The sequence below is a fragment of the Mixophyes fleayi genome, unplaced genomic scaffold, assembly GCF_038048845.1.
Source record: "Mixophyes fleayi isolate aMixFle1 unplaced genomic scaffold, aMixFle1.hap1 Scaffold_1452, whole genome shotgun sequence".
NCBI classification, from domain to species: domain Eukaryota; kingdom Metazoa; phylum Chordata; class Amphibia; order Anura; family Limnodynastidae; genus Mixophyes; species Mixophyes fleayi.
In genome coordinates this window covers 90,748-162,836 of record NW_027445944.1, presented here as the reverse complement: position 1 = coordinate 162,836, position 72,089 = coordinate 90,748, and the positions used below count along the sequence as shown (strand labels likewise).

Here is a 72,089-nt window from a genome sequence, read left to right as displayed (position 1 = left end):
GACATATAAACAATTCAAAAAATACGTTTGCAATTTCACACTTACAGAGATAACTATAAATACCTTTTCAGCAAACCCAGAGAGTTGGAAAACAGAAGTATATAGTCAGAAAGATAAAAAATATATTACCATTGTGGTCACAGTTGAATATATATTTCATCTCCCCTCTTCCAGATGTGTTGGCTGATTGCTATTTACAGATAATCTCGATGGGCAGCTCCAAAATTGATAAAGTAGAAATTATTCAAAAATAGTAAGTGTAAAAAATGCAAAGTTCTCTTTATTCTTCCAAAATGCAATGCATTGGAAGAAAACTGAGATATGGTCAAAGGAAGATTGTAAGTGGTTACAGTAAGAAACAGACTATTCCTTCATGGTATCTCTCATGCTAACCATCAGATGTTGAATTGGAATACTTCAACCACCACATGGTAACAGGTTATTGAAAAAAAGATAATGACACTCTTTGTTAGTGAAAAACAACATACACCCAATACATAATATACAATAATACAAATGTGAAAGTTAATATGGTAAAAAGTACATATATTGATCAAACTTATAAAATAAAAGTTGCTTTTCTTAGTTTTCCTGAATATGATATTGACACAAGTTTTTGTCTGTTTTATTCTCATGTGAATATGCTGAGCTATATGTCAAACAATCCAGATATCGGAAAGGAACATCTGTTTGACAATACGCCCAGAGCCCGTGGTGAAAACGAAGGCAATGGACTGTCCTTGAAGATAAGCAGTTACAGACCTTGACATTTTTGAGCAGTGACTAAACAAAAAGATGTATAGACTCTTTCTGCTGATACTATGTTAAATTAACTTCTGAGAACATGCAACAATTTCTAGATAACGAATGTGCCTGCGAGCACACTTTTCATGTATAAATAAAGCGTTCTGACTATAGGGCAGTCAGAATTGATTCTCATTCAGCCCTGCAAAGACTGAGTGTGTCTCTTCTCTATCGATCGATAACCCATTTATTGCATAGGTACCAGAGCTGATAAGTACACTATTGGGGTGTAACTCTGACACAAACAATGATAAAAAAAAGTGCTTTAGTAGAATGTGTGAAGATGATGGTTCTTCTTTGTGATTCCAGTGTTAAAATGTGGAAAAATCACACATCAGCCCCAGAAAGGAAGAGAAAAAGATTGGTCACAGAACAATCGTTATCAGCTACTGTCTATGGGCCTGCTTACAAAAAGGTCAAGGCACACCTCAAACAACATAGATGGAGAAATAGACCCCAACGATTCCAGATGGGACTAAATAGAGAATTAGTCACTAGTCCAATAGAATTTTCTGACCCAGCATTGTGTCTAAATAGCGAAATGACTAACACTATATCCAATGGGTTTTCTAACATCAGAAAAGGCAAATTAACAAAACAGTCAAAAAACAAGACAAAAAGTAATGGAAATAAAAATCAAAATACCAATGAAAATAAAAATAATACTATAAGCAAAGTGGAAATTAATTCTCAGATTAATAGAGGTATTTTTAAAGATTAACTGAAGCACAGGTTAAATTACTAAACAAGGGGCTTAAATTTGCTCCATCCCCAAGTCCAAATCTTTTCGAATTGTTTACAGAATTGAATAGATATATAAGACTGTTATGTCGGAAAAAATACTTTGCAAATAAACAACTAAAAAGAATTGAATCAGATTCCTTAGTCCAGCCCATTATCCTGGATACAGAGAAGGATTTTCAGGCTTTAGCAGACTTGGAAGAATTGTTGAAGCAAAATAGTACTAATGGTGATTCCCCCATCACGATATTAACCATCAGGGTATCGTTAAGAGGTCTAATTTTAAGATGAAATCGGAATTATTTCCTGTTCAAATGAAAAGTGTACAAATGGACTGCTTCTATAAAGTTTTAATGGAACAATTTAGAACTTTATGTTTGCGAGAGAATAAAAATAAAAATAAAAATAGAACCAATACATATTGTACTAATTTAACACTTCAGGAACAAAAAGCCATAAAAACACAACAGCTTGACTCCTCGATAATAATTAAGAGTCTGGACAAAGGAGGAGGTGTAGTTGTCCAAGATTTGGTAGATTACCGAAAGGAGGCCTACAGACAACTAGAGAACTGTGAGTTCTATCAAAAACTAAGTAATAATCCTAGTGAGATCTATAAATCTGAGCTTAAAGATCTTCTCAATAGGGCCTTCAGTGATGGTGTTATCTTGAGGGATGAATGGAACTTCTTGTATATTCTACATCCAGTTATACCGGTTTACTACCATCTACCTAAAGTACACAAGGATTTACATTCCCCTCCTGGACATCCAATCATATCAGGAATTGGTTCACTCACTGCAAACCTATCAAGTTATGTAGATTTCTACTTGCAACCCTTAGTAGTTCAATTAAGATCTCATATCAGAGATTCTACACATCTTTTGGGTCTGTTGCAAAATGTGAGGTGGAGTGAGGAATTAGCTTTCCTCAAGTTGGATGTGGAGTCTTTGTGTACTAATATCCCTCATAAGAAAGGAGTGGAGGTGATCAAAAAAGTGTTAGCCCATAATAGTGGACTGACTCCTGAACATCAAAAATTCATCATTGACTCGATTTCTTTTATTTTGTCACATAATCACTTTTTATTTGAGGGTAAACATTATTTGCAGATTATGGGAACGGCCATGGGGACACGCTTCGCTCCCAGCTACGCCAACCTGTACGTGGGTGACCTTGAGGAATCCCACCTGTGGGCTGGCGAGTTCGGGGCTGACCTCGTCCTCTATGGCCGGTATATAGACAACTTATTTTTTATTTGGAAAGGGGGGGGAATCACGTGCACGGGATTTTGTTGAATATATGAATAGGAATGAATATCATTTAAAGTTTACACATAAGTATCATAAAGTCAAGATGGAATTCCTAGATCTGGCTCTAGAAATTATTGGTGGAAATATTTCCACCTCTACATTTTTTAAAGAGGACCACTGTAATAATTATTTACATTACTCGAGTGCCCACCACCCTAAATGGAAGAAAAGCATCCCTAAGGGGCAGTTTATACGCCTACGTCGAAACTGCTCAGATTAATCCATTTTCCTCCAACAAGCTAAGATTATGTCTCAAAACTTTGTGGATCGGGGTATCCTTTATTTTTGATTAAACAAGCATTTGAAGAAGTTACCAGAATTGATAGAGCAACCTTACTAATTTCTAATAGAACAAATGTAGACGTGAATAACATATATAAAGATTCTTGTCGAGCTCAGACTACAAAAAATCAATGTAGCCCTGCAAGAAATAAGGACTACGGTGCAAGGTTGGAATGGGCTTTTACATCTAAATATAATAAAGCATTTTCTAAAATACAACAAATTATTTGTTCAAACTACCCTATTCTAAAGCAAGATCCATTACTAAAGTCACTTCTACCAAGGGATCCAATAGTAGTTTTCAAGAAAGCTAGTAATTTGAGAAATATATTGGCCCCTAGTTTCCTGAGAACGCAGAATACTAGACTTCAACAACAACAACAGAAAAAGGAAATTTCTGAAGTTACATCAATAAATGAGCCTCATCTGGATTGGATACCATCCACTCCAGACGGCACATTTAGATGTGGGGGAACACAATGTATCACATGCAAGCATATTTGCCATAGAGTATCGTTTGTGGAATCTAAGGATGACGGAAAGAAATTAAACATACAGGGATTTTTAAACTGTAATTCGGTGTTTATCATTTATTTGCTAAGATGTAGTTGTAACTTGTATTATGTGGGAAGCACCACGAGAAAGTTAAAAATAAGGTTCAATGAGCATAGAAGAAATGTCCTGAAAGGACTTAGGACCCACAGCGTGTCAAGGCATTTCTGTGAACAACATGACTGCAATCCTGAGTGTTTGTCTAGTGTAGGTCTAGAGTTCATTAAACCTACCCCGAGAGGGGGAGATAGGTTGAGAGCCCTATGTAAACAGGAGGCTTACTTGATCTATCTCCTGAACACTCTTTATCCGACGGGTCTAAATGAATCTATCGAACTAAACCAAATAGTTTAGATCATTATCTTTTACATGGTTACTTGATCTGGCTCTTGGTTGTTTATACTGAGCTTGATTATTCCTAATGTATAAATATGGTTGGTTCATGATTGGCCCCATGAGGTCTATTGTGAGTAGCTGATATATCTTTAGTTTATGTGAAAATAGTATGGCTCCTCTTGCCTCAACTGACTCCTCTTGTGCCTGGTCTGTTTACCCTCCCTTAGGATGTAAGCTCGTATGAGCAGGGCCCCCTCCCCTCCTGTCTCCATACCTGTTCTTCCGCTCCGTCTTTACTGCATATGACTGGCCGGAGTTATTATTATTATCCTTTATTTGTTAGGCGCCTCAAGGTTTCTGCAGCGCCGTACACCATACAAACAGTACACTATACAGGGTGAAACAGCACAAAACAATAAACAAAAATACCAGTACTTCAGAAACTCCAGGCAAGTTAAGCAATAAACATGGAGCAGAAGAACAGGTGAGGAGACAGGAGGGAAGAGGGCCCTGCTCATTTGAGCTTACATCCTAAGGGAGGGAAAGCAGAAAGACACAAGGGGAGCCAGAATAGGCAGAGGGGAGAGCGAGTGGAGGTGAATGGGTTATGTGGATGGTTGGTAGGCTTTAAGGAAGAGGTGGGTTTTCAGTGCACGTTTGAAGGAGCACAGAGTAGGAGAGAGGCGGATGGAACGAGGGAGGTCATTCCAGTGAAGGGGGGCTGCACGGGAAAAGTCTTGGATTCTGGAGTAGGAAGAGGTGATAAGAGTTTCTGAAGTATTGGTACTTTTTGTTCATTGTTCTGTATGGTTTCACCCTGTATAGTCTACTGTTAGTACTGTGTGCGGCGCTGCGGATACCTTGTGGCGCCTAACAAATAAATGATAATAATAATAATAATAATGATCTTTTAGATTTATGCCATCTCTGTTCCTGTTCCTGTATGAGGAAATTTGTTTATCCTATTCATTAGAGATTTATCTCCAGTGGACTCTACTAGGCAGCTAGTTTAGAATCATGCATAACATGTATTTGGTCCTAATTGAACCATCTGAACAACAGATCTAAACAATGGATATAAAATACATACCCAGAAAATTAAAAAAATTAAAATTTAGTGTTCTTTGAGCCTGTACTTTACTGATAGCGATAAGAATGAATGGAATATGCAATAATGCCCACTTAAAAGATTTTTCTCGTTTATTGTAATAACTACTTGTGGTATCTCTTTATATATCTGGATGTCTGATACGATTTAAATAGTAACGATAATCAGTGGAGAAATAAAACATTCGGAATGATGTATTAATGACATCTTTTTATGACATAATGAATTATATATTTAAACATCCTTTTAGATTCCATTTGCTTTATACTTTTTGGTGTTAATTTTTGTAGTCAATAAAAACTATGAAAGTACTACACACTCTTTTTGATTAAGATGATACCAAAATGTGACATATAATTAATGTATTATCAATGTATTCGATTATAAATGATGTTTAAAATGATGTTTAATATGAAGTTAAAGTACTTCCGATTTGTTTTTACATCTGCCTCGGTGTCATCCTCGACTCCTCTCTCTCCTTTGGCCCCCACATCCTCTCTCTTGCTAAATCCTGCCGCTTCCAGCTGCGTAACATCGCTCGCATCCGGCCCTTCCTCTCCCAAGATGCCACCAAATGCCTTATTCACTCTCTGATCATCTCCCGCTGGACTACTGCAACCTCCTCCTCACTGGCCTCCCCCTCTCTCATCTTGCTCCCCTTCAATCTGTACTTAACGCAGCCGCTAGGCTTATCTCCCTTTCTCGCCGCTCCTCTTCTGTCTCCCACCTCTTCCAATCCCTCCACTGGCTCCCCTTCCCCTACAGAATTCTGTTCAAGCTCCTCACTCTTACAAACAAGGCCCTCGCCAACGCCACTGCACCCTACATCTCCACACTCCTTTCTATTCACGCTCCATCCCGCCCTCTCTGATCTGCCAATGACCTTCATCTATCTTCCCCCCTGATCACCTCCTCCCACGCGCGTATCCAAGAGTTCGCCCGCGCTACCCCCCTCCACTGGAACAAGCTCCCTCCCTCCATCAGGACTTCCCCTAACCTGTCCAGTTTCAAACGGGCTTTAAAAACCCACCTTTTTCTTGAAGCCTTCCAGTCTCCCACTTAACTACCTACCTTATCCTCTGCCTCTCCCCCTTCTTTCCCCTTCCCTGCCTCTGTCCCTCTACTCTCCCTCTCTCCCCTGCATTTCTCCATCTGTTCACCCCTCCCCTTAGATTGTACGCTCCTCTAAGCAGGGCCATTTCTCCTCCTGTTTCCACCACTTCTAACTCTGCTCTCCAGCTACTTTGCCCTCCTCCTCGAGGGCCCTTCTCCCCCCTCTGGGGGTCTCCCTGTCTTCTGCACCCTCCGTTTGGGCCCTGTCATTTGCGGATACTCCCCCCACCCTCACTAGCTGTGCATTGAGCTAACTGAGTTACTGTGCTTTATGTTTACTGTACTGTGCTGTCTCATCTTGTATTGTACACAAAAAGTTCTGTCATTATCAAACATTTATAATTATTTAATATTTTCATAAGCAGGTTCATTCTAAAACATATCCGGAACTTACTCAAGGGAAAGACGAGAGAGAACATAAGAAAACAAATAAAAATTATAATTTGGACATTTCCTGTGATTTTTAACTGATATGCACCATCTTACTATACCTGTTTTTTTCTTTTTTTTTACAAACTACCAAGTTTCATAAAATAGCAAAATATATATCTATTCAATTAGTCTTTTCCTTTTACTCATTAACACACTTACCCATATGCTTTGTTCAAATAATAGTTCTATCAATATATCTCTAAAATCACACTAGTATACTGCATTCATACATCTCATATATTCATATGTATCAGGCATATCACAAATACTGTATCTCTGCACAATTTGTTATTTCTTAAATCGATGTGCTCAAACCTTAAAATTAACAAGATAAACAAAAATGATTTCTGATTTTTTTTTTATAAATATTCACTAATACATATTCACTTATTTCTAGCAAATGTACTTATATCAGTGGTTATTTAAATTTGACTATAATAAAAATATAAATTCTATTGATACAGAAATATGTCCAAATTCAGTATACAGTATACTTTTTTCAATTAATTTCCTAGTAATATCCAAGCAAAGCATTTTTTTTAAATTAATAGTCCTTAAATCCTGTTGGTGTATCCTAAATGAATTGAGAAAAAAACATTAATAAAATATAATCAGTATATTAGAACAATTAACAACTATGTGTTTCAAACTATATTAATTTACTTGATTTAAAACCGAATAAATTAACAGATTGTCTCCTGTAAAAAAAAAATAACCATTTGGCATTGGCTCTCTTTGGAACAAAGAATGAATAGGTTAATATTAATTAAGTTAGCAAACAAAACAGAAGATACCTTGTAACTTAATCTATATGCACAGCTTTTTGTGGCATCCACAAACATATGTTAAATACTTAGGTGTGGAAGGAAATTTTCCCATGAGAAAATGCACTTGATTAACATTGAAATAGACAGTAGACTAAAATCTTAATAAGATAAGTTTTAAATAAAACAATTCAAAATCTTGGAAAATGCTTTTATCAGATGTGTTAGTAAAAGCTTGGTAATTTAAGACTAAACATGACTTCATAATATTATTCTCTTACTGTATGTCTATATCTATTATTTCACACTTGCATACATGTGACTATTTGTTCATTCCTTGGATATTATCTACCAAAAACTATATATATATGTTCATTAATATTTTAGTATCTTTCTAAACTTATTTATATTTATAGTCACTAGCATGCTTGCAAAATCATAGTATTATAACTTACAACACAAATCTATGAAGAGATATTACTTAAAGTGTATTTAATAAACAAATTCATAGCTGGAATCCTTGGTCTCTGTAACAACAAAATAAGTTTTTAGTTATACAAGAGTATTTCTAATCAAATGTTAAACACATGCAGTATTCAAGCTATCATTCATAAACATTCCATTGAAACCCCCCCTTAGGAAAAACAAAAGCAGTGGCTGGCAATAGTCTGGCCCTATTCAATGGTCTGCAGTATCTGTTTATACAGTAAACATATCCTTTTATGAAGAACAATACAATTGATTACTAAGAACAAAGATATGTAGATGACTCATTTAAGATTCAAGGTAATCCCAACTGGCAGTTGAAAAATTTAAATGAACAATACAAGTTTTAACTGCCAATTTACATTGTACTGACCCCTCCACAGGCAACATAATTCTCTTTCAAAGTTACAAAAAAAGCTACTTTTTCTATTTTGTTTTTGTTTTTTTAGATTTTTAAACACAGGTCTTCTCTGCAAAGTTCTCTTGTAAGCCTGCTAACTATGAGTCTATATAAATAACCTATTAGTATGTATCTATAGGCAACTGCCCCACAATTATGAGACTTCTTTGAAACTAGACACAATTTTTTTTTACTTTAGAACAGTTTTAAATTACTTAGTTTCTTAATCTAATGTAATTTACAAATCTCCTAATTAACTACAATTTTGAATTTTTCTATTAATGTCACAACTCTACTTCTAATTTCTATAAAATACTTTACAATAAATATATATATATATATATATATATATATATATATATATATATATATATCTTTATCAAACATACCAACAAAAGGAAAAGTTTTTCATATACTATACAATATATTATGGCATCAACACCATGCTTGACTTTAAAATGGCCGATCCATGTGGTATTTTACACAGCAGCCATTTTAAGATTCCCAAGTATTCCAACTTAAACTAAAAATACAGTGCTATTTTAATCTGCAGACTATTGGTAAGATGCAACAATATACATTTAACACATTACTTTCAAATTTACACCATACAGAGGCCTGAAAATATACATTAAATCAAATAGTACAGTTTTCTCAATTGGCATGCTTAAATAAGATACCTATATTTATATAACCAACTTAATGTTAGATTTACGACAGCATGAGAAAATTCATATAAAACTACATTTAAACTTACATTTTTACAGCAAAATCTACAATTGAAATAGCTATTTCAGTTTACCTTAAATGTCCCAGAATTCATTTTAGCAACTTTCAACTAATGGACAAGCCTTCAGTTCTTCAACAAATAAAATTATTTCCTACCATTTTCCTTATTCTACTCTCTTGTTGATATGCTAAAGTTGGCCATAGCAAAAAGATTGAAAAATCCTTTAGAGCCCCCATCTTGTTGAATTAATTTCCAGAATAAATCAATATTGTCCAGTCCAATTTTAGATTTTGCACTAAAAAGAGATTTACTTCATGTTTAGATCTTAAATTACATAGTAACCAAACACAGAGTTCATTTACCATGCAGCCTGCAGACCATGATTCTTAGCAGAGAGAGTGTGTACTCAGTTAGCTGCAGGTCAATTTTAAAACTTTTACAATGGTGGGTGTGTTTACAAAATTTTGTCATTACAGAGGTCAATGGCTTACAATGAATCAGGATTACCTTCACGGATCTACTTTCTTAGAAGAGATATTTGCACAAGATATAGTTCCTAGCCTTTTCACAGTATTATACCAGCAATTCCTCAAAATAATATGTAATATAACAATAATATATAATAATATTGCAAATCAGGCTGCTAACACTAAATGTTATTATTATTATTATTATATATACAACTTTAACAATACAGATGTAAAAACCAAATCCTCATTCTTCCCACATCCCATATGTGGAAACTTTCCAAAAAATGGGGGCAACAGACCTAGAAAAAAATAAACATCTAGAAAGCAAGTGTTATAGATTAAACTCTAGTACAATTATATAAGTTGGATAACATATATTAATGTATTATATGTGTTCAGATAGAATATTTAAACTGTCTGTATTTCTTGTGTTTTGGGTATAGAGTTTTATGCTTTCATTGTATCTTTGTCTGAATAGGGGGTCTCATGTTATCAGGATGTTAAAATAGATGCCAGGGGGTAAATGTATCAATCTGCAGGTTCTTCAACACCCGCGTGTTCAGCCTCTTCCGCGATTAAATTTTAAGCGGCGCTGCATTGTAAAGGGTTAACTTCCCTTTACAATGCAGCGCCGCTCGAAATTTAATCGCGGAAGAGGCTGAACACGCGGGTGTTGAAGAACCCGCAGATTGATACATTTACCCCCAGATGTTTTAAGTGGACATAAGCCTTAGGAATGTAAAGGTCACACATGCACCTTGACCTAGGCATATAGGTTTTCTTTTTGTTGAAATGTCTTTCAAAAGCATTTATGTTTGATTTCTTGACATCTGTTGTGTATTATTTCAAGGATGTGATATGAATAGTGATGTTTGTTAGAGGGGTGGGTATTCATGTTTAAAATCTGTGTTGTTCAAATCTGTAATCAGTCTTTTTCAAACCAGAAGTAAGACTCTATGTATTGCATATTGGGAAATTAAATGAACTTTGCTTTTTCAACATTTACTGCTTCTGAGTGTTTCAACATTGATGCAGGTCCCACTGAGACAACTGTAAATAGCGATCAGCCAACACATCCAGAGACAGGAGACGAACTATATATTCAACTGTGGCCACAAAGGTAATATTTTATCTTTTCAGACTATATACTTCTGTCTCCTAGTCTCTGAGTTTGCTGTAAAGATATTTATAACTGTCTATGTAAGTGTGAAATTGCAAATTTGTTTTTCAACTGTTTATATGTTTGTATAGACGTATAAGTATAGATTTGGTGCCAATTAGTATTTCCATTTGCTGTTTATTTGTCAAAGAGACTGTTTAACCTTGTTAACCATAGTATGAAATGTTGCATGTATGTGTGTGTGTGTGTGTGTGTGAATGAGTTTCCTTGGCCTGAATCTGGTAAAGATTCTAACTTCAAGTATTACTTCCGGTTAACGATTGAAGGAGCCACATGAGAGTACTGTAAAGCACATAGAAAAAGTACATTATAAGGCCTTAGATAGCAGTGTATGTATCGTGTGTGCGTGATAACACCAGGTTTTTATCTGATGAGATAAAAGTGTGGTTCCCCTAAATGGTTGAGGCCTATAAAGGGGTGTGGTACATTTTAATAGTGGTTGTAGCTCTATTACCATCGTGCAGATACTAAATAAGTCGGGCTATAAAAGAAAAGATTAAGCTGCATCATGGGACAAAATGTAGCCACACAAAGGATACCTAGATGGTTGGATATCTCACCTGGGAGTCCGGCAGCAATTAAGTTCCATAAATATGGAAAAAAATCTGTTCAATACGGGCATAAATGGTTAACAAGGTGTCCTGAATTTACAGCAAAAGGAAATTTTCATAAATGTTTTAGGGGAAATAGGAAACGGTGCTTTTAAAAGACAAAAAGTGCAAGTCTTGCAATTTTGGTTAAATGAGGTTACAATCCCGCCTCCGTATATTGATCAATATATGGCAGTTAAATCTCCTAATGCACCAGGAGATGAATAAGACCCAATATATGATTTAATACCTATTGTAATGGGGGCATAGGGAAGGCTATATCCGCAGGTATCTCTCAAAGTGGATCAACAAATAGATATGGCACTGGGAGACAGAATTGTGGAAGAAACAAAAAGGGATAATAAGACTCCTTTAAGGTCTGATGAGTCATATATATCTGATGAGGACAGCGAAGAAGTGGTAAGGGGAGCAGTAGGGGGTTCTGTTACAGAAATGTGAAAAACCCATATGGGTAAAGATTATGCAAATATATCTGCAAGTAACATTACAAGTGCTCCAAGACCAGGGCCTGGCTGGCAGGCTTTAGCCCGGGAGACAAGCATACAACACTGGCCCATATGTAGCAGTCCATCCTTAAAGGGTGTTTTTTGGTATAATATATATTTATCAATATAAAAAGAGACTATTTTGTGTAGCTTAATCCAGTGATACTTTATTATTATAAATGGTAAATCTTAAATAATAAAAATAAATAATGCAAAATACAAACCTCACTTTTTATTGCATTTTATTTTATATGTTCCTTATCCCTAGAGCACTATTTTTTTAACCCCATACCGGACAAATTGAAAGTGAGGGATTCCTGCTTCCACATGTATTGTAGAAATGAGTAAGGTGCTGTCTTAGTGGGAAACCAAGGGGTTTTGTGAGAAGTGGGTCCCAATCCTCTAGGAAAGTAAATACAACAACAAGGTAATATTTTCCGGGCGCAAAGAGTGTAGTGGACATATATCAGTGTATGGGTAGGTATGTTAAACCGCAATTTATTCTTTTATTGATAGCAATTACATATAAACACTTTTGAACAAATAATTTGGTTCAGACCAGTATGTGCACTACTGTTAGGTGTACACAGCTCTCCCTTCAAGAACAGTATAGTGTGAATCGGGACATACCTGCCAACTGTCCTTGTTATTGGACCAAAATCCTGACTAAGAGACAGTCATTCAAATTCAGGACTGTCCCACCAGATTCAGGACAATTGGCAGACTGTCCTGCTCTCTCCTAACTGTTGTTGTCACTTTCACCACATGTGGCTGCTGGTGTCTTTAGCTCAGTTGCTGCTTGCATTGATCCTGGAATGTTGGAGGCCCTATTTGGAAATAAAATGAGTTCATGAGATTTAGAATACTCCAACCAGCCCCAGTGTTATATCAGTAGCACCCACATTTTATTATTAGGCCTCCCTCCATCCGCCACATTAAAATAATATTAAAATGTGCTAAATAGATCTATTTCCCCCCAACCAGCCCTAACATGAAAATAATAGCAAACACATTTAATAAATAGACTTATTTCCGTCCACCCAGCCCCAGAAGTAAAGTAGTAACAATAAAAGTAATCCCATTTAATATATAAACCTATTTTCCTCCCTCCAAACAGCCCCAGCATTAAATTAAATAGCATTTACGTTTAATATAACCATTTCCTAAAACCATTCACAACATGAAATAAATCATATTCACATTTAATAAATAGCCCTCCTCCACAAAACAGCCCCATATTCACTTAATAGTCCAAAACCACCCCAGCATTAAAGGTTCTTCACCTCACCATAAATTAATAGGTCCCACTATTAAATTAAATTGCCCTGCCATCATCCCACAAATAAAATATTTAGCCCCCACTTGCACTCCACCATTAAATTGCCTACCTCCCACATTCTATTAAGATCCCCCTTCCCTCTGTATAAGATTTTCTCTTTCCGTCTCTTTAAATAATAAAAGAGATGAGCCGGTTTCCAAAATATAATATTTCTATAGTTTATTATAAAGTTATTATACATAGACACAGCCATACTGGACGAAGCAGACATACGCCCAGGGTCTCAAATGCCAATTGACACTCCATATTTGATTAACTCCTACATTTATAGAGATGATACTCTTTAGTACTTCAGAACACACCTTCCCAGCTAACATCACTGCTGGCAATCTAAGTCTCTATAATTAAAATTACATGTTCATCCTGGACGGTCATCATGACCTTTAAAGAAGCCAATATTTCTTTGGCCATATCCAGATATTGTGCAATAATGGAACTTTACTAAAAACATGTTTCTTGTTATGCAATTCTGTATTTATTTGTTTTCTTAAAGCACAGAAACAAAATTCAAGTTCATTAGTTCATTCTATTGAACTCATTGGTAATATAGGGTTTTTGTTAATAATTACTTCTACACCTCACATATTAACATACTGTGCCCACACACACTCTACATTAACATACTGTGCCCTCACACACACACACACTCTACATAACATACTGTGCATGCACACACACACTCACTCTACAATAACATACTGTGCCCACACACACTCTACAATAACATACTGTGCCCACACACACTCTACAATAACATACTGTGCCCACACACACTCTACAACATACTTGCCCGCACACACACACACACTCTACAATAACACACTGTGTGCGCACACACTCTACATTAACACACTGTGTGCACGCACACACACTCTACATAAACAGACTGTCCCCACACACACTCTACAGTAACAGACTGTGTCCACACACACACACACACACACTACAATAACATACTGTGCCCACACACACTCTACATTAACACACTGTGTGCACGCACACACACTCTACATAAAGAGACTGTCCCCACACACACACTCTACAGTAAGGACTGTGCCCAAACACACACACACTATATTAACATAACACACACTCTCACTCTGTATTAACATAACACACACACACACACACACACACACACACACACACTCTATATTAACATTAAACACACACACTCTGTAATAACATAACACACACATTATATTAACACTTACCTTGATCCATTCGCGCCGCACGTTGTCTGCAGCATTTCACACTTGGGACAGCACCTGTCACGTGGTGCACGTCCCATGTGACACCAAGTCTCTGAGTGACAGGCCAAATGTTTGGCCTATCACTGAGTGGGAGGAGGGGCGGATCAGAAGTATCCGCGGCCAATATAGAAGGTGGCTGGTCTCGGGGGAGGGACCAGCCACCAAGCAGTAGAGAAAGTCACCGGCCCAAAATACACTAGGTAGCTCATGTCCCAAGAACCAAACTGAGTTTAAGTGTTACCGAATGTAAAGATTATAAAACTAACCCTGCAGAGGTAATAATTAAATTGCAAAGATTATACAAAACACAATTGTTTCATGCTCTGTTAACCTCAGATGAACTTACTACTTTAAATATTCAGTGTAAGTGGAATGAGGCTAATTTTCAAGCCCCTAAAAATGATACACTGGCTGATATTGATTCACAATGGGAACTTGCATTGGCAAAATATAAATAAATGTTTCCCCTGAGAGTGGACTGGTCCAAAGGAGTGGAGCAGCAGTGAGTGACTGTGCAGCAGCCGATGATTGTGTGGCACAAGTTGCACGGGTGGCAAGGGTAGCACGGGGGGCACGGGAGGCAGAAGGGGCAGAGATGGCAGAAGGGGTTAGAAGGGGCAAGTGGAGGTAAATAATAGTTGTTTTGCGGATTAGAATGTGAATATGGGTCAATGTCAACAATGGGTTGCTTTGGAAATGATGGTGATGCATTTGGGGTCTTAGACTAGAACCAATGGAACCTTGAGAGTGGAGTTGTTCAATATGTGAAGACGGGTGCGCGCGATAAGGCCTACTTGTGGAACGATAATCGGGTGAAGTGTAGTGTGATTGATACATGGGACTGAGAGGTGGAAAGAAAGAAGTAGGAGAAGATTCCTGTGATATGCATGATTGGGGATTGGTGATATACATTGCAATAAGGTCAGTGAGACGGGTAAGGGTAGTGTTGATAGAGGTAAGGTTTAAATCCATAGTGTTCTCTATACGGATGAGGCTTCTGTGTAAAGTGTGCTCCATACGGGTGAGGGTTGTGGCAATATCTGTGGTATTGGACTGAACAGTGGCATTTGTGTCTCTAATACTGTGATAGCAGGCGTGCAGTGATTCCCGTTCACTGACTTCTGCCTCCTCACTCATCTGATGCTCTTCCACATCACGTGGCTCCTCCACCAGCTCATCCTCCGAAATTTCTTCCGCTGTATTGGCCCCTACAAGGGACCAATGCCCTGGTCTCAAATGCAGTCAGTTCAAGCAGTGCTGGAGGTCCATCACCTGTCATTCTGGCATGTCTTCGGTTTTGTCTTTTAGGCGGCGTTTAAAGTCTGGCCACTTGTGTGCAAAATAGACACATTAGCAGGATAAAATTATCCCCAAAATTTGGACACATTTTACATAGGAACAAAGAGCTAATTTTTGGATTCTTCAATATTTACCTTTTCTGGACCTCATTAACCTTGCATCTGATTGGAGCCACGGCATTGACCTCATTTGTTATTTCTTCCCATATTCTGGCTTTGGATGGTGCAGAGTGTGGACGCAGAGTGGAGTGGAGCCTATCAACAGCCAATTCGACCAAAATGTCTATTTCATTTTTTCAAAAATTTGGCTGCCAGGTTTTTTTGGCAGCACCAGATGATGATCCTGATGGCTGATTTGTGTCTTGTTCAGACATGTCTACAAATGGAAATAAAATAAGTTTAGTGCATCACTATACCAAAAAGCTGAAGTCCTAGGCCCATGTTACTTACCTCTAAATGGAGCAAGGTTCAGTTTTTCCAAACTGTAATAGCAAACTACAAAAGAAAAAAAGAAAGTGCAATTATTCCTTTTCCTTCTATGCTATGTCAGGTAGCAGTCCTAGGCCCATGTTACTTACCTCAATATCAAACAATGTATTATGTTTCCTGATAGCAAAAACTTGGCCCATGCAGAAATTGTCAGGGCGAACTATCGCATGTAGTATGAGGTTTTATGGTCTTGCGTTGCGTACGCGCCAGAACGCTAGGCCGAGCAGTGATTGACAGGTCAGTCAGCCATCTTAGTAAAGGTTCCGCGATGCACGTGCAGACGCACCGACGTGCCCTGCGAACCAATAGGTAAGCGTGATATTAAACTGGCTCTTGTGATACAAAATGAGGGCCACAACATTCTCACGTACCGAGCTGCGGGTGCTTACAGCAACGATGGACCGTTGCTTTCAGCCCGCATGGAGGTACGTGGAAAATTAGCAAAAAATGCAGGCATACAGAACCGTTGGCAGGCGTCTGCAAATGCAGGCTGGCACCCGGCGCTCCATAGTGCAACTGCAACGCCGATGGAGTGATCTGAGGAGAAGACAGCCTGACCTTTTGGCAGATTTGAGGGCGGAAATTGTCACTAGTAAGTCGCCCTCAAACACTATATAATATGGCAATGTAATATTTTCAGCTCACATTAAATATGGACAGAAAAGGCCTATTTTCTGACCAGTATCATACTAAACATATTATTAATGTTAGGTTTATTATTTACTATTATTCTGATTATTTACTATTATATATATGTTCTAAATCTTAGTGTAATTTTTTCACAAACTTTTCATGTTATTGACATGAGTATCATTTTACCATTCAAAGCTACCATTCGCTGCATGTATGTATTACTTGTATATGTTGAAGAAATTATAAAAATACACCTTAGATAACACATCATGCTCTCCAACAGGACGCCAACGCAGCTCCCAAAACCAACGGGCAAATCAACCTGTCGTCCCACCGGAGCAACCAAGTGGAAGCCAACAGCCACAGGAGAAGGCAACGGTGGTGGCGCAGTCGCCGGTGTCGTATGAATTGTCAACATCACCTCTGCTCTTCCAGGACTCACCACAACACACCTCTCAGCAACCAGAAGTGCTGGTTGAGGAAAGTAAGTACATTACATGGTAATTTTACAATACATGAGTTGGTTTTTTGTTTTTTTTACAAGATATATGTGGAACATGAGAAACAGTTTTCACTGTCCATTCACAGTACAGGGCATCCTAAGTTCCCACAATGGGAAAAATGCCCCCACCCCCAATTCTTGTCTTGTGCGCAGGACAACTCAGCTGGCTGCCTTTAAAAAGGAGGGTGAAATTGTCCTTGACACAAATTTGGAGAAAGTTCATGTCTAGAAAAATACACTTTCATACTATATTCTTCGTATTAGTTGTGTTTCCCCCTTCACTTTAGGTTGTAAGCTCTCATGCGCCTGGCCCTCTTTCGTTGTGTGCTCTTTCTACGGTTCCTTCACCCTCCATACCTCTTGCCCTTCTTCGCTAAGCCTGTTTACCCTGTTTTCTTAAGCTTTGCCCTTCTTCTTGCTGATTTCGACCATCCATTTCACTATCTGTCAGAGATATTCTGATTTGCTTTACCCTGTCCCCTGTGTGACAGGGAAAACAGGGCTAGCGGCATTACCTAGGTTATGTGTTAGGTTAGGTGTTATAGGTTAATAAAGTAATAAAATAATTTATTCTGCAAAAGGGACTTGACAAATAAAATTGGATAATTGGTTATTTACAAAATAATACGCTTCCACTCATTTTCTATGCTGAAAACTCTGATCTTAAACAGACCAGACATGTACTTTGTGTTCTAACATGTTTGGCACTGCAGACCCTTTCTGTTGCCTTATAACATAGTAACATAGTAACATAGTAACATAGTTGATGAGGTTGAAAAAAGACACCAGTCCATCAAGTTCAACCTATTTTGGATCTCCTGCGATCCTGCACTTATATTTGAAATTAATCCAGAGTAGGCAACCGCCCATCTGTTTCAATTTTGAAAATCCCTCCAGACTCAATATTGCAATCCAATTTTTACCCTATATCCACTACTATCCTTTATTTTAAATTAACGGTCGTATCCCTGGATACACCTTTCCGCTAAAAATTTGTCTAACCCTTTCTTAAACATATTTTTCATTATAGATTCTCCCAAATTAATTCCATTTAATTTATAGATTGCGTTCTTGTTTTTGATCCCTGAATGCATAACCTTACATTTATCTGTGTTAAACCTCATATTCCATTTAGCCGCCCAATCCTCCAGTTTATTTAAGTCCCTCTGTAGAGAAGCTACATCTTGCTCTGATTTTATTACCTTACAGAGTTTAGTGTCATCTGCAAAAATAGAAACTTTACTCTCTAAACCATCACCAAGGTCATTAATAAATATATTAAAAAGGAGTGGTCCCAGCACGGAACCTTGAGGAACTCCACTTAAGACCTTTGACCAATTAGAAAATGTTCCATTTATCACAACTCTCTGTTCCCTATTCTCTAACCAGTTTTCGATCCAAGTACAAATTTTGATTTCTAGACCCAGTTCCCTTATTTTGTAAACCAACCTCTTGTGTGGCACTATATCAAAGGCCTTTGCAAAATCTAAGTAGACCACATCTACTGTCCTGCCCTGGTCTAAGTTCCCACTAACTTCCTCGTAGAAACTAATTAGATTAGTTTGACATGACCTATCCCTCACAAATCCATGTTGATTCCCACTAATAATTTTATTGCGTACCAAGTAATCCTGAATACTGTCCCTTAAAATACCTTCCAGTAGTTTCCCCACTATTGATGTCAGGCTTACAAGTCTATAATTCTCTGGTTGTGATCTCGTCCCCTTTTTAAACAACGGCACCACATCTGCTATTTGCCAATCCCTTGGTACTGAGCCTGATGAGATTGAATCTTTGAAAATTAAGAATAGCGGTCTAGCTATTTCCGAGTTTAATTCCATAAGGACCCTTGGGTGTATGCCATCTGGACCTGGAGCTTTATTTATCTTAATATTCTTCAGTCGCCTTTGGACTTCTTCCTCTGACAACCAAGTATTAATTAATGGCATGGTTTCATTTCCATTTTTATGTATTACTCCTGCCATTTGTTCCTCTCTGGTAAATACTGAAGAAAAGAACGTGTTTAATATCTCTGCTTTTTCCTTAGTATCATTTATCAATTCACCCATCTCACTTCTTTGGGGTCCTATATTATCTTTTTTAATCCTTTTGCCATTTATATACTTTTTGGGGTTTGTCTTACTTTCTTTTGCAACGTGCCTTTCATTTTCTAATTTAGCCAATCTAATTTCCTTTTTGCATGTTTTATTACATTCCTTGTACCTATGGAAGGACTCCTCTGACCCTTCAGACTTAAACAATTTAAATGCACGCTTCTTCCTTTGCATTTCTTCCCTTACCTTTTTATTTAGCCACATTGGTTTAGACTTAATTCTTTTACATTTATTTCCCATAGGAATGAACTTATACGTGTATGTTTCCAACAACATTTTAAAGACAGCCCACATTTCTTCCGTATTTTTACCTTCAAAGGCTTTGTCCCAGTCTATGCTCTTTATAGACTCCTTTAGCATATTAAAATTTGCCTTTTTAAAGTTTAAAGTCCTAGTTGATCCCTTATACTGTTGTTTCTAGAAACTAATTTCAAATGAGACCATATTATGATATTATGATCACTGTTTCCCAAGTGCTCCTTTACTTGAATATTTGATATTACGTCTACATTGCTTGTTATTACTAGGTCCAGTATAGTCCGATTCCTAGTTGGTTCCTCAACTAATTGGGACATGTAATGGTCTTTTAGCGTACTCAGAAACCTATTTCCCCTAGCTGTACCGCAGGTCTCAGTACTCCAATCAATGTCCGGATAATTAAAATCCCCCATAATTAAAATTTGACCTAGTTGTGTAGCCTTTTCAATTTGCTGTAGAAGTTGGGCTTCCTCAATCGTACTAATATCTGGCGGTTTATAGCATATCCCTATCAAAAACTTCTCTGAACTTTTTCCTCCGCTGGATATTTCCACCCACAATGCCTCTATATTATCACCAATATTCTCGTATATAACTTCCTGAATACTTGGTTTTAATTCTGGCTTAATATAAAGACATACTCCTCCTCCCCTTTTATTTACCCTATCCCTCCTGAAGAGAGAATAGCCTTCCAAGTTGACTGCCCAGTCATGTGTATCATCCCACCAGGTCTCAGTAATACCTATAATATCATACTGCTCATTCATTGCTACTAGTTCTAACTCCCCCATTTTACCTGTCAGGCTTCTTGCATTTGCAAGCATACACTTAAGTCTATTGCCTCCCTTAGGTATTTCTTTTTGCTTTAAAAAGGGCCGCTCCTTATCGGCTATGCTTCCCTTTCCCCCCTCTCCACCCCCTTTACTCTTGTTAAATTCCTCCTTACTACTCTCAATGTCTATCCCATAAATACTTGCTTGCCCCTCCCCCCCGGAGCCTAGTTTAAAATCTCCGTCCAACCTTCTAACCATCCTCTCCCCTAGCACTGCAGCCCCCTCCTCATTCAGGTGCAATCCATCACGACAATAAAGTAATAATATTAAAAATAATAATTACTACTACATTTATAAAAATTAAATGAATGGGCCCAGTGTTTGGGTAACATTCATTTATGCACTATACCGAGCTTAAAAAATGCATAGGTACAGGAACCTAGAGCATTTCCACATTAATGTTTTAAGAGTGCATTAACTAAATTGTTGTCTTTCGTTTTTTGCAGCTGATGAGGAGTTGATGGGTCCTCCAAGACACAGCCAGAGGCTTCTGAGTGAAATAAAAAAAGAAGAAAAAAAATATAAAAAGTATAAAGAAAAAGCCAAAAAAAGTAAAAAAAAAAGTTAAATATCTAAAAAAAAAATGAAATACATTTTATTGATTGTTTATTTTTTCACATTTGTTGCTAGTTTTAGTTTATAAATTAAAAATGTTTTGTTAAAAGGAAAACTGGTATGTGTGTGATTTGATTGACCAAATTTACGTATTATCATTATACACTTAAGTCAAGCTGTTGGTTAAAAGCCAATGGAGAAGAGGCCAACCAATAGGGTCACCCCTCACATCCGGGATATAATGTGATAAGGCCCCAAAGAAATAACAGTTATGTACGGCATAACCTCTTTCATAACATATACTGAAAACAGAACCAAGACACAACATGATACACAGGGAAAACAGGGCTAGCGGCATAACCTCATTGGTGTTATAGGTTAATAAAGTAATAAAATAATTCCTTCATAAAAAGAGACTTAACAAATAAAATTGGATCATTGTTTATTTACAAAATAATAAGCTTCCACTCTTTTTCTATGCTGAAAACTCTGATCTTAAACACACCAGAGATGTACTTTGTGTTTCAACAAAAGAAGGTTGTACTATAATTTACACATATCATATAACAATTGGCTGAGAAAGTATATAGGCGTATCCTGATCCTTTTGAGTCTCCTGGATGCAATGGACAAGTCGAAGAAGTCTGTGCAAGTCTTTGTTGAAAATCTCTGGATTGAAAACATAGGTTATTTGAATAACTACTTCACTCCTGTTCATATCATTTTCCTTCCAGCTCACATGAAAGGCTTATATAATATAATATAATATAATCTATATATATATATATATATATATATATATTATATAATACATATGACATAATAAAACCACATCAAATATACATGATATACTGATATATGATATAAGATAAAACACTGAAAATATTTTTATATTAATAAATTTAATTCATCAAAACTAAAACATCTTGACAGGGTAAACAAAGTAGCATAACAAGGGGAATATATATTTTATGGTTAATTACAACCAGCACCATGATTCAACAATTGAGAGATACACCAATGATGTTACTATGCACTAAACAGCGTAGTGTTCGCTTCTGCAGGTTATGCAAGTATGTGCTGGTGTGTACGCCCGTAAACGGGTACAATAGGAACATTTGCGTAGCAAGTCAGGCAGCTGCGGATGTGGGAATACGCAGCTTGATGACTTCGGCCGTTCTCAGCCACCAAGTACGTGCATTAGTGCACGTACATACGCTGCGCTCATTTTGCGTCCCTTAATGACTCAGGCCCAATGTGTCCAATAGTGCCACAATGATCCAATTTTTTTCAGTGATCAACATTCTATAGATATATTTCAGCAATTGATAGAAAATAAGCTTAATACCAGTGAGTGTTGGGTTTGTAATCAAGTACCTTGTAGACATCATAATGTTGGCCTTGTACCGTTTCCGATAAATGAAAGTAAATTAGGTGAGCAAAAATGTGGTAACAAGACTAAAGGAGAGTATAGTACTACTATGCCACCATATATAAAGTTGATAAAATATTATAATGTGATACATGAAAATATAACATGTTATAATAAAACTGCTAATTGTCCCACATCGGGGTCTTAGCCACACTTACCTCATCCACCGCTGTCATGTCATGTCACGGCTACCTGGGTCCCTCTTGGACGCCTGCAGCCTTCCTGTCCATCACATCTTCATTTTGTAAACTAACACATAGGGGTAAATGTATGAACATGCGGGTTCTTCAACACCCGCGTGTTCAGCGTGTTCGGCGATTAAATTTCAAGCGGCGCTGCATTGTAAAGAGAAACTTCCCTTTACAATGCAGCGCCGCTTGAAATTTAATCGCCGAACACGCTGAACACGCGGGTGTTGAAGAACCCGCATGTTCATACATTTACCCCATACTGTTTGTTCTGCTGCATGGGCGTGGCCATCTTGGATGCAGTCAGCTGATCTTTCCAGACCAACCAGATTCAGCAGCTGTGATCACATGAACTGTGCAGCCACTAGTTGTTTGGGACACCCTATTTAAATCTGCTGCTGAGATCTGTTCATTGCTAGAACAACACACTTCTTTCCTGAGGATAGTTGTTGGCTCCAGGTTCCAGTTGTTCCTGCACTGTTCCTGTTTCCCTGTGTTTACAAAGTGATCCTCTTTATACATATCACTTTGCAAGTATCCTGCATTCTAAAAAAACATATATTCTTCTAAGCACACTGCATTATCTGGAGTTCGTGATCCTGCAAGTACTTTGTACTTTCAAGCTACTCATCTTCCTGCAATATTCAACATTCAGCAAGAGTGCTCATCTCAGTAAGAACTTTGCACCATCCAGTATCTATTCTGCAGTACCAGGGCCTTTACCAGTATCATCTGTTCTGTTGTTACAGCTGGTTTTGAGTCTTATTTCCAGTTGTGAGTATTTGTGTATGGGTTCCAGGTCTGTGCCTGCCACGCAGTCCTGAGTTCGCCATTCTGTGTCACGGTTCTGAGTTCCTAGTCCCTGTCTCCAGTTCCAGCTCGCTCTCTTCTGAGTTTCTGTGTGTTTCCTATCTGAGTTCTTATTAGTGGGTTCCGGTCCTGTGTGCCTGGCCACAGAACCTGGGATTGAGTTCCCACGAACAGTTCCAGTCAGGTATAACGCCGGATTCCAGTCCAGTACTCAGGCAAAGACCCCGGTCCTTATATTCCTATACTGCTTATGCTATTCTGAGGATTCTACATGAGCAGAAGGATCATCCAGGTCGCTAGGTTCTGTTTCAGTCCTGCTCCAGCTAGGCCCAAGGGTCCCGAATCGGATCCAGAAATACAGATGACCGTGACAGTAATCCTACAATTCAGCAGAAGGGAGTGAATTATAATGTACCGACAATATATTTAGGATCAATTAAAGAATGTTTGAGGATTATACAGTTTAACAACTTAAATTTAATTGAAGAACTGATCAATGTTCTGTTAATCAGACCACTTGTGAATTGGGCTATGATGCAGCTCATAGTTTAATGTCTGATATACCACATACACTTAGTGAGAATTTGTATTTAATATGTGGAAGGTGAGCATATAAATGGCTACCTCAAAAATCTGAAGGTATATGTTATATTGGTGAATTCATTCCTATTACAGTTGTAATGGAACACAAGTATCTGATTGGCATTATCAATCAGAATATAAACCGTAGAACAAGGAGATCTATAAAAACAATAAGTGCTAAATATAAACATCTTTTTAAAATAGAACACTCAGTTAAAGTAAAAGTAGGTTTTTAAAATTATTTCACTCATGGACATATTGGATACTTAGACAATATCGAGGCAATTGAACAATTAGCTGATTTGTTGCATTATATTACAGATATTTATGATGATAATTTCAGGTATGTTTCCAAAGAGATTCAAGCTTATAAAACTGAATTAATCACACATAGATTAATAGTATATTATTTAACTGCACAAAGTAGTGGATATTGTCACACATTATAAACTGTTTATGGCAGTGTTGGCTAATTTGTGACACTACAGGTCTCAGCATACCCATCCAGCAACAAGCTGCTATATAATGGCAAAGCATGCTGGGAATTGTAGTGTCACAACACCTGGAGTGTCACAGGTTAGCCAACACTGGTTTATGGTGTTCACTGCTGTACGTACATCACTAGCACAACTGACAATCCGGAGGAAGAGATTGATAAATATATGTTAAATAGAGCACAAATAAAGGATAAATAAAGAATAAACCATAATGATCACGATTCTGAAAATGATGACTGGTAGGAAAGTTCCTGGTGCAATCCTTCTACTTGGTTTACAGGTATATTTTCAGGGGTGTCAGGATGGTGGAAAGGATAATTCTAGATATAAGGAAAATGTTATTATTTTTTTTAATAATATGTGCATTTATCTCCTTTTAAAATGTGTTCCAGGTATGTTAGGAAATATGTGCAAGGTTGGAACAAAGGCTTTACAAATTAATGTTGTGTCAGAATCACAAAAAAAAGTATCGATTGCATTGAAAAATATCAAGGAAAACAGGATATTTGTGCCACAACTTTAATGAAAATTTCCCTCCTGATAGTTAGGTTATATATATATATATACATACACTGGGAAAGCATGCAAACAGATGGCTCTTCACACATGTATTTCTGAAGCACTTTGATGTTTATTTACTTGCCAGGATGGATGAACAGTCTTGGCAGTGTCTTAAGCAAATAAATGAAACATTCATAGCAATTAACATAAGCCAATAGCCCTAAACACTGGCTATCACAGTTAGGTCCCTAACTGGTCACTGAGCACTTGTTGGCACCAGTCTCTCACACACAGATCAAACCCAGCTTTTTAAGCTTCTTGTCAGGCCTTGCTCTGGCTGACTCCTTAATTGATTAGACCAGGTGCTCCACCTGGTCTCCTGGGGCCCGATTCATCAAAATTCGCAAACGCATACGCATCTGCGTTGCATACTTTGAGCGACGTAAACCGAAATAAGCACCTCAAACAGCAAAAACACACCCCCATGTGGTCTAAAGGACGGAAATAAGCAGCGCAAACGTTAGAAAACACACCCACCTGCGGATCTTTAAACATGCTACACGCATAAGCGACGGCTCTCAACTGATTGACGACAAGCCATGCAATGCAAACCTCACGCCCACTGTGGGAGGGACCCAACAGTTTGTTTACACACAACACAACATAAATGCCTGGGGCTTATTTTTACGACATAGCTCTCTACTCATTAATCACTGACAAATAACAATGATGTGCAACACTCTGGACGGTTGTTTTTCCTTTGCTACTAATTAACCTAATACACACTTGTCAAAAACACATACATTGCTCACGATCTGTGTTTAGGATTTCTTCGATTTCAAGTCGCCGTATAGTATGCAAAATGCATGCACATGGCTACATTAAAAACACATGAATAACGAATGTATTAAAATGTATGTGGTGTGAATACATCTTTGCCTTTTCAGCAAAATGAATGCATAGCATACTCTTCCATAAAGGATACACACAAGAGTGTATATACAACCTCCACACAGAGGAAGGGTTTCTGTCTGGATTACAACTCAGGAATGACTGTATGCAAATGGGGACAGCTACCCGCTACCCCAACCTGAGACATGAAAATACACAGACAACACCAACAATACAGCATGCGTGCTACACAGACCCCTCACACTTAATACTACTCTTCATTATTCACACAAATTTCTCACAAAATACCTATCTCACAGGTAGCTCACTGGTTAGCACTTTGGACTCACAACACAGCAGACATGAGTTCAAATTAGAGATGGGCGGGTCCGGTTCTCCGAGAACCGAACCCACCCGAACTTTGGGTATCCGAGTACCGAGCTGAGCAGCTCGGTACTCTCCCGCCCATTCCGAATCCAAATCGAGGCCGAACGTCATTGTGACGTCGTCGGATCTCGGGACTCGGTTCTCGCGATACTTCAACTTTATAAATACACGCCTCCACAGCAATCCATCGCCATTTGACAGAGGGAGAGAGCAGGGTGTAGTCATAGGCTAATTAGAGCAGGGACAGAGAATACCATATTGTTCTTGCAATTGCTCTAACCAAAATCGCTAGTGCAGAGAGGAGGATAGAGGTTTATTATTTTTTCTTCATATTTGGCACTCCCCAGCGCTTTTGGGGTGTCCCCCATAATTGTGCATTAATATTTCTGGCTGTCAAAAGTCATATCTGTCAGCAGTATCTACTCAATAATTTTTAGCACTCCTCAGTGTTTTTGGGGTGTCCTCCCTAATTGTGCATTAATATTTCTGGCTGTCAAAAGTCATATCTGTCAGCAGTATCTACTCAATAATTTTTAGCACTCCTCAGTGTTTTTGGGGTGTCCTCCCTAATTGTGCATTAATATTTCTGGCTGTCAAAAGTCATATCTGTCAGCAGTATCTACTCAATAATTTTTAGCACTCCTCAGTGTTTTTGGGGTGTCCTCCCTAATTGTGCATTAATATTTCTGGCTGTCAAAAGTCATATCTGTCAGCAGTATCTACTCAATAATTTTTAGCACTCCTCAGTGTTTTTGGGGTGTCCTCCCTAATTGTGCATTAATATTTCTGGCTGTCAAAAGTCATATCTGTCAGCAGTATCTACTCAATAATTTTTAGCACTCCCCAGTGGTTTGCGCTCAGAATGGATTCAAAGCAGTCCACATATGATCTAAATGAGCAACCAGGTTCTGTCACCAGTCCTGATGTTAGTGTTCCCAGTACGTCATCTGGCCAAGGCGATGTCAAACAACAGAGTGTTTTCAAATTAGTGCAAAAAACAAAAACCAAAAAAAAATTTACTGTATTGAAGCGAAAAAGAAGTGTAACTGAGCAAAAGTTAAGTGACGATAAAAAAAAAATTGCAAGCATGCCATTCTACACACGCAGTGGCAAAGAGAGAATGAGGCCTTCACCTTTGGCTATTAGTGGCAGATCCCAAAAAGTTACCCAGGCTACAATTGGTGCACAACTACTGTTACGCGTCAAAGCTGAGCTGCAAGATACCAGTGAGGCATTACAGGAGAATATTTGCTCTGATTCACAAATGACAACAATCCCTGTGGAGAGTCCATCCAACAGTGGGATGTCTAATCGTGAGCATTCTGCTGATGTGTGCCTTAATAGCCCGAGTGTAGCCGGTGATACCCAAATTGAGGATGCCACTTTGGAATTAGAAGAGGATGAGGGGGAGATTTGTGTAGGCGACGAGGGCGCTAATGAGGATGTTGATGAGGATGAGGTTGTTTGTGTAAGTCCTGCACCAGTGGCAGCAGTTCTGGCACGTGACAAGAAAAAGGCCATTGTCATGCCTGGGCATAAAACAAAAAAATCCACTTCTTATGTGTGGAATTATTTCTACCCAAATCCAGACAACAATTGTATAGCCATTTGTAGTGTATGTGAAGCCACAGTCAGTCGAGGGAGGGACCTTAACCATCTTGGAACCTCGTCTATGTTACGCCATTTAACGAGAGTTCATGGCAAAGTGTTGGGAAAAGCTGAAAGTTCTTCCCAAAAGAATACAAGCACTCCCTCATCAGCTAAGACCCTCCGCTCACCGACATACCGACGGCTACAAAATACACCCACCACACCATCCTCATCAATATCCTCAGTAGCGCTCGGAGTTAGCCCGGCATCCCACTTAAGGCTGGATGACTCCGGCACTATTATTGATTCCTCTGAAGAAAGCGTTAGTCCTGCTGCTGCTGTTGCTGCTGCTGGGGGTGAATCGTCATCCCAGAGGCAGGTGAATAAAATGAGCAGTCCTACATTTCAGCAATTAACTGTGAAACAATCATTTGCGAGGGGAAGCAAATATGACAGCAGTCACCCAGTCGCCAAGCGAATCACAGACGCCATGGCTGCAATGTTAGTGTTAGATCTGCGTCCAATCTCCACAATAAACGCAGCTGGTTTTTCACAGTTAATTGAGGTTTTGTGTCCGCGTTACAGAATTCCATCGCGACACCATTTCTCCCGTAAAGCTATTCCACAACTATACCAAAAAGTGTGTAAAAATGTAGAGATTGCGCTGAAAAATGCCATTCTGCCCACTGTTCACTTAACCACAGATATGTGGACAAGTGGAAGTGGCCAAACCAAAGACTATATGACTGTGACAGCCCACTGGGTTGGTCATTCACCTTCACCAGCAGGAACAGCAGCAGCATGTACACCACTACGTAACATTTGTCACAGGCAGGCCACTCTTTGTATCACCGGCTTCACTAACAGGCATACGGCTGACAATTTGTTACGCAAACTGAGAGATGTGATTGATGCATGGCTTATACCACTCGGACTCTCCCCAGGGTATGTCATTTCAGATAACGCCAACAATATAGTGCGAGCATTACAGCTGGGTGATTTCCAACATATTCCCTGTTTTGCTCACACCATCAACTTGGTGGTGCAGAGCTTCCTACGAAATAACCGTGAGGTGCAGGAGATGCTTTCGGTGGCCCGTAAAATTTCAGGCCATTTCAGGCATTCAGCCACAGCATGTAGGAGATTACAGCAGCTCCAAGAGCAGTTTAACTTGCCCTGCCACCAACTTAAGCAAGAGGTGGTAACTCGGTGGAATTCCACCCTGTACATGCTTCAGAGGATGGAGGAACAGCGCAAAGCCATCCAAGCATATTGCACAAGTCATGACATTGGGAAAGGAGGGGGGATGTATTTCACTCTTGCACAGTGGGGAATCCTTTCAGTGCTGTGCAAGGTGCTGAAACCATTTGAAGTTGTGACATGTGAGGTCAGTGCAGACTCTGCTAGTTTGAGCCAAGTCATTCCTTTAATTAGACTATTGGAAAAGCAGCTTGAGAAAATGAAGGAGGAGCTGAAAGCAAGCAATTCAGCAAAGTATGTTGGCCTTGTCGATCAAGTACTTAATTCGCTTCACAATGATCCTCGAGTTATTAAGATCTTGAACTCGGATCAGTACGTTTTGGCCACTGTGCTTGATCCAAGGTTTAAAACCTACATTGAGTCTTTACTTGTAAATGAGCGAGATGTGAACTTTTGCAAGGAGCTATTGCTCAGCAAGTTGGCCGCTGAACTGGGCCTCGGCTTGACGACGTGTCCTCCTTCACTTTCTCAAGCTGTTGCTCGTAAAAAATTAAATTTCCAAAAAAGAAGCAGGGAAGACACAGGGGGCAGACGAGAACAATTTAACATCTGGGCTGGTTTGAAGGATTTTTCGAAAAAATGTGTCACTTTGCCCATAACTCCATCCAATATGAGTATAAACATGCAAAGGATGGTGGAGGATTACTTTCAAGAGGTAGTTGATATGGAAATGTCAGACAGTCCCTTTCCTTACTGGGAAGAAAAGCAGGCCATTTGGAAACCCATGTACAAACTTGCTTTGCAATACCTAAGCTGCCCACCCTCCAGTGTGTACTCTGAACGAGTGTTCAGCACAGCAGGGAACTTAGTCAGTGATCGCCGTAGAAGGTTACTTCCCAAAAATGTGGAGAAAATGATGTTTATAAAAATGAACTACATCTTCCACGAGGAAGGCCTTCACCATCCAAGACATCCAAGCACTGACTGTTCTCTAATGGCGGATTCAAGCGGCGATGAATTGATAGTCTGTGATGATGACGTACACACTGATGAGGGTGAGGATGAAGCTGAAGATGATGCCGATAACATCTTTTTAAAACTTTCTATGTAAGTGTAGGGTGCAATCTACCCCCAAAGAGGAAAGGGACTTGTGGCATTTCCATATCACATACCATCTTGAAAGGCTGCTGTTAGGGCAATTTATCCTTAAGGGTAGGGTGTCATAGACAGAGTGACCCTAAACTGGCTTTGTCCATTTTTCATAATATTGTACAGTCTATAATGGCTGAATTTTTTAGTATTTTATACAAGTGGAGGGGGGCCTAGAGAGACAGAAACCAAACTGGCTTTCTCCATGTCAATTAATATTGTACAGTCTATAATGGCTGAATTTTTTGGTATTTTATACAAGTGGAGGGGGGCCTAGAGAGACAGAGTGACCCCAAACTGTCTTTCTCCATGTCAATTAATATTGTACAGTCTATAATGGCTGAATTTTTTAGTATTTTATACAAGTGGAGGGGGGCCTAGAGAGACAGAAACCAAACTGGCTTTCTCCATGTCAATTAATATTGTACAGTCTATAATGGCTGAATTTTTTAGTATTTTATACAAGTTTAGGGGGGCCTAGAGAGACAGAAACCAAACTGGCTTTCTCCATGTCAATTAATATTGTACAGTCTATAATGGCTGAATATTTTGGTATTTTATACAAGTGGAGGGGGGCCTTGAGAGACAGAAACCAAACTGGCTTTTTCCATTTCTTTACATATTTAACTATAAGTGTAGGGTGTAATATACATTCAAAGACGATGGCTGCATTGCCAATATGCATAGATGGAGAGGAAGACAATCTGTTTTGTGTGTAGAATAGGCCTACCAATGAAGAATTAAACTGTTTTTTTGGATGATTTATTACCTCAACAATTAGATTACTTGTCTCTAAAACAGTTGGAGCACTAAATTGGGTTAATTTAGGCCCAAAAACATGGATTTTCCCAAAAAATAGCAAAACAAAACCAAACAAAACCAAAACCAAAACCAAAACACGCAATGGCGGTTTTGCAAAACCAAAACCAAAACCAAAACACGACGGTAATCCAGATCCAAAACCGAATCCAAAACCAAAACACGGGGGTCAGTGACCATCTCTAGTTCAAATACTGAGCATACCCATAACTAATGTGTGGACTGGAATCATTATCCTAACAAGAAATGGGACACAATGCTTTTTTTTTTTTATTTTGCATTTGTTATACACGCTCAACCATATTGTAAAATATGCCCTCTGATTTATACTGTATTGAAAGTAAATATTTATTTGGAGGGAAAATCCAAGAAGCCTCACGGCCTATACTTCACATGCACAGTATTAGGTGCATGCTGACATTGAGTATTCTAAATGGACTAAGGGGGGGGGGGTGTTGTAGGTGACAGCTTCCTTGGAGGTAAATGCAACATTGTCAGCAAATAGACTTTCATCTGGATCCATGGCGTACACGTTATGTCATGTACTCAGCTTTATCCAAACAGGCCGCTCTCCACACTCCAGTACCATGGTCCTTTGCCTCGCTTGCACTTCTGCCTTACACCATTGACGCCACTTCTGGGTACACTTTAGAGGTTCTCTTCAATGTGTCACTGGCTTTGCTCTGATACTTGAACGTTACCTTGGAGTATCACTACAATGACATATGTATTTGGGGGAATTGGTAACTAGCTAGAGCGTTTGACATTTTTGGATTTTATCTTGCACACAGGGCCTACAGATGCAATACCTCTTATAGGGGTGGCTTGTTCGTGGAGGGCACATGTTACTTTTGGATTACATGCAAACAGCTAAAGAAATCCTTTTGTGTTTTACAAATGATGTTATAAGCAAAACATCTTTCTTCATTACTCTTTTCGGACTATTATATATACCCACATGTTGTGTAATGAGATGAATAAAGACACACACACCAAGGTTTGTTTTTTTATAAAGGTATATATTTTTAAAACACAACAATCTTTTCAAACTATTTACATATACATCAGAGAACAAATAAATAAAATATCATCGAAATGAGGCCCAGTAGGCCAATTTAAAACGCAGGTTGCCTACAATGTTCCCAATATGTACGTGGAGGCCTTCCAGGTCCTCCACAATTTGACCCATGTGGGCCATCAGTTCTGCTGCGGTGGGTGGTGGTGGAGGCCAATTGCCAGCTTCCTCAGTGGGTGCTGAAAGAAATCAGAAATTAAACATTACATACATGGATACATATTTCATCAAACAGACAGGATTTACTAGAGATGTTTACTGTTACATTACTTTCAAAACTTAGGCCTCTGGCCACAAAACCATTTGCACGCACATTAGACATCGAGAAGGCATTCAAATCAATGTACTAAATTCTGGTGAGCCACGGGGAGAGGGCCATGTACAGGGTTGTCTTATCCAGCATTATTGGCCCCAGGTCCTATGCACTACATGGGCCACTACCTATACAATCACTCACAGGAATTCAAACGATTTTGGTGTATATTAGATTTTATAAACAAGTCATTAATATACTGACGAGTTGACCAGGCTAGCGGCCACATTGTTTTGCCCAATGCCCTGCGTGCCCATGTGTTAAGATGGCTATGGCTGTGGTTTGAGTGTTTAATGCGCCTAAAATGTATAGGCAGATATTATAAGTGTTCGACCTGTGGCATTTAAGGCACCATTTAATCAACATATGTCACAGCAGGGATTATGTACAAGTATAATGCACATGTCAATCTTGTATAACTATGTCCATCACTTATCGCAAATACTTACAATCTTCCAACTCCACTGCCTCTTGGCTGCCTGATGTGGAGTCCGCTAAATCCTGGGGCTCCCGGTCAGCCTGCTCCTCGTCCTCCTCCACCGCTGCTGCCACTGGCACCGGCACTGGCACCGCCTCCTCCTCCTCCTGCTCCTCCACTGCCATTGCCACTGGCACCGCCTCCTCCTCCTCCTCCGACACTGCCACTGCCACTGGCACCGCCTCCTCCTCCTCCTGCGACACTGCCACTGGCACCGCCTCCTCCTCCTGCGACACTGCCACTGGCACCGCCGCCTCCTCCTCCTCCGATGACAGTGGCACTGCCACCGCCACTGGCTGCTGCTCCTCCTCCTCCTCCTCCTCAGCTGCCTGCGCCTCGACTAATGCCCGGCGGCGTTGGCGGCGTTCCCAGCGTGCTCGGTCTGTTTGAAAAAAGGAAATATAAACAAAAGGACATGTTAACACAATCACCATTTGAAAAAAACTATTGTATTTTGACAATCAGGTGATCATACATATTTAATCAACTTTACATTGTCAGCAGGCATAAATATTTGCTACTAACAATGCAAGGAGGTGAACATGATGAACACAAAGCATTTCACATGACTTGTCAGCCCAGCACAGTGGTCTAGTGGTTAGCACGTCTGCCTCACAGCACTGGGGTCAGGAGTTCAACTCCCTGATGATAGTTACATATGTGTGGAGTTTGGAGGCTTGCTCCATATTTGCATGTGTTGTCTACCACACTCCCCAAACATACTACTGGCCGCCTAATTAGGTTTTGTTCACATTTGGCCGTAGTATGTTTTTTTCATGTAGGTGCTTTTAAGTCATCAAACTCCCTTGGCCCTGGTCAATTAGTTCTCTACAGGACCACCGAATTAGTGGATGGAGGTCAAAAAGCTTTGAATGTTGAGTATACTTTGGAAATCACCCTTTGTTGGGACTACCTTACAGTCTAAAAGAGTCTAAATAGGCAGTTAAGTAATAATTGATTAGCTATATCTAGCACACTATCTAATCTGTTTGCATCTTATGGGAGCTTGCAAAAATCAGTCTAAACACTAAGGTGTTTTGTATTTGAAACGTGCCTTTTAAATCTTGGCCCAATAATGACAACACATCTTCCACTCCAAAATGTTTTTAAGGTTAGACTAGCAAGTTACAGCACTCGGGTCAAGACTTAGAATGCCTGATTTCCTAAACCACACTTAATGGTGAGAATTGTCACACAAAAACATTTAGGTCAGTAAATGGTTAGCAGACACATTTAGGACACAGGAGCCAAAGCTTTTTGGGTGCACTGGAAGGGGCATGACCTTTATAGTGTGCTTGCACATTGTTATGTAGGCCATGTCAGGTGTTTAGGGTGAACATATTTACAAACATAGGGCCTGATTCATTAAGGATCCTTAACTTGAGAAACTTCTTATTTCAGTCTCCTGGACAAAACCATGTTACAATGCAAGGGGTGCAAATTAGTAATCTGTTTTGACCATAAATTAAATACTGACTGCTTTTTCATGTAGCACACAAATATCAACTTTAAACTTCCGTGTACAAATAATCTATCAAGTATCTGTGTGCTAAATGAAAAAACAGTCAGTATTTAACTTATGTGCAAAACTGAACACTAATTTGCACCCCTTGCATTGTAACATGGTTTGGTCCAGGAGACTGAAATAAGAAGTTTCTCAAGTTAAGGAACCTTCATGAATCAGGGCCATAGAGCAAATATATATATATGCTGACTTTTTTTGGGCGATTAGTAGAGAACTCACTTATTCTGATCTCCCTACGGAGCTCCTCCAGAAGCTGGGGCTGGCGGCGCCGGAGATCGCTCCACCGCCGTTGGAGCTGAACGGTGCTCCGCCGAATGTTGTATCGGAGGCGGAGGCGTCTGCGGACCCTTTGATAGGCCCGCACCTTCACCTCGTTGGACACATACCGTCCAGAGGGTACATTGTCCATACCCTCTGCAAGGACTCTCAGCTCACGCCTGCTGAAAATTGCAGCCCTCATTTTGGTATAATGTCTATAACACAAAATGGGGGCCTCTGCGTTCCGATTGGTTCGCTGAGCACGTATGGGCGTGCTCACGTCACACGCGGAGCTTTCACACACCTGTGTTGTGACTCTGATTGTCTCTCCCACCAAGAACATGGCGGGCGCCTGCACTGAGACGAGTACAGTGTGCTCCGCAATTAGGAAGAAGAGTGTACACCTGGTTTATTAATTCAACACTCCATTTAAACCCACCTGTGCTTTGGTCTAGTGCCTGTTCATTCGCTTTTTAGCCTGGATAGAGCACAGTCAAGATTTCATTACATTACATTTGGATGATTGTTCTAAGAAGCCAACAACAAACAGTAAGTACCAAACTAAATCAGAGATTGAAAGATTTTATTTTTTTTTGTGTTCTCCTAAAGTTTTCTGCCTACAGTATGCTAAGTTCTTTTGAACCTTATCCATATTCAAATTAGGAGGTTAGCTTTGTTTACCACATTACCTTTTCTTGCTTATAAAAATTAATTTGTTTTTTTTTTCGCAGCCCATACCACGCATTACCCAGTTGACTATCAAAATAATTTTTGTCTTTTGTGCCAAACTTTGGAGAAAAGTAAGTATAAGAATTTATCTGAAATTTCTGGATAGTTCCAAAATATTTTTATCTCCTAATGTAGTAAACTGTTTGCTCTGCAATATGTGTGGCCGGAATGTAAAAAAAACTGCTAAGCAAAGGGCCCCTGGCCTCACATTTAACATGTAAAGTTTTCAATAGTAGCCTACAGTGTGCTAAGTTCTTTTGAACCTTATCCTTGTTCAACGGCATAATAACTAGCTCATTGCATTGATGGACACATGGGTCCAAATGTTGGCTGATTTGTAACCAAATATTAATAATAATTACACAATATAGGGTTTGCAACTGAGTGATATCCTTCATTTTGGTGTGTTGCTAACCTGTAAACCAATGTTATGGTTTGAAAAGTGAAGAGTAGTAGTAGTAGTAGGAGAATGTTGCTATAGTATTTGACTAATATGTCAGTCAAAATGCAGTGGTCAAACTAAATGGGCGTTAAATAGACAAACCACAATGTTTATTATAATAAGGGGCATGTGTTTTAGACCTAGTTAGAAGTTTGTGAAATTGTACCTTATGTAGGGGGGGAATGTGCTTAGATTCTGTATCACCACCTGACTGTGTGCATTGCCTATAAAGACACAACTTATCTTTGAAATAGGAATATGTCTGATGCTGGCCCAAGTAATGTGGAGGCACCAGGGCTGCCAACTAGGCGTAAAAACAACTTCATAGAGGAGGAGCTGGAGGTGCTGGTAGAAGGGGTTCTGGCGAGGTTCCACAGTGGGAACCGCCAAATAACCGGACGCGAGCGCCAAACCCATTGGCAGGAAATCACAAGGCTCATAAATGAAATATCTCCGTATGAGCGTACAAAGGTTGAAGTACAGAAAAGGTACGAATTAAATTTAGAAATAATAGCCCTATTTAACTTTACTGACTGTGTGTATTTGTCAAATAATATATATAGATATCGCTAGAGATAAATATGGATATTGTGACATAGTAGCATTAGTCACCTGTGAGGTGAAACCACCTTGTGACTCCAATGCATTTGTTGATCAGGCCCTTTGTTTTCAGAAACTAACACCATGGCCCTTGGTCACATTGACATAATATGTTTACCACATTATACGCGCTTCAAAAGAGCAAATTCTGTATTACTGTATGTGAAGGTTAAATTGTTGTGAATAGCAAACGTGCAATGTATTTGATTGAAAAATGTGTCATTTAGAGTTGAAGGTACTATGTGAGGCAATAATGTTTGTCTATTCCACAGATGGGCAGACTATAAAGGACGCCTGAAAGCGAAGCTTGTTGAGCTTCACAGGCATGCTCAAGGCACTGGTGGGGGGCCTCGACTACGTACTACTTTAACACCCCTCGAGGAGCGGGCGAGGGCTGCAATAGCCCTGGTGGAGATAGTTGGGGTGGGCGACATAGACACTGGCTCTAGCCCACCCCGAACAGGAGAGGCCGCTCCACTAGGTACATGATGAGTTTGCTTTCTTAATGTCTGTAAAGCTTTGTATCTGTCTGAGTAAAAGTGTCAACTCTCAGGATGTGTGTGTGAAGGTAAACTTCAATTGCACAATGTGTTTGCCTATCACATAGTAGGAAATGACATTTACACACTGAAGACAAATGGTCTCAATATGAAGGGCTCATCCTAAAATGTCAGACCATAAGTGGCAATGTTTGTATTTGGGGAGCGGAAAGGGCTGCTAGCACATTCAAGGGAAGCTGACACTTTACCAATGCTACATCACGCGTTGTAAGATGTTTTTGCCAATATAATATCGCACCTTACTCATTGATTCTAATTACTTTATTTTACTTATCTCTCTACAGCATGTGAGCAGCAGGCGCCTGCTTCACCGGTGGATGAAGAAGTTGCCCGTGATGTGGAGGAGCCTCAGCTGGCTCCAGCTGAATATGTAAGGCAGCGGACACTCGCACGCGCAGCCGAAAATCTTAAAGACGTCACTCTTGCACAGAATGTTCACCTGTCACACATATCAAGCACTGTCCAACACACGGATCAGCAAATCGACCGTCTCACTAACACACTCTCCGATTTCATGAGCACACACACCTCTTTACTGATGACACTCGCCACCAAAATTGATAATTTAAATACTTCAGTGACAAATATTGCAACACTCCTGGGTGATATCTTGCATGTCCACTCCCAACGCACCTCCGGCACAATCCCTTCACCCAGCTCAGATTATTTGTTCGGCAGCCCCCATACCCAGTTGTCTGTCGCCTCCGCCCTCCCTGATGTGTCTGTCGCCTCCGCCCTCCCTGATGTGTCTGTCGCCTCCGCCCTCCCTGATGTGTCTGTCGCCTCCGCCCTCCCTGATGTGTCTGTCGCCTCCGCCCTCCCTGATGTGTCTGTCGCCTCCGCCCTCCCTGATGTGTCTGTCGCCTCCGCCCTCCCTGATGTGTCTGTCGCCTCCGCCCTCCCTGATGTGTCTGTCGCCTCCGCCCTCCCTGATGTGTCTGTCGCCTCCGCCCTCCCTGACCCCGAACTATGTCGTCTTATGTGTTTTGCCTTTGCTCGTGGCTATGGCCAATCCACCGCTTTGTGCCCACTTCCCCCTCGCCTGTCGTGGCCCCATCCCCATCCCCTGACCCTGCACCTTCACCTCGTCGGACACAACCCGCTTGCCTTGCCCCATTGCCTGGTTCCTCTGACTCCTCTACATCACGGGTGACAAGAAGTCGGAGTAGGGGAGCCTCCCGTCCAACCGGCTTTAAAAAAACACGGAAAAAGTAATTTGTATTGTTTTAACCTAACAAATATAGTTTAATATATGACGAAAATATGTATTTTTTTTTTTTATTTTATAATAAAAAAAAATCCTACTACTGAAATGTCTATTTCTTTTTTACGGCAGATTCCATAATGTTTTTTGTAATAACAATGCTTGTTATCTAGTCTAACCATAGTATAATCTCCAAACAAACTGGCTGATTCATTAACGTATTCAAACAAATATGTATCTAATATCAGTGTGCTGACCAAAACCATGCCATGGCCCTGATTGAGTAATGAACCTAGATGTCAAGGATACATATTTCTGAATGCTGCTCAAAAGCCTTTTAAAATGCAAGTGGTGCAAAATAGCAATAGGTTTAGAGCACGAAAAAAAAAAAAATGTCTGTATCCTAATGTACCGCACAAATACTTGATAGCTTATTTGTACACTGAAATGTTCATGTCAGGTAGGACCTCTCCTACCCCAAAATTACATCTCTAATGACATTTTTGGTTTACATTCCCCTCCAAACTGACATGCTTTGCCCTTGCTTAGTTACTTTGCCTTACCTTTCCAGAATGAATCTGGCCCATGGTTTGCTGAAGAAGACTTAAACAAGAAGTGTATCAAGGTAAGCTTCTTAATGCTTTTGCCACAGTGTTTCTTTATTTGCCTGACGAAATAATTGCAAACACAACATGCAACTACAGTGCCCCTTTAGAGGTAGGGCAAATCATTCTGTCAAGAAAGTATTGCATTTGCAAACTGTAACCTGACACAAAGGAGCCACAAAAGACAGGTGTTAAGGTAACCCAAATAAATTTTAATATTTTTTTTCCCATGATGGCACAGGACAAATATTGTTAACTACTATTTTGTACAGGTACGAATCTGTGCTAATTCAAAAAATCTAATAAGGGATTTGTATTTAAGATTAGTGCTAATGCACAGTGTGTGGTACACTCGACGTCATTTAGCATAACAGTTATTTACATGTAACCTCATGACCTTATTGCACTAAGCACATATAGGTTGGGTCTCACATTTGGATCTTAGGTGCACTTACCCCATCAGCCGCTGTCATATCACGGCTACCTGGGTGCCTTCTGGTCGTCAGCAACATTCCCGTCCTCCACAGCTCCGTTTGTAATCAAACACACACTGTTTGTTCTGCTGCATGTGCACAGGCATCTTGGATGCAGTCAGGTGATCATTCCAGATCAACCAGATTCAGCACCTGTGATCCCATTAAGTGCTCAGCCAATAGTTGCTTGGGACAAACCATTTAAAGCTGCTGCTGTGATCTGTTCATTGCCTGAACAACACACTTCTCTCCAGTGGATAGTTATTGGCCCCAGTGTTTCTGGCTGCATTACAAAATCAGTGTTTGTGTCCACATTCTCAGACTGCTCATTCCCCTGCTAGATTGGCCAATCAGCAAGAACATGAGCAGGAAGATCATCCAGGCTGCTCTGTTCAGATTCAGACCTGCTGCAGGTAATCCCAAGGGTCCCTGATTCGGATCAAGAAATACAGACTAACGTGACAGTTTGACACACTATAAGGGTGTATGTAGTGCTGTGTGTCTGACTAATCATGTAAGACGCAAATGAAAAAGCTTGGAGTATAGATATGGTTTGGTCAGGCAAAGAAGCACACTCTGTAATACAAGTAGACTCCAAGAGGTAGTTTGTCCACCAAACTCCTCTATCCTGTAAAGACTTTTCCAAACTCTATGATCTGATCCCCCCAATCCATGATAGTTTAAACCAATCTGGAACCTTGAATACATTATTATAACAAACAGACCCTAGAGTTTCTTACGTAATGTACACTGATACATTCATTGTTAAAGTGGGCACGTCACTTGGATTTGGCTCCCTTCCAGTTTTGGAAAACATTTATGCAAGGCCAAGCAATTTTATATAACGGGCAACATATTATCGTGTGAAGCTTGGTATGTTGTGATTTCTTGCCAATACAGACACAGGTACCCATTGCACACGTTCACCCTCTATAAGCCAAAAAAACTGGATGCCTCACCTAACAATGTAAACATCAACAATATCTACCAGACATTAATCCCTCAAAATACTGTGTGCTCGGCCCAACACTCTTGGATTAGATCAGGGGTGGGCAAACCTGTCCTCAAGGGCCATATCCAGTTCATGTTTTTAGGATTTCTGTCTGTAGAAACAGGTGGGATAATTACTGACCCAGCCAAATAGATTAACTCAGCTGTACATGATTAAAGAAATCCGAAAAACATGAACTGGATATGGCCCTTGAGGACAGGTTTGCCCACCCCTGGATTAGATGGTGGTAAAGGAATTTGAACATGGAGCCATAATCCTAAAGGGAGGATATCTGTACATTAAGGCTTTGTACTTCCCTTGCCCAAGGCATGGACAAATGCTGCAAATTATTGTTAACATTGACTAGCATGTTTAAACAGACATAGGTGGTATTACGACACACACTTTGAAGAGAAACAAAGGTGGAATGTTAATTTGTCACTACTTTAAGAGGGCAAGCTACATGAAAATGGTATTGAGAATAAATTTCACATTTCTACACCACAATAACATTGGAGACCTGCATTATCAGGTTCAGCAAACATATCAAGTGACTGCTGCCTAACAATGGGTAATCAGACTAATGTAACTAGTTCTCATGTGGAGTATCTATGGTGGCTGTAAATTTACATATAGCTGCCTTGACCAATTAGCAAACTAGGGGCCTGATTCATTAAGGATCTTATCTGTCATTTTTTGCTTATCTTAAGCTAATCCACTCTGTTCATGCTCAGAAAAGGGAGATAAGAAGCAAAAGCCACTGCATAAGTGACGAATTTCTTACGCTAGGATGAAAATCCATCTTTGCTTTACTCTTATCTCCCCGTTTCTTCGTAACAATAAGCATCTTACCTTTTGCACAATATAAGAAGATTACTAATGATTCAGGCCCTAGGTGATGGTATTATGGCCTTGTAGCAAGACTCCACTAGCTTAGTGCCCTAATGCATTCCCCATAATTGTTAGTGTGGGGTTTGTGTCTGGCATGTGGGTGTTGGAACACTTTGAAACAAAGTGCCACTAGCACAAGTGAAAAATATTGTTATCCCATTTGGCCCAGGGCCAAAAGTTGGTAGTGTGTGACCTGACACTGCTAACATTTTTGCTTTCTTTATATACATTAACCTGTAATGTGATGCCTATATTCCTACGCACATCACATGTTCGCTCTAAAAGCTGAAAGTGTCCAAACAATTTACTACTAAGCACCAAACACACATACAAACCTCCACACTATAGCCATTTTCTAAAACTATACATTTACCCCATTGAGCGTGTTTGTAGGCTATGGTGTATCTGTGGCAAAGGAGAAAATAACCACACCTAGATTTCATATATTCATTTAAAATAAAACCTGTTCCACAATAGTTTTGAAAGCACTACACATGGATTTATGGGTATTAAAATATTATTCAGTGCACTGTAGTAATGGTACAAAATGGCATGACAACTGAATGCTGACACATTTGCAGCATAGGCTAGATTTATTACATATATGAATTTAAATGTGCTGACAAAAACAAAGCAAACAAGGTAATGGTCTGTGTGTGTAAAAATTCCTTGGATTAAGAGATGACAATCTGGCCAGACTGAAGAGAGACATAAGCAGGCTTGGAGCTCTGGGGAAATTCAACAACATGTAGTGAGACACGAATTGCACAAATCCAAAATCCACGCCAACACACCCTGTTGAACGAAAGGCAACAAATTAATATGGCAATATTAGGTCAGACAACTTGCATTTTGATATCAAGAGATTGAGCAATGTATTGGCATGTGTAAAAAAGCCAGTAATATTATAGTGTATAATAATGGCTTGTGTGTTTGGACTATACCTAGGATTCTGAATGCACTATTTGACTTAATTTGAAACACCAAACCCATATGTTACATAGCTAGCATCTGCCCATATGTTTTGTTTGTGCAACCACACATTGCAGGCTTAGTAACGACGACATTATTGTATGGAGCACACTCACTGGCCAATCACATTTTAGTGCAGATAGCACTATACTACTTACATTTGACACCACCCTTCACCATGGCAACATCCACCAACTCCAAAGGGAAGTGCAATGGCAGAAAAGCCAGCACTGCAGGCCAAGTGTAATCTAAAGGCTGTAGATATAAGAAAAACAAATAAAGTGTCAATAATGTGCACTTCTCAACACTATATGTGCTGATCAATAAACTGTAGAAAAACCAAACATCAATTATGTTGCCACATTAGGCTGTTGATTTAAACTACCCCATTAACGTGCATTTAGCTAAAGACATTAAGGCTAAACTTGGAGGCATGAAGCTATACTTTCTACACACATTGTAAAGGTAAAATACAGGTAGGCATGGTTTTTCCCCCCATTATTACACATATAAACCATTTCAGTAACACACCAGACCATGTCTATTCATATTCCCATTTTGAATAACCATACCTTAGATAATCAACCCTTGACTAAGCTTGCACATGATTTGACCACTGATCTTTTAAATGTGAAGATATTTATGTTTTGTTCCAAAAAAAAAAATTACAACATTGACCCCTTTCATTGTAACATGCTTTGTCCACTAGAACATTTACTTATTTTTTATCCTTTGCTCTCCTTAATGACTCAAGCACAGAGTGTTAATGTGTCTTTAAGGTAGGGTCTGAAAAACCACACTTCAAATAAAAGGTATTAGAAAAAGAAAAGAGAAAAAAAAACAAAAAACAGTATGGACATTCTTAATGCAAAGTATTTTAACAAGGGGTATGTAATAAAACAATATCTGGTTTCTACTTACCACACACACAGACAAATGTGGAATGTCAATAAGCAATCACTAGACACCCAAAAAACACAATCCAGGACCAAGATCTGTGGGGGGAGGGTAAACAGGTACAAAATAAATCAATATAGATGGATAATCTTTATGTGTGTCACTACAGTCGAGAGGTATCTATGCAGAGACACATCCCAAGTCTACACAGTTGCCTCAATATTCCAACTCTGCAGCTAATTAAAGACTTTTCCACTAACCTTCAACATAAAATTCTTAACCATTATGACCTTTCAGCATAATTTTCTATCTGTATCTCACCAATATCTTTTCCTACAAATAAACATGAGTGTTGAGCAAGGTACAGCAATAAACTGCAGAGATTATGAAACATTTCACCATTAAGTGCTACTTACCCAGAATTGTGAATCTCCCAACAACACAGAAAGCCAAGCAAGGTCTTTTTAAGTAGCACTGTAATTAGTGAATTAAATGCAGGTGAGTAGGCCGGAGAGTATGCCGGACACGTCATTAGGAGCACGCAGGTGCGTTCTAATTAGCCAAGTGTGGTTTTGTGTAAAAGTGACCTGACATGTGAGCAACGTTTATTTTCTGTAGGTAAGTAGAGATTATAACGATTATTACAGATGTCATTAATGAGCTAAGCTGTTAGTGTTGTGGCAATAGTATGGGTAAAATAGTTTTAAGTACAATTCTATGAGGTATTATTCATTTGCATGTGCTACATTTAGATGTGCCACGATAGTGTAGTGGTTATGTATTTCACCCCCCAATACTAAGTGCAGAAGTTCGAGGCCCCAGGTCAACCCTAAGCACCAATTGAGTTAATAAAACACATTATTAAGCATACTCCTAAAAGTAAAAAACTATATGCAACTGCTTGTATTTAGCGTAAGATTCGCAAACGCGCTTAATTCGCATTTGTTTGGTGACGTTTTTGCAGCTCCTGCTGCTTTAGTAAAACAGTGTTTTTATTAATGTGTGTGTTTATCTAGGGTTATTACTTGAATACCACGTTATCCATCATGCTGTACATATTAATTGCAACATGGCCAATTTATCAGGTCTAAGACAGTCATTCAGCTGTGCTAACTAGTTAATGTGCAGTTTGGTGTTGGTGTTTCAATGTGAAGTATAACTCAGTGAATAAAGAAATGAGCTTGCAACAACAAGGTAATGAGTTTGAACCCTGAATGATGCGTGTATGTGGCTAACCTTGGTATATTTACAAGTTTGAGGGTATTTATTCCACTCTGTGACTTAGTATATGTTTTGGTGTGTAAGGTGGCTATATGTAATGTTCAACAGTGTTATCAGCTACAACACAGCAAAGCAGTTGTTGGCAAAGACTTTGGATTTCAAAGACATGTGAATTCTGTACTGGCAACAGTGGAAAAAGCTAAGTGCTCCACCAAATCAAATTGTAGAAATGGGAGCAATAAATGTTCTATTTTTGATTTGTATTTATCAACATGGATATATTTCGATATGCATAAATTGTGACTCTGCATGCACCAAATCTTTCTGGGTATCATATTTCCAAGTATTGGCATTTTTCCCCATGTTTTAAGGGAAACAACTTATGCTAGAAGTTGCTGGTCATCTTTAATTTGTATTCTATTCCCTTGACATCACCACTTGTACAGTGGTGTAGCAGTTAGCCAATCCACCTTGCCAGCTTGCTACGTGGGTTCGAGTCCTCACCAGCCCTCGGCTCTTAGGGATCATTAATATCCTTAGACAATTTGTGTTGCTGTTAAAAGTGTCCCTGTGGTAATAGTACACTTGTTTTAAATTTGCATAAATCATGTGTGTAAAACCCTGAAATATATTTTCGAGTTATTATATGTCTATTAATATTATTTGTTCTTGCAAACGCACCATCACCAACTGTCAAATCAGGCATGTAACATATTGAGACTAATGATATTGGTAATTGTTCGGAATGGTTGGAGATTTATCATAAATATTTATGACAAAGTCTATTGTTTGGGAGACATTTTACATAAAATGAAATAATTACCCATGCAGTGTGCACAGCAATTCCGGCAGCCGGAATGAATGTGAAATGCACTGAGGCAACCATTCCGGCAGCCGGAATGAATGTGGAATGCACTGAGGCAACCATTCCGGCAGCCGGAATGCACTGTGACCTGGATTCTCCCCATAATGCTGAGGAGATATGTGGCTAGCAGTGTACAGGCCTATAAAAGGCAGTCCTCTTTACTGAAGAGGCAGTAAGCAGCAGAGGGCGCTATTTCCAGCTAACTAATTCCGGCATTCCGGCAGTCCCGGATTGAGGCCAAAGGGCCAAAATAACATCAAACATGTTGCACTTGCGAATTGCATTGATTAGAAAGGGGTATTTAAAGCAAAACAAGCTTAATTTACACAAACATACTAATGGAACATTTGTAAGATATGTAAAAGCTCAATAAAAAAAAAAAATTAAAAAAAAAAATTTTTTGCCACAGGCAGTCTGTATTGATATGTATGTATGTTGTGCATATTTCGTTTTGCATTTTAAACGCAAAAGATGCTCCTAAAGGCGTTTAATAGTGGTTTTAGCTAGCTGTATTGGAGTTAAACATGACCCTGGCCTTCCTTAACTTTTGTGAAAGATTTGAGACAGGAGTGACGTCAGTTTCACTCATCTGGGCAGAGGGAACGCCTACTATTCTCAAGTGAAAAAGCATAACGCCTACTTTACTCAAGTACTATCTCATCTCCGCCCAGGCCGCGCCTACTCTCCGCCCATTCCCACCCATATGTTCTCAAGTGGTCAGCAGTCATCTCAAATCTATTTGCGTTGGAGTTTGAGATTGAGTCGCCTTTTGAGAGCTGTATCTGCCGTGCTTGAGTAGCGTATGTAGTGTTTTGCGCTGCTTAAGCGTCGTTTCGCGCATGCGCAGAGCCATTTAGCAGATGCGTATGCGTTTGCGAATTTTGATGAATCGGGCCCAAGGTGCCTAAATGATCAACTTCCTTAAGTCTACTTATTTTAATGTCACAAAAGCTACAGACACCTTCACAAATGTTGCGTGAATTGGTTTTAAAAACAGTAGAGTTGCTTTTTTGGTCTTATGTCCTGGCATTGCTCTTATCATGGGCATGAGGTGGTGCCATAGGTGGCTGCGTTACTTCAACACAATCATTCTCATACTCATTATCTTGTTCAAATACAACACATTAATTTTCAGATCCAAAATTATCCCCCTCATCCTCTTCCACATTTGCAAGTTCCAAATTAGCATCCTCAATTTCTATCTGTAAATCGACATTATTGCTGCTACTCATCTTCACATTACCAAATGGTTGAGAAATTTTGGAAGGAGGCTGCTCCACTGTGTAATTACAGTGTCAGTATCTGAAATGAAAGACTCACATATAGCAATCGTGGACACCCTTAGACTCTCCTCAGGATTCTGTGAGTGCCTAAGTTGTTCTTCAGCTTCAGTGTTATTTTCATGCACTGATGTGGCTGTTTTGGAGGTGACAGACCTACACTCTGAGTGAGAAGGTGGTGCATGGGAAGTTAAGGAAGATGCATGACCGTGTTGGGTATCACTTTTGCAATAGGCATTCTAGTATGTGTATCAGCAGTAGCAGGACCTCTACTAGCAAAAAGTGTGCATGATCTGAGTCGTGGTGTGCAACTGTGGGTGGTGTATGGAATGTTACCTATTTTAATTTTTTTGGACATTTCACCGCATTCATTAATCGTTATATGAAGAGCTGATTTTTCATTGAAGTTGACAAATTGTGTTTCGATTCTGAGGACACTTTTGTACACTCTACCTTTTTTATTAGTAGAGGCCCTAAAATTAATACTACTGCCAGTACGTGTACTGGGTTACTCTGAAGATCAGGAGTATCCCAGTGAAAACCCAAAGAGATAAGGAAAGGAGGGAATGTTACCATACAATTCCTCTGACACTGCTCCACAATGTGATTCAAATGTAGACAATTGGGGCCTGATTCATGAAGACATGCATTCTGAGCACAACTTGCATTCAGTGTTATATGCAGCTATCTAGACTTTGTGTCCACCCAAATTCAGCAAGATGCGGATCTGTGTGCTTTTGAAATTGGGGGCAGGTCTGCTCTGCTCTACTTCACAAGACTCTGCAGGATGCGTCCAATACCTATATGGATTATACATTTGCAAAAGAACGCACAGAAGAAAATAAAAAAAAATCTTGAATTAATGGTACCTGTTACTAATAAGGCATTTATGATAAAATAGTAAAATATAAAAGGGGTTTTTTATTATTATTTTTTTCAATGAAATACATTCTAAAATGATCTTAATGTCTACTGAGCATAAAATACATTTTTACAGTTGCATGAGATTGAACACACATGTTTTATTATGCAGGGAGACTGTCATCCCTACTACTCAGGACTTAGACTAGCCCCTTAGCTGGAGCAAGAGATACGGCAGAAAAACAAGTAACTTTGAGTTCCTCAGAGCTTAAATTACTATGACAAAAGGCATACACTAAAGCAATATGCTAAATTGAGGATTTAATTTAACACAATCACTCCCTGAAATCATAGTCTGTAGTAAGTGTCCCTTCCTTGCATTGGCACACGGAACAGGGCTGCGTTCATGGGTCTGGGCATGGACAGAGTGATTTTACGTACAATACACTCAAAATCAGCAGATACATGCCTTGATGAATCAGGCCCTTAGTTCTAAATGAAATGTATATTTATTTTAGGAGCTGCTGAGAATCAAAGGACACCCTGGGTTTTTTTGACCGCTTAATCAAGATGCCACTGAGACTGACCTCACAAAATTGCTTTCACTAGAAACACTTTGGATTTTAAAAGAAGGAAATATTTAACATTTTTGGGGTGTGCTGATCTCACTCAAATATCCCCCTGTTTTATGTCTGAAACACTTCAAACACTCTCAAATACTTTGGATTTTAAAAGCAAGAAATCTATTTATTTTTTGGGTGTGCTACTCATACAGTACCCTGTTTTCTCACCACTATCTTTTTCACCACTAGTTCAGATATAATAAAAACCAGTAGCCACTACTCCAAACTCTCTGACACCCAAATGATCAGCACACTATTCTAGCAGACTGATCTCTACATAAACTGCAGTTAAATCACAGCTATTACTTGTTATATAAATGACCTTTCACCCTAACTAACCCTCTACATATGATTTCCGGAGCACAGAACTGCAGCCACCCTCCTATCCACATGCTATCTCTTCTAAAATGGCATATAAGAAACGGAGGGAGGGCTATATCAATCTAAAATTCGTGAGATCCATCATTTTACCAGAAATGATGCTTTTCTTTGTTTTCAGATCCGAAGTTGGTTAGATGACTCGGTTCATCTATAGAGCCCCAAAACTCGGATCTGTCAAAATTCACAGAATCCAAACCGCGCATCTCTAATAACAACAGGACTATTATATATCAGGAATATTTTATATGATTTATATCATTTTACACACCTTGTGTTGAAATTCAGAGATAGTTAAACCAACCTTCGCTCCATATATACTGAAAGACATATACATATCATGTAAAGCTTGTGCCATGCTGAGCACTGCAATATACACTTGGTAGGTGGTTGAATCTCCAGAATAATTAAACAGTTGCTTAAAACTCTCGCTCCCATTGCAGTTATGAAGTTTTAAATTTGCAAAATGTGAAAAGAGATAATTCTTCAGAGAACTTACTGAAAAGCACCGAAAATAATAAATCCAGATATCTTCCAGTAATTTGTCCCTCACATTGGTGGATGGATGAAAACTGTATAAACGTTCCTGTAATTCAGGGATATAGCGCAATGGAGGAGCAAATACCAAACTACGATCCACCAGTTCATTCATATCACGATGTATAAGTTCTCTTACATTGGACCATGATGCTGGAAGGATAATTGTCTTGTTAAAGAGATAATATTGTGCTTTATTCAAAGCACTCATAAAGGTTACATGTACAGTTCCACAAATAACAACAATTTCAGTTGATGAATTTTGCAAAAAAGGATGAATGTTATTAACCTGTGAAGCAGTAACTTTAATTTGGAATTCAGTACAAATTCCATAATTATACAATTGTTTGCTCAGATGTAGCAGCTCCCGTTCTCCAGCATCATCATCTGATGTGATGATTCCAACCCAGTTCCACCCAAAACTTCTCAATAACTTTGCAATGGCCACATGTTGTATCTGATAGTTTTGAACAGTGCGAAAAAAATTTGGATAAAGAATCCTATCACTTAGCAGAGGGTCTCTCGCTCCATAGCTGATCTACAAACATCAACAATGTATTATTAAAAAAAGCAAAACAAAAAAAACAACAGTTGCTGAATTATTTTAATATATAACAACAACTCAAAATTAAAAATATTCTAGGCTTGAATTACGCACATATTTGTTTACCATGTAGAATATATTAAAGACTTTGGGCTTTAAGTACACTCTGCTTTCTATACCATTCTTCTGCACAAAGATATATCCATATGCAGATTCAGTTGCCTCTTACGCTTATGACTCCTTATGCTAAGTGAGGCATAATCAGTGAGGGAAGTGGTAGGCTAACATAGGGTGAGTACAGCAAGGGTATGTTCTCATTACTGTAACTGAGGTAGACATGTACACAGAACCATATACCCCTCTCAGAATGATATCTCTTATGGGCGCTAAAGAACTGGTGCCATGATATATTCTGAATATGATGACAACCAAACTGGTCCACCGGAGTACCGGGGGAAAAACCTGCAAGGGCCCTGATTCCTGGTGTCTCTGCTCTCTATAATTAGGGACGGGTCAAAGTCCTGCAAGCTACAAAAACTGCTGAGAACCGAGACAAACGTCTCTCTGCACCTCTAAGTGTTGCATCTGATAAAGACATTGCAAAGCTGTACCTGTTGTAGAGCTGCCACCAGGAGTAGTTGTTCGAAGAAGACGTGGAGAAGCTGCTGCCATTTATCAGGTTAGTAGCTATCGGCAGCACCGGGGACTCTGAGAGAACTGGGGGGAATTGTTACTTTCCACAATAATCTGGTGCTGACAGGAAGATTTAAATAAATTAAATCAATTTTCTTGATCCAAAATAAATTCACAATAGATCAAGAAATGGATTTATTTATGTCAATGTCAGCACAAGAAATAGGCTCCGAAAAGCCTGGATCAATATATAAAATATAAAATATAGATTAAAAAAGAAAGAAAACATGAAACATTTATTCAAAAAAAATATTATTATTTTAAAAAAAATAATAATAATTAATTGAGAATTCCTTTCATCTCATTAGCAATAATGGCTCATGTACTGTATATATTTATTATAGATCCTTATCACCTCCTATGAAAACAGTGAAGAGAGCCTTATCTAAGGCTTGGAGGTTCAATCCTAATTTATAGTCCCCTATGACCCTGCTATGGTATAACACGGCTCCACCTGAGGTGCTTAGTATTCCTAATGTTTATATTTCAGCTTGAAAACGGTTTAATTACCTCAAGAGTAATAAACAATTACAGCATTTTCTATGGTTTTGAATCTTTATGGTTGAAATTCCATCTGTCACATTACATGAGAAGTACTTTCATCATAACTATTTATAGTCATCTAGCCATATAGTCAAGTTTGCTGATTATACTATTCAGTTATAAAACTAGACAACATGCTGAGGGCCAAAAGTCTAATAAAGACACTATCAGATATCTACAACTCCCCTCATTTTGACTAAACAAGACAGGTTGGACAACATCAATGTCAAATGGGAAAATTATGAAGGAGCCATTAAGAAAAGAGTCATTGTGCACATCTTGAGTGCTCTTCTCAAAGTTGCAATGGCAGCCATAGACAGACTGACACAATTTAAGTTTGTACAGGGCGAGACTTGCTTCATCTGACCAGTGTCTCAGATGTGATTACTTTTACAAGAGAAGCCATAAGTCGAACGCACCTAAACTCATATGTTTGTGCAGAAGTCATTCACTTACCTATTCTGGCATAAGTCTTCTGACATCTTCCAGCCAACATTATCCACAGGGGAGGGACCTTTGTCTGGCCCATATATTCTCTCCCCAGTGGTTGCTGGTCATCTGTTTGCTGCAAAAATTCTGTGTTGTGCAGAGAAAGCAAGATAAGTCTAGCAGCGTCATTGAGTATAGATCAAAGACACCAGCATCAGGCTTCAAGTTTATCCTCTCAACTTACAGTTCTACCCTCTCCCTCACTAAACAATCAGTCTTTAAATCCCTTATCTCTTCAGTCTTCCAATTCTGCCTCCTTTTTTCCACCTTCAACACACTCCCGTGTCCCCATCCTCACCTCCCATCCTCTCTGTCATCGACTCTGCTTGCTTTTTCTCTTCTCTTATAAAATCAATGTCATCAGATTTGTAATCACCTCCTCCATTCACTCTTTTTCTCCTCCACTCAAACCTGCTATTCCCCCAGCCACCAACTCCTGTACTCCTTCCGCCTTTCTTCGGATTGTGAAGCCCACTATCTCATTTCATCCTCTCCCCTTTTAACATGCCCCTTGATCCCATTCCCTCCCACCTCGATTGCTCCCTCTTCGCCAACACTCGCTCCCACCTTGCTCTCCTCTTTAACCTCTCCCTCTCCACTGACATCTTCCACTCACTCTTTAAACATGCTCTCATCTCACCCATTCTAAAAAAAACTAATCTGGACCCCACCCTCACTCTCTAACTACCATTTCGCTTTGTCACTTTTCCTCCAAAATATGTGAGATGTTTGTCTGCAACTGTCTCATCGCTTTTCTTTCTGAACACACCCTCCTTGATCCTCTCCAATCAGGCTTCCACCCCCTCCACTCCACTACAACTGCCCAGGATAAAGTCACCAACAATTTCTTCTTGGCCAAATCTCAGTGGCCTTTGACACAGTGGACCTCCCCCCTCCTACTTCACACCCTCCACTCCATTGCCATCTCCAGCACTGTCCTTTAATTGTTCACCTCCTACCTTGCCAACTGCTCCTTCCTTGTTTCCACCTCTGGTTCCTCCTCTCCAATTCCACCCTTCCAGTTGGGGTCCCACAGGGCTCTTTTCCTGACTCTGCACTTTTCACTATACGCCTCCTCCCTGGGTGAACTCATAAGTTTCTTTGGCCTCTAATAATACCTCTGTGCCAATGACAATCAGCTCTACCTATCATCTCCTGATCTCTCTCCCTCCCTACTCTCTCTGGTGTCTGCTTGCCTCTCTGTCATCTCCTCCTGGATGTCCTCTAGATTTCTTAAACTAAACATTCCTAAAACTGAACTTATTGTCTTCCCTCCATCTAGAACCTCCTCCCCCTCTGACCTCTCTATCACTGTTGACAATACCATTATCTCATCTGTTCCCCCAATTAGCTTCCTGGGTGTCATCCTTGACACCTCTCTCTAATTTGCCACCCAAATTCAATCTCTTGCCAAATCCTGCTGCTTCCAGCTATGCAACATTGCTCACATCTTGACCTTCCTCTTCCTGGATGCCAACAAATCTCTCATTCATTTTCTGATCATCTCTTGCTTGGACTACTGTGACCTTATTCTTACTGGCCTTCCCCACTCCAATTTGGCTCCTCTTTGATCTATAGTCCATGCCGCTGCTAGACTTATCTTCCTTTCTCTCCACTCCACATCTGTCTCCCCCTCTACACTGACTCCCCTATGTAATTTTGATCTATATTTATAGTTTTAATGATTCCAAGAAGTAATTTGATATATAATCTTATATCATTGACTATGCAGAACTTTGTCCAAACCTTTGCAATCTGACATAATATACTTGTATGCAGTTTTGATATATATTTATAGTTTTAATGATTCCAAAAAGTAATTTGATATGGAAACTGAGCTCTATTTTACTCATGTTTATTTACCATTATACAGATTGCATAATATGAAAAACACAATGATAATAAGTCTTCTAATTACTTTTGCTTCCTTAACTACACAACAAAACACAAACCATAAGACTATTTCACAAAACACTTAATAATTTATATGCATATTGTCTCCTTGCAAGAAAATAAACAGTATAGCTGCCTGTTAGTTGATATCACAATAGGATCCTTCCTTCTTGTCTTAACTCCAACTGACTCTCATCTCCTCTTGCTATTCACTTGCATTTTTGAACAAACTAACAATGTCCAGGGTTTATATATATATATATATATATATATATATATATATATATATATATATTTACACATGTTCCTAATTTGGATTGGGTACAGTTTAACGCTGCCGAGAATTCCGACAACCTACAAATACCTACAAAAAATTGGCTGCAAAATGAATGCAATAAAAACATACTTACATGGAAACCGAAGGTCCAGATGTTCTATGGCACCGGCATGCTGACAGGAACTGATCCTAAAGACACAGCTCTCCGGCACTTCAGTGTCATGTCATCACGACTTACATCTATGTTAATTTAGATCGGCAATGTCTGGACCCTTCAGGTTAAGTGTTAACTTGCGGGGTCCAGACATTGCTGTGGAGATGTGGACACAGGCTGGAACACAGGGATATCTCCACATTTAATGAAAAAAACACAGACATTGATACTCACCTACAGGCAGGGCCGGATTTACCGCTAGGCAACCTAAGCACCTGCCTAGGGCCTAGCGGCTCTCAGGGGCCCAGATGGGGTGACAAGAGAGAGGAGAAAAAAAAATCGGCCCCTCCCCCGACTCGCGACCCCCCGCGCGAATCGCGGGGGGGGTCGTGATTCAGGGGAGAGGCTGGTGTTAAAGCTAGGGGTAGAGCCTAAATCCCCTTAAGGTTTTGTACCTTGCACTCGGTATGGGGTTATGTGATCGCAGCAGTCACATGGTAGGCAGTGAAGGCGGGCTGCTGGAGTTCCATCACATCTTGTGTTCCTGGCATCATTCATGTGGAAAGAGGTAAGTAGGGTACTTGGCATAGGGGGGGACATGTTTGATGTAAGCTGCTGAGGGGGACATGTTTGGAAGCTGCAGGGGGGACATGTTTGATGTAAACTGCAGTGGGGGACATGTTTGATGGAAGCTGCTGAGGGGGACATGTTTGATGGAAGCTGCTGAGGGGGACATGTTTGATGGAAGCTGCAGGTGGGACATGTTTGATGGAAGCTGCAGGGGGGGACATGTTTGATGGAAGCTGCAGGGGGGGACATGTTTGATGGAAGCTGCTGAGGGGGACATGTTTGATGGAAGCTGCAGGGGGGACATGTTTGATGGAAGCTGCAGGGGGGGACATGTTTGATGGAAGCTGCTGAGGGGGACATGTTTGATGGAAGCTGCAGGGGGGACATGTTTGATGGAAGCTGCAGGGGGGGACATGTTTGATGGAAGCTGCAGAGGGGGGCATGTTTGATGGAAGCTGCAGGGCACAGGGCGGGCATGTGAGTTAAAAGTCTGTTCCCCACACGGCCCCTCCTCAGCCAACAAATACCCTTACAACTCTCCCCAGATTTTCTTTGACATTCCCCATGATACGTGCTCATTAACTATTCCCTCAATTGACCCGCTGCCTCAATCCTGACACCTCTCTTACCTCAAAATAAAGAGGCACCATTTATATTAATATAATATGTGTGTGTGAGGGGCCAGTGTATGTATATTATGTGTGTGTGTGAGGGGCCAGATGTATGTATATTATGTGTGTGTGAGGGGCCAGTGTATTTATATTATGTGTGTGTATGAGGGGCTGTTTCTGGGAGGGAAATAGGTTTATTTTTTAAATGGTAACACTATTATTTTAATGTTGGAGCTGTTTGGAGGGAAATAGGTCTATTTATTAAATGTGTATGCTATTAATTTAATGTTTTGGTTGGAGGGAGGTCTACTTATAAAATGTGGGTGCTATATTGATTTAACACTGGGGCTGCTTGGAGTTTACTAAATTTCGTGTACCCATTTTTTTCCAAATAGGGCCTCCAACATTCCAGGATCCAGACAAGCAGCAGCTGATCTAAAGACAACAGCAGCCACAAGCCGTGAAAGTGCCGAGAACAGGTAGGAGAGAGCAGGGCAGTCTGCCAACTATCCTGAATCTGGTGGGATTTATATTATGAGGAGGTCTGACTTGTTTAAATCTTGTACTATGGGATTCATGCAGAAGACTGACATATTAACATAATTATTGCATTCCAGCATTTTTCATGTTTCTGTAGGTAGAGGGCAGCAGTCAGTAACTGTAGAGGCGGTCGGTCTGTGACGTGGTAGTGATAGGAGACTGCTGTTTTTTTTATTACTGGGCTTGCTAACCATGAACTGCAGTTTCTTGACATGTTAATTATGATTAATACCTAAGTTTAGTTAAAGAAAAAGTACAATTTGTGTGAATTGAAAGGTAATCTGTGGTGGAAGTGGGGTGTATATGGTAGTAGGCCATACCGCTACTTCTCATACTGCCTTCATTGTAAAATAATAAAATTCCATTCATTTGTTAACATTCTCATTACATTTTTCATACTGCCACTTCTAAATTTCCACTTCAACCACTGAGCTTAATATTCATTGTATGGAGTATATGACCAGCATAATTCAAAATTCTGGTAGATCCTTTGACAAAATATGGGGTTCATGGACATTATTCTTTAACTGCTGGGACCACAGTGTGATGCAGTGTAAAGATAAAGGAGGGCACAGTATGATGAGAGGGTCAATAATGAGGGGCCGCATGGTGATGCAGGAAGAGCAGCGTGATGTGAGGCGGTACATAGCTTACCCTTCTATTTAACTATAGGAGTATATGCTATGCTAAAAAAAATATAATGCTATGGATTGTTTCAGAGAGGCAGGGGGCTGGGGGGGTCATGGGGTGGGGTTGTGTGGAGGGTTTGGGGGGGCGTGTGGGGGGCTGGGGGGGGGCGTGCAGGGGGGCCGGGGGAGGCCCAAACCAATATCTTGCCTAGGGCACCATGAGGTCTAAATCCGGCTCTTCCTACAGGTATATGAACTATTAAAGTAATTTTATCGTTTTAAAATAAGCATTGCCCAATCAATTGAATGTGTGTCCAAAGCACAAAGTGATTTATTTTTAACAGATGTAAATAGTCAACAATTCAATACATTATTATATCATGATAAAGTACAGTACAGCACAGCCAATACCAAAAGATAAGTACATACCAAATGCAATCGCTTGCGCACGCTGCGCAATCACCGGACCCGATGGACAATATTCTGTAGAGAATATTGTGTCAGAGTTGACTGAGGCCCCAGTGAGATGCAGCTAATATATATACAGTCAGTGTTTCATTGTGAACAATAGAGATGATGTAGATTGTTTCTATAGGTCCAGACGTTGGGTGGGTCCAGGCCAGACAGGTAATAGGTTGATTCAATCTAAGGAATCCAAAGGTGGGGGTCTTCTCTCCAGGGGGTCTGCTCCTTTTCATTGCCAGTATCATACAAAGGTTTTACTCTCTAATATCAATAACTAAAGTATGCAATGTGCGATCTCTTCGCCGACTGCACCGGACAGCTGCTGATGATTAGGGCTTCAATATGATATCAGGCATGACACCTTTCCTATTACCTAAACCTTTAATAACACTACAATGTACATATAATCAACATATATCTATATATATATATATATATATATATAGACTAATAATAAACCGAATACTATCTGCTCCTGAATTACAGTGTAACAGAACCAATATGAAATTATATAAATAACTAACTGTTGTAATGCGAGTGTGTGCGTGCGTATTTTACCGTGCGAACGCACCACGTCACGTAACACGTGGCGTACGCTTCGCAATACGCACGGCAAACCAATATTAAACCAATATACTTTCGTTCATCCAATTATACGACTTCAACAGTCCACCCTTTGATAGTACAATAAACTATCACCTTAAAGATGTTATATGCAGTATCTCAGTACCACGTTTCATTGTTATGTAATACAAATCCCCCTTGGTGTATGTCCACGCTGTTCGTAGATCTAAACAAATTATCATAAGAGAGAGTCTTAATCCTCTAAACGACTTCTTCTTTTACTATAAACCGTACACTTCTGGAGCTTGGAGATAACCTTTTGTATGCCCTTCAAGGGTGCAATAAAACACTTAATACATTATTTGGAAAGGTACAAGGTACAGTAGAACGTGTGTCAGCTATACAGAATTCTCTACTACAGTTCTTCAAGTTTAACAGGTTCTTCTGTCCAACGCATGTCTTTAAGCTCAGAATACATTTAAACACTTCATGTTCATCAATAGCATCATCCTATGTCTATCAATAATGTCATATGCAATCTCTTTCAGCTTGCGTTAATATACACACATCTCATAATGTCACCAGTTCTTTTCATCAACACTTGTGGGCGGGCTATTGTCTGTTCGTTCTTCCCAGTCTCCCAATACTCAGATTTAACAGTAATCGGCTTGTAAAGCATTGGGAGACTTCAGACTAAGGGACCTAGGTGTCCTACTTTTTCCCCTAGTGACCTCCCACCCATAGTTCGGGTACCTCAAGAATATTTAGTGGAAAGAGAACTAATCCTACTTGATATAATCACTGAGGCACGCGTGAGCACGCCCAGCACTTTGTTTGGTCTAAAACCTTACCCTCCCAAGAATGATTATCATTCTCAAGGATGCCTGCTCAAGTCCGAATATTACTGGACTGGCATCGCTGGGTGTGTCTCTTTTTTTTTTTTTTTTACTATGGGGTCGCCGTACTTACGGACGTAATGCTACTCAGACAATAGCCCCTCGCACTTTCTCCAAGCTCCAAGGTTTCCAAATTTTCCTTTACCCCTGAATTGAATAGAGTAATTGGCCGGACTGATTATGCTACTAACTTCTTCCTCCCCAATACCTCCTTATCATTACCCGAACCAGTCTCTGTCACCTGCTAATAATCAAAAGAATTAACCGTCCTGAGAAGAGAGTGAAATGAGAGAACACAAAACAGGAAAAACTACAACTTCATGCTGGACAACAGTCTTAGCCTTTGGCTCAGGTGCTACTAACTGCATTCGAGGCCTTCCAGTACAGACTCATGAGTGCCCTTGGACCCTTCTCTGAGTGTTGGCCCCTCTGCAGTGGGTGGTATGGGCACCAGTGTGTCTCTGCTACCCTTAAAGCCGTGAGGCTGGTAGCCTACACCTGGTACCTATCTGGCAAATAACCTAAGCTTAAGAAATTACTGCTCCACAACTTACTCTCTTGATCCAACATCCTGACAGTTAGTGTGACCTTTCAGGAAACAGTGTTTTGGACGTTCTCGTTTGCTGTCTCACTATTTACCTTCTCTCAAGGTCTAACCTAGCCTCCCAGTTACAATCTCATCTTACGAGGGGTCAAGAACATTTCAAAAACTGACAGGTTAGGAGTCTGCCCAGGGGTGGTCTTTTGGCAGTGGGAAAGGACTAGTGGCACTTCAATCAAGTTCCAACTCTTATTCTATTCAATTCATTCTACCGAGTACCACTACTTTATGTTCACACTGGTTTATGGCTAATTGAAAGTATGTGATTTGTTACCACTACTCATACATTATACATCTATTATCAATAACATGAATATCCCTATCATCTATTATAACTCTAGGACTATCACATTGAATAACAAAAGCTTTGAGTATGAAACAGTAATACATTAGACACATTTCAATACACCTCTACCCAGACATATTTCATTGGTACACCTGTGTATACTTGAGGATCCTGCATGGTGGTAATTGGATGACGTGTATTTGTTTTACCTGGAGGAAAACCCATCAGCAGGAGGGATATGGGATGGCTCTATTGGTGTACCTTGTCCATCTCTCCAGAGTCCACCAGACTCCTCACCACATCTCTTCACCTTCCAGACAGTTTATCCCTCAGGTAACACAAATCTTCCTATATTAACCAATATGTGTATGCGTGCCTGTGTGTGTGTGTTCACCTTTTTAAAACTAAAACAATACAATGAAAAACAAACAAAACATAGATTTGTTAGCTGTCACATAAAACCCTGTTGTCTATTTGACAGCTATGTTCTCCCTGGTGTGACAGCCCTGTATGGTTGTGCGTGTAAGTGTGGACCTTACTAGCAGCTACTTCAGTTGGTAACTGTGTCACTGTATAAAGTCCTCTATGTAGTGTCCTAATCATGTGCTGGTATTGCTATAAAACGATTTCTCAGTCACCTCAACATCGCCCTCTAGACTAGAAAAATGCTAAAGACCAATGTATATCAATCGATTTTCCCTCTGCCAACTCACATGTCATTCTCAGTACCTCATATTCAGCTACTTGACTAAGTGGGAAAGGCAAAGAGGTCACTTTCTATAACACTTTCTTCAAATATAACAGTATCCAGTACATGCCTGTCTAACAGTGAAAATTATAAAACGTGAAAATTCTACATTTTCTAGGGTTTCACATTATGCCGTATCTTGTGGTAAAAATCCTACTCCAATGTTCTATACAGAGATGCATATCTGTATGCCTCACCTCTAGCATTCTTCTGTCCTCCTGTCCTGCCCACCCTTTGTGCATCCATATAAAGGCACATTTTTGTACAGGAGGCACGAGCCAAAACAAAAAAAAAAAACAAAACAGATATGCAATCTATAACACATGAATCGTATTTCCACAACAGAACCTTTCTGCTTAAAATCAGCAGTTTCTATACACATGAAAACAAAACCCCTGACTGTTTCTGTAACTCATGTCAATCTAGTGTGTGTATCTCTGAATTTGTCTTATGTAAAAACATAAAATATGTTTTAGCCCCATTGTTGAGACTGTCTGATTTTATCTCTACCAGAGCAGAGAGAGAGAGAGAGAAAGAGAGAGAGTGAGAGAGAGAGAGAGCGAAGTAGAGAGAGAGAGAGTTAGAGAGAGAGAGGGGGGGAGAGAGAGAGAGAGAGAGGGAGAGGGAGAGAGAGAGAGGGAGCGGGAGAGAGAGAGAGCGAGAGACTAGCGTTTGTGTAAAGAATGAGAAATAGGAAAGCAATGAATGATGGAAATACAAAGGTTTGAATACGAACATACATGTAGAAAGGGAGATTTTTACAACAAAATGACAGCTGGATTGGACTCTGACTCTATGGGGAAATGGCTGTATTCATTCCACTGTTCCCCTTAGCTATTTGCTAACTATGACCCCTCCCCATACTTGACTAGGGGTTCTTAACAGTGCAATCCAGTGTCGTCCGTCATTTGTTCATTAAGAACTCGGTATCTCATTGACTACATACCTTTTCAACGGACTTTTCTAACTTATAATAGAGAAATGTGAAAATGTACTCTTAGTGACTCATTTTTTTTTTTTGAAATACATAAAACGATATTTTGGAGCAAAGTATGTACATACTTCATTGTTGGATAATGATTCTCAGCCAAACAAATTATCATGAGTCACTGCAGCCTAAAACAAAAGAGTGTTCCAATTGTCTATTGTTAATTAGTCTTTCAAGAGTAATTCTTCTATTTCTCTATCTCACCCCTTTTAAACACTTGTCTATACTTCTTTTGTGTCCCTTTTATCTGTGAAAAGAAAAACAAGATAGTTATCTTAAAACAGCAAACAAGACAAACATTTCTATTCTTTGCCGTCGGCTAGCGATTTAGGAAAACAAACATGTGACAACATAAAACGAACAAACAAAATCAACAAAGATTACTTTTAAAAAAATAAGTTTCTTTCTACATTTTGCACCTTAATGCTCACCACAGATTAACTCTAGAGTTGGCTATATTTCTCCCCCAGAATACTAGTTGTTACAGAGTGTGCAATCAATTAAAGGGGAACCTCTAAGAGAAGTGTACGCCTCCTTTGTGGATGTCTATGTGATTTCCAACCCAGGTATTCATTCTTCTCTCTACACAGTTCCTACTCATGTGTCCCTTCTTATGGCAGTAGAAGCACGTCCCTGTCATGTCTTCACAATGTTTTGCTAGGTGTCCTATTTTATTGCCTTGAAAACACTTCCTCAACTCGTGTTGTTTCTCTTCCTTTTTACAATCTTTCCTAATGTGTCCTTCTTCTCTGCACTTGTAACATCTCACTATTCTGGGTTTCCTGTTATGTGGATTGTATTCTGGTGGTCGTGTGTGCAGTCCCTCTAGTGCTGGGATACTTATCATCATTACCCTATCACTTAGTGTCTCTTTCTGTTTGTTTATACTTTTATCCTGTTCTATAGCTGACTCCCTGAGAGCACTTACAGTGGTTCCTTTCCAGTATGGTAATGAAGTTTGCACCCTTCTTTTCAAGTTTTCCCTGAGGCCATCCATTAGAACTTTAACAGCAACCTCTCTGTAATATAGATTATCTTTTATGTCTGGTACCCCAGTACATTTGCCCATTGCTATCAAAGCTCTGCAAAAATAGTCTGCTGCATTTTCACTATCTTTTTGCTGGATACTAAAAATTTTACTCCAGTCCACTATCACTGGGAAATATGTGGCCAACTGTGTGATTATATGTCTAATATTGTCCTGATTATCATCCTCGGTTAAGGATTCATCCTCCTCCAACATACAATCCTTAATGAACTTTTGTATGTCAGTATTGAGAGGAAGACAGGTCTTCAATAATACTCGCCAATCGTTATTAGTTGGCTCGTACACATTACCATAATATCTAATAAACTGCTGACATTTGGTCAAATCTTTCCTAGGATCAGGGAAATCAGACAAAATTGAAAATGTTTCAGACCTAGTGCATGGATCATGCTTTGCTACATGTTTTAAGGGAACATCATTATTCCTGTCTGCTTTCCCATTGGGAACTGCTGCTGTGCAGACAGGATGTAAGTCTACCAAATCACTGAAACTAGTTGCTGAAATTGCTGCTGCAGTACAATGGATGTCTCCCCCTGTGTTAACCTTTTCATTATTCTCACCATTTTCAGCAGCTGCCCCTGCTGGTGGGACCGTTCCTCTTCTTTGTCCTGAAACATTACCTTTAACGTTACTTAAAACAACATACAAGTTACTAGTTACAGTTTTTACATTTTTGGTATTGGCTGTACTTCCCGCCCCGACCGAATTTATCGGGGGCGTGTTTGCGCTCAGTTCGCCACGCTTTGCAACGCACACTTCCGGAATGCTTGTTTCCGGTACGCTTACTTCCGCTGAACACGTGTTTTTCCTTACACTCACTTCCGCTGTGCGTTCGCTGCTCTGCCACGTGTTACCTTCCATTTGCCACGATTTTAAACAATGATTATGTGCATTTCTCACTTTCGTTGACTTAATCAACCGTACTTTATCTTTTACGGTATTAAGCACCTCTGCATTAAAACTCCCTGTTGTTGGGAAAGGCCTATCACAATCTTTGGTCATTTCGACCCACGTGTCACAATACACAGTTGCGTATGCACCATATTTTGCACACATGAGAAATCTCGCTGACTCAATAAGACCTTCCTTAGGCAGTAAATTGGCAATCTCTAGCGTATGCCTAGCACCCATGTTGTACAATATACTTTCTACCCGGAACACAGACACACCGCAATGCTCTGTTCCTTCCGGCCAAATGTGAAACACAGACACACCGCAATGCTCTGTTCTTTCCACTAAATAATTTCAACTCTGTTGCTATACTCACCGCTAGAGATCTATTATGCTCGGTGAACGTATTTCCTTTAGCCGCGCTCACTCGCTTTTCTCGCCCCTGGCGAGGTTCCCTAATACAGAAATATCACTGTGGGCCCCAAGGGCTATCAGCTCCTCGATACCCTGGCTCAACCACAAAAATCTGCTGAGTTTATTATCGCTGGGAGCGCAAGTTAATACAATCAACCTGCCTTTCCAGTATAATTCCTCCTAGCTGCTTCACCAATTCGCACTAACGGTGCGATCGGATCGCACTGCCTACCAATACTAATTATTAGCAAACCTTGCGATCTATTGGTAGCGCTTTGCGAAAACCCGGTTTTCGCATTCGGTATACCTGCCCTGTATACCGTCCTTCAGTTGGGCAATCCGCCTCGTCAGACAGCAACTGAGCACCTCAACAATAAACAGTGTATCTACGTTACAAAATCGCACACTATACACCTTTTCTGCGCAGAAAATTGAAAGTTCCCAACAACCGTAATAATGTCTCAGAGGCTTTCACAAGTAATTATACTATGCATATAATAACTATCAAAACAATTGTTCAACCACGTGGCAAATCTACCGGAAGTTTGCGTACGCACAGCAGGAAGTACACATACGCACAGCAATGCAATACACTTTAAACCATTAAAACGACAATAAAAAGAAACATTTTTCTTTCTTGTCCCTAGATTCTAATTAGCGTTCCTTCAGTCTATGCAACAACGGACATTCGGTTTCGCAACACACAGTGAACCACAGGTATTAGACGTATTACGTTCTTTCCTGCTTTATACGACGCGTCCGTCCATCCACCCTTTGTTGAGGAACCGAATATCGTAAGCGTTGCATACCTGCCGGTAACGTAATTCCTAACTCACGAGCCCCCAAATTATTAAAGTAATTTTATCGTTTTAAAATAAGCATTGCCCAATCAATTGAATGTGTGTCCAAAGCACAAAGTGATTTATTTTTAACAGATGTAAATAGTCAACAATTCAATACATTATTATATCATGATAAAGTACAGTACAGCACAGCCAATACCAAAAGATAAGTACATACCAAATGCAATCGCTTGCGCACGCTGCGCAATCACCGGACCCGATGGACAATATTCTGTAGAGAATATTGTGTCAGAGTTGACTGAGGCCCCAGTGAGATGCAGCTAATATATATACAGTCAGTGTTTCATTGTGAACAATAGAGATGATGTAGATTGTTTCTATAGGTCCAGACGTTGGGTGGGTCCAGGCCAGACAGGTAATAGGTTGATTCAATCTAAGGAATCCAAAGGTGGGGGTCTTCTCTCCAGGGGGTCTGCTCCTTTTCATTGCCAGTATCATACAAAGGTTTTACTCTCTAATATCAATAACTAAAGTATGCAATGTGCGATCTCTTCGCCGACTGCACCGGACAGCTGCTGATGATTAGGGCTTCAATATGATATCAGGCATGACACCTTTCCTATTACCTAAACCTTTAATAACACTACAATGTACATATAATCAACATATATCTATATATATATATATATATATATATAGACTAATAATAAACCGAATACTATCTGCTCCTGAATTACAGTGTAACAGAACCAATATGAAATTATATAAATAACTAACTGTTGTAATGCGAGTGTGTGCGTGCGTATTTTACCGTGCGAACGCACCACGTCACGTAACACGTGGCGTACGCTTCGCAATACGCACGGCAAACCAATATTAAACCAATATACTTTCGTTCATCCAATTATACGACTTCAACAGAACACATGATAGCCATGCATTGTGAGGGGGAGGAGGAGTGGGCCAAATATTTGGGATCCAGTTTAACAGGGAAAACTTTGGAAGCTTGCCAAACCCAGAGCCCCCTAGCCTGTAGAACATATTCAAAAGTGAAGAGGCCATTGTTGGCCCATTTTCAAGTAAGAAACCTACAGGCAGATTTTCCAGATGATGTCCAAGAAGGGATTACAATCACCAGCTGAGAAGACCTTGCACCAGATGGATGGAAGGCAGACAGGCCCGCACAATGCAGCAGATCCAGGATCTTATTATTGTGGAAAAACTACTTTCAAAAATGGCCTCCAAGACTCTGGAGTGGGTGTCAGATAGAAAGACTGACACAAGCTGCATTATTGGCAGATGAGTTTGAGGTCAACGGGCTCAGATGAAGGAATCCAGTTAATCCGGATCATGTACAGTCTAGATGGTCCTATAGGGGCCCAGAGATGCCACCACTGGGATTGACACCAAATCCTTTTTTTGCAGGGTAACCTATCTTCAACCCTGCAAACCACTAGCCCCATCAAACATCGGGTACCAAAGCTGGACCAACCACGGAGGTGCTTTTGGTGTATGTGCTTTAGGGCACATACAACAGAACTGTTCCATAGTGGCTTGTTGTCAAGAGGACCCCCTGAAGTTTTATGAGGAGTACTATTATCCCAATGTGCCAGAGACAAGGGAAGTAGTGTACCATGTGGACATGGTAGTTGGGGACGGGAGATGCATCCACAAACATTGCACTAGCAGTAAAAGATCACTCTAAAAATAACTTTAAAAACTAACAATATTTGCCCCATTCTGGTTGGAACAACGGAACTTCGCATCACAGATTCTGCAGATTGACATCCCGATCTCTCCCAGATTTTTCCTTCTCCCACTTGGAATTCCATCCGCAACTAAGCATCAAACAAAAATGTTCCGCCACATAGTTTCTGCAGCACTGTGTCAAATTGCCACTAATTGGAAACAACCAACCGCGCCTACTATGCAGACAATTATTAATAGAGTTTGGCACTCATACAAAATGGAGTTCATGACATGCATATTGCGGAATACCTCTAAATCATTCAATAAAGTATGGGAGCCGTGGATATAATTTTTTCAAATTCAAATTATTTTTGCCATATGACTCATCTAAAACACTCCACTTGATATCCCCCCTCAACCTGCTACCATCCCCCCCATCTCCACCCACTTCTCTTCTATCTCTCGCTTTGCTTTCTTTTTCTTTTCTGCTATTGGTGGCCCGCCACACCGCCTTCCAATCTGTCTTGTCCACTTTTCTCTGACTAGCTTCTCTTTTCTGTCTCTTGTTTCTTCTAGCCTTAGAGTTAAAATTTGGTCAATATGACGACTCCTCTTGGTATGATATACAATGATTGTGTTAGTCCCTGAATATGTATAACTTGTTTGTAACAGATCTTGACTTGGACTGATGCTCATTGTTGACCTTCTCAAAAATAAAAACTTTAAAAAAAAAAAAACTAACAATATTATGAGGACAAACCCCTTCATGTTTCATTTTCTCAAACTGAAGGCCACTTTAGCACAGAGCCCTGTATTAACTGTCCCTGACGTCCGACGAAGGTTCATCGTGCAAACTGAGGCTTCAGGGTCTTGGTTAGGAGAAGTTCTCAAGCCAGATGGGGAATGATGGTCAGGAACACCCTGTGGCCTATCTCTCTAGGAAACTTGTGGATTGCGAGATGGCATATGCTATCATTGAGAAAGAGTGCCCTGGTATAGTATCGGCATATAAGAAGCTCCAGCTCTAACTATATGCGGGGAGTTCGCTGAAGTCACTGACCATAATCCCTAAGCTGGCTGCACAGGATAGCAGGTGACAATGGGCATCTGCTCAGATGGAGTCTGGCCTAAAATCTTTTAATTTTACCATTTCTCATAAAAAGGGCAGGGGTCTTGGGAACGCTGATTCACCGTTAAGACAGTAGGAACTGGACCCTCTATCCCGACTTCCACCTGGTCTGTTCATCATCGCTTGCCCGCCCTCAGGATGAGACACCTCTTTCCGCATTTAAGAAGGAGTAGAAATGTGATAAAAGCAGGGTGTCTGTCACATTTAACTAAAAGTTTTAACCCACTGGACACCCTCTCCTTAACTGGGGATAATGGTACATTGTAACCATGCCTATATAGCACGCTTTTTCATTCTATAATACCCATTGTAAAAATGTGTTTTGTGGTTATTGCAGCAATGCTGTTATGCATTGTTCTTAAATTGAAACCGCTAGGTTATGGGTAAGGATTGGGTGGGTTTCCAGAATACAGGTGAGGGGGCTGTAGCATTCATTCTACCCCTCCTTTTTCTACAGGAATTCTTGATCAGTTGGAAGCTAGTTCTGGCTGAAAAAGATTGTAAGGGGTTAACATTGTGAGTGTCACTTAATCATCTTGGCCATACCCTTTCATTTACCTCAGTATATCCCCATTGTCTCAGGTTTTATTCAGAAGACACATTGAAATCAGCCTGGCAGGGGACCAATGGATATATTAGGAAGAAAAGGGACAGCCCTGTAATAGCCCCTTCTAACAGACAGCCACTCTCAGAGGACCCCACTAAGGCCACCCCTTACCCAGCCCCTAGAGCATGGGAAATATTCAGGGAAAAGAAAAATGAGTGAGAACCAGGGATGGGTGTTGTTTCTTTTTGCTTTCATCCTGGGAAGAACCTCAGTATTGAAGTCTAGGATTCTGCTGGACTGAACATCCAGGAGATCCAGGTGACTATAACTCCTTAAGCTAGTGGGGTAAAGGACAGATAATGTGGTAAACCTGCCTGTTTTTTATTACTGTTTATATATAGTTCTCTAGTGATCATTTTTATTACAATAAATGTACTGTTGTAGTTTTGTAAATGCATTGGCCTGTATGACTATAAGAACCCTATAAGGTACTGGGTATGGTTCCCTGTCATAGTATTGCACCCCTGGATGGCCAGCCAGGGTGAAGTAGGTATAATTGGGCCAAATAAACCTGGTATATTCACAAGCAGCTTCAGTCACAATGAGAAGATTGGTATAACACATCATATATTACCTCACACAGTAACTCTGACCCTCAAAGATAAGCAACATCAGCCACAATAAGAAAAGAGGGAGAACAAATCCTATATTCCCATATACAGTAACAATGACCTTTCAAATTCAGCAGCATTTACCACGATGAGAAAAAGGGAGAGCACATCATATATTACCTCATACAATAACACCATCATTTCCCTGTCTCCTTCTTTTCTGATGATTCCCTACATTACCCCATCTTCTTCCTTGATTCCCCTCAAGTGCCTTAAACTCCACAGGAACATTTGAACCAGCCTAAACTGTCTACACCTATAAACAATCACAAATCAGAAAATACATATTATGCTTAGTCTGTTTTGAACCCCTGACCATATCTCTCTTCACACCCCCATTAAACCAGGACCTCAATCTACCCTTCATCAGATCATACATCACTCTGTGTCCTCAGTCAGTACGAAGACCTGGGGAACACACCCTTATTCCATATAATTACACACTCCTAAACATGCCCCCATGTGCCCACCAGCTTTTCTCACATGTCACCTGCATATGCCTGCCGGCATTTCTCTCACATATCAGTCAATATGTCAACTAATTTTTGTCTCAAATGTCACCCCATATGCCAACCATATTCTAACACATGGCTACCAGCTTTTTCTCATATATCACCCCACATGCACTTTATCTTTTTTCTCACATGCCACCCCATATACCCTTCAGATTTTCACTCATATGCCAGCCATATGTCCACCAGCTTTTCTCTCAATACAAATAATGTAAATAAAAATTATCTCTCAGACGCTCACACTCTATAATATAAGGAGCTATTGTCGCTGCCTATTTTAGCGGTGCAAATCCTTAAATGGAATCAAAACCTGAAACAATTAGGTGCACCAAAAGCTAGAAAGAATCTTCAGAAAAATGATGGAAATTGTGTGCTTCTATACATTAAAAATATATTTTACCAATAATATAATTATTAAAAAAACTTGATATAAACAGATATCGATATCTGGAAAATAACTTATATTAAACAACTAGATTTAAATACTACTGAATAGATATAGACCCATATTATGCATATTTTACACAGTTCCCTCACCCCTCACAGGGAACACTTTAGACCTAAACTTAACCTCGATAAACAATACCCTTACACGTCTCACTGACCTTATTTCAATCTAGATCACCAACATTTCTTTAGCACCCATTTCCCAGGAATTTTCTCCTAACTCTTTCTCTTCATCTCTCAGTCCTATCTATCAACCATACTGCACCCAACCTGATTATCATTCCACAAGTAGATCCTATCACTTGCACCCGTGTTCACATACTGAACCAGTCCCCTATCAAGTCATTGTTTATAGCGCAAAACTCAAAATGCAACACCATGTTTTCCAAAGATCCCAATTTTTTAACAATGAACCATATACCCATTACAAATCCATCATTTAACACTCATTTGGCTCCACCTGCCCATCCAGCCATTTCTGCCCCTCCTGCCACCTCTGCCCCTCCTGCCATCTCTGACCTTCCTACTCCTCCTGCCATCCCTGCCCCGTATGCCCCTCCTTCCATCTCTGCCTTTCCTGCCATCTCTGCCCCTCCTGCTATCTCTGTTATCTGTGCACCCCATGTTACCCGTGCACCCTGTGCCATGCTTTAACCCCATACCACACAATCTACGGCTGATGCACACCCACTCTCAGCTGCTCCATTGGCCTCTGCTTCCTCCCCACTGTTGCCTTCCATATCACGGGTTAACTGAAGCCAGACTCATCCAAGAACAGCAGCAACTATTGTACCAGCAAAGAGACTACACAAATCAAAGTAATATGCTTTGCTTTTTTTTCCCTACAGTGCAAATAAAATATAGAATGATATACTTCTTAGTTATGTATGTTTCCTTTAGTTAAAATAAAAAAACTTACAAGAAAAGTAGGATACCAGGACATATTCTTAAAATTAGACAGCATCTACTGATTCAGGAGGGCTGGGGTCAGCATCAACCACCTCCTGGCCAGCAACCTCGGCCTCTTCCACCCAAGGTACCTCACTCCTAATGGCGATGTTATAGAACACCACACAAAGAGCAATGATATCACACACAGTGGTTGGCGCATTCAGCCATGCACCCCCTTGCCTCTGTTGCAATCTTTGCCATATCCCTGATTGCCGAAAGGCAAAGGAGTCATGTGTATTCCCTGGCCACACAGCTACTAGGTCAAGAATCTGGAGAGATGCGTCACAAATAGCCTGGACCTTTATCGAGTGGAAATGCTTGTGATTCAAATAAATCGCAGCATTCCAACCCGAGGGGACCAAGTCTTCATGTGTACCATCTAATGCCCCTATGACATTTGGAAAACCGACTATGGTCGAATACTGCCATTTGATCTGTACAAGGGAAGAACTTCTGGAACATCCCTGCCACGACTCCCACAGTGGACTTGAAAGACCCTGTGGGGCAAAAGTGCAATACCGCCAACAGTTTGGTCAATGGCGGTACTGCTGTCAGGATGTTGTGCATTGGCTCCAGGTCACTCTGCATAATGCGCAGGGTGTCCAGGATGACACAGGGTGGGAGCCGACAACGGCGAACCACCTCAGCATCAGACATCCCAAAGAGGCTGACACGTGGCCTGAAGACACGCTCCCTGGGCCAGCGACGATGGACTAGTTGCTGGTTTCGGAGGCGTGGTCGATGGTTGCCCTCCTGCGCTGCCACATGTATCTCAGACATTTCTAAGAAATGCTATTTTGAGAGAGAAGGATGTTACAAAATAATACATTACCTCATCACTTTGGAAATGTCACTCCTGTCTGCACAGGAAAGATTTACAACATACTAACACCTACAAATAGATTGGCCAAACTCATAATGGGGCTGAAAAAAAATATAATAACAAATAAAACAGAGAATATAATTTGCCATTGTGCCACATGACTAGGCATTAAACAAAGTAAGAAAAAAACAAAAAAACAAAAGAACACATACATATGTTTCGGGGATGGGGGGAACATTAATAAGAAAGAAAGGCAAATTATTCCTTCTCCTTATATGCTCTGTAAGCCTGCACACCTAGGGCCATCTTACCACAAAATGGAGTGTGATCCTTTGATTTAAATGTCCACTTATAAAACAAAGCCAAAGGAAAGCTAAACAACAGAAAAATAACAAAACTAGTAAACAGCCACATGACTAGGCTAAGAAACAAAGTAAAAACAAGTAAACTATGACATGAAACAAACAAAAAACAAACAAGCACATACATATGTCTCAGGAGGGAAAACAAAAAAACAGTATTAAAATCATAAAAACTAGGCTACCAGTAAACAGACACTTAAAAATGTACAAACCAAACAAACCTTGCTAATAGCTTGAAAAATTTAAAGCAAACATAAATGTAAATGCAGTAATAGCAGCATAAAGGGCGCATACTGTAATCAGAGTTTTATAGCAGTGTTTAATATGCAGGTGATTGGGAGCATACGTCACGACCACATGTCGATTCGGAGTCCTAATTGTCTACACTAGTGTTCTAAGCCCTGATTAATTAAGGATCTTAACTTGAGAAACTTCTTATTTAAGTCTCCAGGACAAAACCATGTTACAATGCAAGGGGTGCAAATTAGTATTTTGATTTGCACATAAGTTAAATACTGACTGTTTTTTCATGTAGGACACAAATATCAACTTTAAATTTGAGTGTACAAATAAGCTATCAAGTATTTGTGTGCTACATGAAAAAACATTCAGTATTTAACTTATGTGCAAAACAAAATACTAATTTGCACCCCTTGCATGGTAACATGGTTTTGTCCAGGAGACTGAAATAAGAAGTTTCTCAAGTTAAGATCCTTAATGAATCAGGCCCCTAGACCCCAAGGAGGTACATACTAAACGCCGAGAACCACGCAATTACATACGTTTGACCAAGTCTGACTTTGAAGTCCTTACACGGGAATGCCTTCATTGTGAATTGACTACGGCACCACGCCCCATCACTACTCTTTTCACCCCCCAATCTCGCAGGCCGAAGTAAGCAGCGATTGAGTTCGCAAGCGCCGAGGTTCTGCGTTCTTGGATGGCTGATCGTTCCTTTGATGGACAGGCGCAGAAGACTTTTGCATACGGTACGCACAGAAAACGACATACATACCTTAATGACTCAGGCCCAATGACTTTATTCCATATCGATTAGTGCTCCAACCTACTTGCATCTATATAAACAGCTATATTCATGTAATTGTTAGAAATAAAAAACAACAAAACGATCTCACCCAATGTAGCAGGTAGGAGAGGATTGGCAATGTAACCTACCGGGAAAAGTCCCAGGAGGCCGACTGGTGTCTTTTTATAGGTTTTAAAAAGAAAAAAAAATTGTAGTGCACCCTCCCCCTCAGAACTGTGGGGGGAGGGTTCAGTGTGGTACTAGGTGGCTGGCACCTCCTCTGGGATTAAACGTAAATGCTATTAATTTATTACTGGGGCTGTTTGGAGGGAGGGAATTAGGCCTAATTATTAAATGTGGGTGCTATTGATTGAATTCAA

At 39.9% G+C, this 72,089-nt stretch overlaps 2 protein-coding genes across 2 annotated transcripts; one reads left to right on the top strand and one right to left on the bottom strand.

Moving 5' to 3' along the window:
• Window positions 1-32,175: 32,175 nt before the first annotated feature.
• On the bottom strand, window positions 32,176-33,523 carry LOC142114721 (uncharacterized). Its single transcript, XM_075194003.1, has 2 exons — window positions 32,964-33,523; window positions 32,176-32,380 (listed from the first exon to the last, which is right to left on the bottom strand). Exons 1-2 carry the CDS (start codon window positions 33,424-33,426, stop codon window positions 32,214-32,216), a joined length of 630 nt encoding a protein of 209 aa, XP_075050104.1. The 5' UTR covers window positions 33,427-33,523; the 3' UTR covers window positions 32,176-32,213.
• Window positions 33,524-36,043: 2,520 nt separating this feature from the next.
• LOC142114720 (uncharacterized) lies at window positions 36,044-41,151 on the top strand. The gene is made up of 4 exons (XM_075194002.1): window positions 36,044-36,434; window positions 36,819-37,027; window positions 37,391-37,708; window positions 41,114-41,151. The coding sequence occupies exons 1-4, from the start codon at window positions 36,205-36,207 to the stop codon at window positions 41,149-41,151; spliced, it is 795 nt and encodes a 264-aa protein (XP_075050103.1). The 5' UTR covers window positions 36,044-36,204.
• Window positions 41,152-72,089: the final 30,938 nt, after the last annotated feature.

What these genes read in the sequence shown, in the direction of transcription:
- LOC142114721 (XM_075194003.1), bottom strand. Translation starts at nt 33,426, where the DNA reads ATGGTGATTGTGTTAACATGTCCTTTTGTTTATATTTCCTTTTTTCAA. An exon ending in GGCAGTGGAGTTGGAAGATT is followed by an intron (nt 32,381 to 32,963) that starts GTAAGTATTTGC and finishes GATTTCTTTCAG; the next exon opens with CACCCACTGAGGAAGCTGGC.
- LOC142114720 (XM_075194002.1), top strand. Translation starts at nt 36,205, where the DNA reads ATGTCTGATGCTGGCCCAAGTAATGTGGAGGCACCAGGGCTGCCAACT. An exon ending in AAGGTTGAAGTACAGAAAAG is followed by an intron (nt 36,435 to 36,818) that starts GTACGAATTAAA and finishes TCTATTCCACAG; the next exon opens with ATGGGCAGACTATAAAGGAC. An exon ending in AAATATTGCAACACTCCTGG is followed by an intron (nt 37,709 to 41,113) that starts GTGATATCTTGC and finishes GTTCATGCTCAG; the next exon opens with AAAAGGGAGATAAGAAGCAA.